This window comes from Cyphomyrmex costatus, unplaced genomic scaffold (genome assembly GCF_001594065.2).
Source record: "Cyphomyrmex costatus isolate MS0001 unplaced genomic scaffold, Ccosl1.0 scaffold70, whole genome shotgun sequence".
Lineage (NCBI taxonomy): Eukaryota > Metazoa > Arthropoda > Insecta > Hymenoptera > Formicidae > Cyphomyrmex > Cyphomyrmex costatus.
In genome coordinates, this window is record NW_017280267.1 from 1 (window position 1) to 68,754 (window position 68,754).

The window sequence follows — 68,754 nt, forward strand, 5'->3', positions numbered from 1 at the left end:
ATATAACGATTATGAGAGTCTATTACTTGATATTTTACACACACACACACACACACACACACGGCCTTCGGCCACCCCCCCGCACCCATACTGTTACAGAGCTCTGCCCCGACAGTACTATCATAGCAACAGTATAATCGTAGAAGTCCTGTGCCCCTGTGCAGGGGGGGGGGGAGTTAATAACTTTTTAACGAAGGACGAGCGACAGGAATGGTCAATGACCTTGACCTTCTTGAGGGTCAAGGTCAAGGTCACTCGGAAGTCATTTGAGGTTGACTGTGTAAAGCGAAACATTTACCCAGTAGGTTTCACTACTGTTAAAAATAATTTCAACGCTTAATATCTCAAAAACCATAAGAGTCCGCCACCTAGTTATTAAGGCAAAGTTGCTCAGAATCATGACCTTGACAACATATGTCAAGCTCAAGGTCATCGGAGCTGGGTCCCCTATAGTGCATAATTACCTTAGAAACTACTAAACCTTCAAACATACGTGTCAAAATTTTAGCTCAATCGGACGTCCACTTTACAAGTTACAGTGACGCTACTTTTGCATTTTTCAAAACAATGGAAAAATCTGAATTTCGTGTGTTGATAAAGCATTGCTTCCTGATGGGAAAAAATACAGTTCAAGCAAAGCAATAGGTGCATCCAGAAGCATGATCGCTCACTAAGCGCTCAATGAGCTTTTTTATCTAATTGGCATATTCCATTAGATCTAAAAATATAAATCAAACGGGTACAAGAGCTTACTGAACGCTCAATGAGCGGTCGTGCTTCTGGATGCACCCATTGAATTGATAAGTGTTATTCGGACTCTGCTCCGTCGGAAACAACAGTTAAGAGGTGGTATACTGACTGTAAACGCGGTCGTAAAAACACAAATGATGCTGAACGCTCTGGTCGCCCAAATTCGACAAAAGTAGCGTCACTTAAACCACTGTAACTTGTAAAGGTCCGATTGAGCTAAAATTTTTACACGTATGTTTGAAGGTTTAGACTTTAGTACTTTCTAAAAATCATATTGCTTTGTTATTAGTGCGCCATCTCTTATATCAAGCCCGGGACTTATTGAGTGATGTGTTATGTGACACCTATTGTTATCTTGTAACCATGAAATAAGGGTAAGGAGACTTAACTAGATAGGATATGGAGAAAAAAGTTGGTCACGAAAAATGTTCCGTGTACTGCCATGTCCGCCGAACGGAATAACTTGCAACATTTCATCGCCATATTGAATATTTATATGTGTGCAGTATACTTGCGACTGTGTACACGTATGTGTACACATATACATAATATGGTAATTATACAGAATCACTCAAGCAGCTTAAAAATCGATCAAATTAGGCTTATTCGATGCGTTTTTGCATGAAACGAAAGAATCTGGCAGAAATAAGCGTCGCTCTGCCCTACGAACCGAGATATTTAATGTTAAAGTTGACGACTATTCAGGTTAGGAAATCTGTCTTACCGATTACATGTAGTGCTACGAGTATGCCTTCTTTACGGTGTGGGTGAAAAACACGCACGCACGCACGCACGGGCGGGTGTAAGGGGGTGGCCTTCGGCCACCCCCCCCGCACCCACACCGTCGACAGAGGTCTACCCCGACAGTATAATCGTAGAAGTCGTGTGCCCCTGTGCAGGGGGGGGGGGGGGGATTCAACGTTTCTGAACAGAGAAAGGTGTAGAATTTCGTGTCTGACAACAATATATTTCCTGACATGGAATGGAGAGTTTGTTTTGACGGCTCATAACTGTCTACTTATTACTCCTACATTTTCAAACATCACGAGAGAATAACAAGATTTAAAAAAATATCTTCTAAACATTTTAATATGTTTAAGAATATTTTGAAAAATATTAGTCACTTTTTTCGCGCATTTTAGAATTAGAATAATGTTAGTATTCTCTTTAATATGTTAACATGACATTTCGGAAACATATCAAGACGCGAAGAACGACGGCAGAAAGGCCATAAAATCTACTTATTACTCATGCCCTTTGTTCATACAATTTCCCTTCCCCCGCAGCGAAGAATGCCGCGATTTTAGTTTCTCTCAATTTTCCCATTCAACATTTTGTTGAATTTACACATTATCAATCCCTCTCTTCAACGGCACACTCTCTTTTTTTCCTCGCCAATCTTAGAGCGGATTAGTATAGACAGAGGAAAGTGGTCAAATTGTGCGCAATGGGTAATTGTGCACATCCTGGTTTGATACTGTTCCAATAGATGAAAACATCATTGTGGTGAAATTTTTACGCAGGAAGTCGTTCTCTTTAAGTTATAACCACAAAAGATACGATGTAAGTACATTCATCAATTCGAGTTCATGCGGTTATCGTTTGGCCTTAAAATCGGATCTCAGTTGTTTCAACGTTTCGTAAAGGAAGCTTTAGCGGAACTAATAAGCAACGTTGTTGTTTATATGGATGAAATTTCAATTGCTATTAAAACATTAGAATTACACCTTGATGTCTTAAAAGAAGTTTTCATGATTTTAGTTAGCAATAAACTTGAATTGAAGCTGGAGAAATGTGCTTTTTTGTATACAGAGGTAGAATATTTGGGATACAAGGTGACATGCGAAGCGATACAACTCACAAATAGAGATATTATATGTCTCTGTGCAGAGTTTCCCCGAACCCAAAGAAGTTTATCTTTTTGTCGGACTAGCCTCATACTTTCGAAGAATCATTAAAGACTTTTCAGTTATTGCTCGATCGCTATATTACCTTCTTAAAGAAGAAGCTGTTTTCAGGTTTGAAGATAAAGAGTGATTCGCGTTCGCAACGTTGAAAAATAAATTAATAGAAGCAAATGTGAAATGGAGAACGTTTGTTTTGACATCCTATGGCTGTCCACATATTACTGTTGTCATTAGTATTATATTAATTAAGATTAAGTTTATCTTGATACGTTATGAATACGGAAATTTGAATACTGCAAATGTTTTAATATCATCAATCGTCTTAAAAACAATATGAAATAAAACTTACAGGCGTTGATAAATCTGTAAATACCGCTGAAAATATTCGGCAGCGTGACATTTTTGTCGGTGTAGAAACTGAGAGCAATTCCTTGATAAAGAGAGACCCGTCTACGTGGTGGAATTGGTCCACAGAATCGTCCACCAAACGGTGTCTCTATTAACTTAGTCGTGTTCTCCGATCGTATTTCCGAATAAATATCCAAATATTCATGAACACAGCTGAAAAGGAGAGTATATCACAAAACTTTTAGATTCATTCTTTGTACGTTTAAATTGAAATTTGTTTACATTTAATAAATGAAAATAGATAATAAGAATTGCATTAAATATAGAATTAAATATAATTACGAATAAGTTTAAATTTATGAAAATTACCATCATTACTTCAATAAATAAAAACAGTTTCTAAATAAATTTTCGCCGACAAAAAAGTTTAATGCTAAAAACGTTTGAATAAAGTTATATACTTTATTCAAACGTTTTTGACATTATATAAAGGGTAAATATGCAGTATGAGGGAGTACCCTCCAATGACCTTGATTTTAACACATGTTGTCAAGATCATGATCCCAAGTGACCTTGAACAAATATTAGCCGTCGCTCGTTGTTCGTTAAAAATTTATCAACAAAAAAAGTTTATCAATGAAAGTGGGAAGTGGAATGAAACTCACTTCGCGTAAAAACTGAAAAGTTGAACGTTCCTAAATAGGATGAAGTGTAAAATAATATTTAATATTGTATACGTATAGCAAAAATATAACGTAATTTCTAAAACTTCTTTTATTAATAACTTTTTAACGAATAACGAGCGACGGTTAAAACTTATTGGAAATCACTCAGGGTCGTGACCTTGACAATACATGTCGAGGTCAAGGTCATCAGAAGTGAATCCCCTATACTAAATATACCCAACTGTAACTAATCACTTTTAGAAATTGTCTCATTCCCATTTGCCACTCAGAATTTATAGTATAAAAATATCATAAGGACATCAGAAATCATATAAATATTTCGATTTCATTCTTTATGCTTTTTTCAATCCAATGTAGACTTCAATCTAGGTTGAACTTACTCTTCATCTTTTTCTAATTTTTAGAACTAGAAAACAATGAAAAATAAGTTAGGTAAACTGTGTGATATTAAAGTTAATTTACATTGGTAAAAATTAACATTAATTTAGTATATTTTCCTCTAAGGAATGCATATTATCAGCACCTAACATTCATTTTATTTTTAGTTTATATATAACTTATTACATTAAATGACAAATAGCAAACTTTTTATAAATTTATCAATACTTACGCAGGTAATTCTCCCACAGCAGATCCACTACAGGAAAAGTATGCAAACAATTCACATATATATTATATATATATATATATATGTATATGTATATTGGACAATGTATATTATATACACACTCACAGGCAAAAAAATTGGGCCACTAAATTTTTAGCAAATATTTTAAATATTTTTGAATAACGGTAACTCAGCGAAAAATCATTGTATCGAGATTCTTAAAAAAGCATTTTAAAGCTTGAAATCTTTACTATTCGTATCGGTATTTCAAAAAACGGTGTTACTGATATTTTGTGAAGTTACGCAAACATAAGTAAAGATGTGTCTAACCTTAAAATTTTTTACAAATTTTGAGAAGTTCTACGACGCGGACTAAAAATTGTGCACAAATGCGGTTTACAGCTTTCGAATGAGTCAATATTTACCTTTAATTTGTTTTTTTATCGACGTCTGTTTGATTTTTTTTTTTGTTGCAAAAAGAGGCATTTTTACTTCAACGTTGAATAACTCGGTGAAAAAAAATCATACAGAGGTCGATAAAAAAGCAAATTAAAAATAGAGATTCACTCTTTCGAAAGCTGTAAAAGACATTTGTGCATAATTTTTAATGCGTGCTGTGCAACTTCTAAAATTGAAAGAATAATATTGCTATAATATTACATGCTTTATGGAGTTCTACGATTACAAAGTCGACTGTAACTAAATTTTTATGACCCTTATCTATGTATATAATACTTACAACTAACTAAAATTTGTTATGTTAATAAAGATTTAGATATCCATATGTAATAACTAAAAATAAGTAATAAATATAAATACACATACATAGATTATTGATGCTGTAAATCTTTTTTTTCTGTGGGTCATGTTTTTAAAATAGCGACTGTGTAGTGAATGCAATCTTACCACACTTATTTTAGGTAAATATCTAGAAAAGGGGAAACCCCCCGATGATCTTGACCTTGATATATGTTGTCAAGGTCATAACCCTGAGTAACCTCCCGCAGGTTTTAGGTGGCGGTCACTGTCCGTTAAAAAGTTATTAACAAAAAAAGTTTCAAAATTAACGTATCATTTCTGCCATATATGTATTATAACAAGTACTATTTTACATCTCCTTCTGTTTAGAAACGTTAAACTTTCCACGCGAAGTAACTCTCACCTCCCCCAACCCCCTGCGAAGGGGCACACGACTTCTACGACTATACTGTTGCTGATTGTACTGTCGGGGCAGACCTCTGTCGACGGTGTGGATGCGGGGGGTGGCCGAAGACCACCTCCTTGCACCCGCCAGTGTGTGTGTGTGTGGGTGTGTGTGTGTGTGTGTCGCGCGGGTGTGTGTGTAGTGTGTGTGTGTGTGTGTAAAATATCAAGGGTGAAGGTAAAGAATATCCCGCTCATCTAAAAAATCGATAAAATTAAACTTATTCGACGCGTTTTTGCATGAAACGAAAGAATCTGGCAGAAAAAAGTGTCGCTCTGCCCTACGAACCGAGATATTAAGTGTTGAAGTTGACGACTATTCAGGTTAGGAAATCTGTCATACCGACTATGTAGCACTGCTTCCTTCATGCTCTGTGACCTTTTGGGCATGCGTTTAGCCACGAAATTAAAAATCATATTAAAAAATGAATTTAGTGATGTGAGATAGCTCTTGTTTCGCGTAGAAAGTCGAAACCGACATGCAACAGTACAATTATAGAAGTCGTATGTGTAGATACAGTAGGTTCCGCCCCCCTGCGGGGGGCTCCACGACTGTTAAAAATAACTTAACCCAACCCATTCAGTGGTATGAGATAGCTCTCGTTTCGCGTAGAAAGTCGAAACCCACGTGCAACAGTACAATCATGGAAGTGTTTTCGCATAGAAAGTCACATGCCTGTACTGTTGCACGTTCAACTTTCTACGCGAAACAAGAGCTATCTCACACCACTGAATGGGTTGGGATAGGTTATTTTTAACAGTCGTGGAGCCCCCCGCAGGGGCGTGGAGCCCCCCGCTTACTGTATCTACACATACGACTTCTATAATTGAGCTGAGGCAGCTATTCTGTATAATTACCAATAGTACTTAACATCATACATATATAACTGAAATAATACGAGTAACTAATTCATTTTTTAATATGATTTTTAATTTCGTGGCTAAACGCATGCGCAAGGAGGTCACAGAGCATGAAGGAAGCAGTGCTACATTGCGTTTTCGTACGTATCACTTTCTTTTCATCCAAATAATCAATAAGATTTCGAAAGTTATGTGTTTTAGATGAATAAATTCGTGAAGTAACATCGTGACAGCACAAAGTGAGAAACAGTACTGATTGTGAATATAGCACAATAGTAACCTTGCATTGATTAAATGTAATCAAAATAAACCGAGGAACAAAGCATGAAGGAAAGTGGGATGAGAATCGCTTCGCTTGGAAGTCACACTGTACAATAGAAATAAAATGTAATTTTTCAAACTTTTTTTGATCATAACTTTTTAACGGACAGCGACCGCCACCTAAAACCTGCGATAGGTCACTCAGGATCATGACCTTGACAACATATGTCAAGGTCAAGATCATCGGCGGGGGCTCCCCTTTTCTAGATATTTACCCTTATTTTATTATATTTATTTCATATAGTTTGTTGAAAAAAGCGAGACTAAGGCTGCGTTCGGAAATATCACTCGAGTACTGTGTATCGTCTTATCTTTGTTTAACATTGAATGGACAATAAGGATAAGATGATACTCGGGGAAACCTGGGTAACATTTCCGAACGCAGCCTAATAAAGATGGATACGTTATTTTGTGATTCTGATTAAAAAAATCTCCAAAATAATGAAAACAAAGACTCACTCTGGTGGTTTACCCCGAAGGCCAAACGACGTAAAAATTAACTCTACACGCTGACGCGGCCCTGCAAGAAACGTATAAACGCATTGACGTGGCTCTTCTTCAGGGTTGATCAACATCGGTGCGTGAAAGCTTCCGTTCAGCGGTCCATCAGGAGTGCTTACAAATTTTTGATCACATTCTGAAAATCGAGAAAAGTTATTTATTTTAAGAAATAAATAAAAAAATAAATGACTCTCAATATTAAAAAATAACAATTGTGTGATATTAAAAGCAATACGAGTCAAAAAAGTAATAAATATTCGAAAACTAAACTATAATAAACATTAATAAATACTATATAATTTAATAGAACTAACAAAAATATACATAAAAATTCTATGTATATTTTTGGTAGTTCTATTAAATTATTTAGTATTTATTAATGTTTATTATAATTTCGAATGTTTATTACTTTTTTTACTCTTATTCACACAATTGTTATTTTTTTATTTATTTCAATTTATGTGAATTACTCCGATCAATTCGTTCGTGAGTCACGTAGGCATAATCTTTTGCAATTAGATTAGACATCAAAAAGGAGATAATGAAAAAGAACGTACTTGGTGTTTTGACAGTAATGAGTCTTCCCGGTGATGGTGGCAGTGATGAAAAATAGTCTTGTGGTTGTGGTGTATCAAATATCTCGCGGGCTGAATGGAGGGATGGTGCGATGATTCAAAGATCCCACGACAATATTCACAACCACCGGGAACACACCACACCAAATATAATCGTGTAAATGATTTTAATAAAACAAATGTAAATATTATGTCGCGCGCTTGGCTTAGCGCCAAGACACTTCTGTGTCTCCAGATACAATTTATTTATACACAAGGTGGTGCATTTAAATCATACAACTTATTATCTCTGGAAATAAACACAAAATATTTTATTACAGATAAAAGTTGTATGATTTAAAGGGAAGTTAGAAAGAGACAAAAGATATAGATATTAGTTTGACTTAAAGCGTGTCAAAATTAAGTGTGGTAAAAGTTTCAATTAGGGGACCAAGCTCCAATGACCTTGACCTTGACCTATGTTGTCAAGATCATGACCCTAAGTGACCTTGAACAAGTTTTAGCCGTCGCTCGCCCTTCGTCAAAAAGTTATTCACAAAATAAGTTTGAAAAATAACGTATTATGTACTTGTTGTATACCACTGCGATTGTTTCCACGCGAAATGAGCCGCCTCACACCAATAAATGGGTTGAGTTAGGTAATTTTCAACAGTAGTGGAGCCCCCGCAGGGGGGTGGGGGCGGAACCTACTGTTGAAAATAACCTAACCCAACTTATTTGTTATTTTTCAAACTTTCTTTGTGAATAATTTTTTGCGAGCAAACATTTCTCGTTATGGGGACACACGTGAAAAACATTATATATATACTATTTTGCCGAATTCTTATTTATATAAAAGAAAATTTTGACGAAAGAATTGATACATTTTTTTAAATTATGAGTATGATGTATCCATTAGATGCTTTAAATATTGAATAAAACTGTGCCGAAGTAAGACGCTATTTACGCTTTTTTTTTACTTCACCGCTCTGGTCTGTAGGCTCCTAAGTACAGGAGATTGCTAGTGCTGTAGGCATTTCGATTAAACGGGTACATAATATTTTGCATCAACATTTAAGCGTGAAAAAGTTATCCGCAAGATGGGTGCCGCGATTTCTTACAGTTGATTACGAACGAAATTGTATTTCAAGGTTTGCAGTTGTTTCAGTGGAATCCACAGGACTTTAGAGTAGTTGTTAGACGGTTTGTGAGTAGTTGTCATTCTACTGCCCAAGAGACAGACGTATCAATAGAGTATGAGTGGTCAGCAGAAACCTTTCTTACGTGAATAGTTCGATGAGGTTTTACAGAAATGCTACCAAATTTGACTGTGGTCTTACGAATTTTTTTAATGAGCGTGAGTGTTGCCACTTGTAAATGAAGCTTTTCAAAATTAAAGCTTATTAAAACTTATCTTCGTTTAACAATGAGTCAGATGCGATTAAAAAATTTGCGTTGCTGTCTATTGAGAAGAAAATACGCGTGCACAATGTAATTCTTTCATCCCGCAACAAAAGAAACGACACTATAACTTGATGTTAAAGTTAAATTAGCTTATGGTCTATCTTATAAACAGATGTGTACCGACGTATCCCAATTTCATATTTAAAATTATATGATAAGAAAGAATAAAAAAGGAAAAATATAAATAAAACAGATTTAGGAAACAAACATGGAACAAATATATGAAATACAAACTACAAATACACACGTGGAAAACTATATAATATTATCAATAATATAATCAGTATTATTCAAACTACGCAATTTGCAAAAGAAAATCATAAGAATTTTATTTTCACATTTGTATAATTTATTTTTAGAGCTGATTTTTATAGAACCAGCCACAAATATATGAATTGTGAGTTTTTACTTTTTTAATCTAAATAAATCATGTTTTTATTAGTACTAATAAAGTTTTGTAGTTAATTTCTAAGAAATAAGGAAGTATCTTTTTAGGAGAACTATCTCAATTGATGACTTTCCTCAGAAGTCCTTTAATCTCAAAATTTGTTATAAGATACAAAATTTGTAACTTCTACTACAAAATTACATAAGCACTCTAAAAAATTCCTAAAATATCCTGCAATATTACACTGTTGCATACATTTTGTAATTAATCTTGTTTATATCACAAGAAAGTGAACATTATCCAATAACCGTATCAATAATTGTGTTAATTTTTTCAGTATTAAATTCGTGAAACCTTTTAAAAGTTATTTTATGTATTTTTTACTGACCTGTGGAGTTGTGTGGACACAGTAACAAGAGTAACACGAAGACTGGTGAAAGAAAAGTATTTCCAGAGATATGCCAAAGTACTGAAGCCATATTGCATCCTGAGAAGAATCATTCATATATACTTCTCGATTATTATTGACATCTATAGACTTGTATAATATTATAATTCTTAATTAATGACATTAAAACAAATAGCATTTTGTCAAATATCTTTACCATATCGTTAATGTCTATCCCAAACACAGGAAAAACGAGGAAAGCTTATCCAAAAGATCATCTGTAATATATAATTCCATTTTAATTACTACAATTGTATGTATATACATACATACACGGTCCGCCATCAAAATCAGGACAAATTTAAATTTGAATTTTCCGCCTCATTTGACTTCGGCGATAAGTCATTGTTGACATTCGGGCAAGTCCATCGATATCTAGAATGGACTACTGATGTAGTAATAGAGTATGTAGTAATAGAGTATGTAGTAATAGAAAGACGAGTAGAGTGAGAAAATAATTGAATGATCGTTATTTCTCTATTACTGAAGCCTGATTAGTTGTTAATCCAACAATAGTGTATACTGTGACAAAGGGTGCCTATGATCAAAAGCGATAGTACGTTGTTGCACGTTTAATTAGTTACGCTGCTTGTTTATAGTGTAAAACATATATAAATATATATATTACTATCTTTTTTAAATCGAGTGCGGAGTATAACCCAAGAGCGTCGATAATAATCGAAGGCTTTCGCGCTGGGCGTTCGCAGACACCCCTGTGAAGCTAGCCCCCTTATTAAAAAAAATAATTTTTTTGAGAGTTCTGAATAGATTTCCAATAGTTCCAGAGTTTCTAATAAGTTTAAGAAATAGTTCTGGCCATTAAAGCCATAAAAACGTGATTAAAAATATGGGGGCTAACTTCATGCAGCTTATTTTCGGAAAAAATCATTTTTTTTTTTTTTTAGAATTCTGGATAGATTTTTAATAGTTCCAGAGTTCCTGACCATCCAAAAGTTAGGTCCCATCATGCGCTTGGTGGCCGATACTCCCACTCTCCACCTTCTTTCCCCAAGAAAACCTACAACTTTTATATATAAAACTTTTTCTTGTATCTCTCTTAGTTTCTGAGATATCTATTCGCCTGAGGCGATTAAAATGCCTCACTCTGTATATATATATATATATATACAGGTATATATATATATATATATATATATATTTGATACTTTGATCTGATTATAAAGAATTTATGTTTTAATTATTATTCTAATTATTTATTAATCTATACTATTTTTCAAAAGTTTGAATAATTCTCAAACATCTTATTTAGAATGTCAATTCACAAATTGTCCTATATTTCGTTAATTTCACAAATAGACAAATAATAGATTTATTAATATTTATTTAAGATTTATCTCGCTAATTGTTTCAAATGTTTTTAATCAACACGAAATGCATATTAAATAACACGGAGACACTAGAAAGTAGAACAGAGTATTATAGGATCAGAACCGCGCCCCTACGCTCGGAAAAGGATAGCGAGATGGTCAATAGCAGTAACTTCAACATTAAGCACCGCGGTTTTCTTTAATAGATTAAACAACCTACACGACACAAATATCCAATAAACATTCAATAGAATATCACAAATATTCACATTTAATAAATATCCACAAATACTTCTGACTTAATTATTTTGCGACATTTACATGTCTTATGTCCAGTAAAAGTAAGTCGTTAAAATTACAATTACACATAAAATAATATTAAAATAATATTATTTATTGATTTAAAATTTGTAATAACTATTTATTACAATTATTGTTCGGTTTAAGATGCTTTGTTACTACATGAATTAGTACTGTTCCAAAATGTCACACAATGTTTTTATAATAATTCCATATAAATAAAGTAGTATTTTCTTACTAGCAAATAATAATAATATTAACAAATATCTATAACGTACTGATTCTTCACTTTCTAATAAAGATATCTAAATTACACCAAAAATCTATTTTGTTAACTATTATTTTCTTTGTATCATCAAATTAATTTATATTTTCTTTAATTTATTCGCAAGAAATTTATTATAATAACAGTTTGTTTGATTGCAAATAAGTGTTAAATTTAACAATGAATAATAACATTAAAATTATGTCGTGATAACAATACAGTAATAGAATATATGTAGAACAAGCAATTCCTTTTAAAAAGTTAAATATATATAATCTATAGGTATCTGTGAATGTGTGTTAAATGCAAAAAAAAGAAAAAAATTACATAAGAACTTTAAACAAAATATGAAAAGCCAAATAAAAGAGATTCATAATCGATTCAAAAACGGAAATGCATCAAATTAACTGTAAGTTTTTGAAAAACTCTAAGAATTATCTGATGCATCAAATTCGTTTCGAGATTTATAATGAGTCACAATGGTGCGTTCAGCAGAAAAAATCGCTTTGCAACAGTGTAAAATTCATTAATATGATTGGCCTTGCCCTTAGTTTCTCATTGGACCTCAAACAACAGTTGCAAAGCTACTTTTTTGAACGCTGCCATTGATATCATATAATATCTTAATCGTCTATCCAATTTGCTGAGCTCACGTCGTATGTAGTGACATTTATCATAAATATCCACATCTTGTACACATATAAAATATCGTTTTTTCGAATATTACATTTTTTCAAAAATTGTTTTCTATTTACAAAAAAAACTTTTGCACAACATTTGCATATTTTTATCTCACTTCGCATTAACTTCGATTTTACTTCATAAAAATCTCTCATACCTAACGCTGTAAATCGTATCAATAGACCATATATGATCGAAATTATGCCATCTTTTTTATAATATTCCGCAACAATTAAAAAAAATTTTTTAACAAAAGAGCAAAGATTTGATAACAAAAAATAATTTTATATATTCCTAAAAAGTTATTTTCGACATTCATCGCGTCTAAAATATATATCTAATGTATAGAATTTAGTAAATATTAGATATTTCAAAACCATAAATCAAAACTGAAAAATAAAAACCAAAATTATACAAAAAATTGGGGCATGTTTAAATAATAAATATTAAGGAAATTCCGGATCCTCTTGCACATTTTTTAAATCGCATTTCCAAAATTAATAAAAATAAACTCAAAAAGACCGAACTTATTCGAATAAAAATTAACAAAATCACTATATATTTTATAAATATTCCCCAAGAGTCAACGCAAAGACGATCTTGACTTACTTTCATGATTTCGCTCGGAAGGCCTCTCTCTTACCAAAGAAACTCACCCCGTTGTGGAGCTTCTCTCTATCTCTCCTTTGGGGTATTTGCACTATTCATGCGATATTCGCACTCTCACGATTATCACAATTTTCGACCACGCACCCCTACTAGTCACGAGAACGATGGACGATGAGATGTACGCAGCGCGTAGTAATATGATTCAACAGTTGTTACAATCTCTAACGACAAACGCGATCCCAACATATCAAACGAGATATTCAGTGGTGCGACGACGAAGACACATCGAGCGACGGAGCGACGGTGCGACGGCGCAACGGCGGTGGTAGTAGCGGCAATAAAGGCCTCTGCACGTAAAAAAACGTTAACCGTAACTTTAACCTTCCCTTTGTTATTTGACCCGAATTATCTCTTTTCCAAACATCAGAAACGAAAACTGCGACCGTCAGTGCCAAAATAATGTATAAATAACCTGATAGCTTTCTTATTGGTTGGCATTTTCCAACATAACGAAATTTTTACGACTTAAAGCCCATGGCACATACAAAAACGTAAGGCCGTAAAACGTAATCAGTAAGCGAATTGGCCAATCACACAGTAGAGACCGTAAAGCCGTAATCACACTAGCGATTGCGCGATTGTGATTGACGACTGAGGATTATTTCTCAACCAATCAGAGCAAAGCAGTCACCGATTGTTTTGTTCCGATTTGTTGAGAAATAATCCTCAATCGTCAATCACAATCGCGCAATCGCTAGTGTGATTACGGCTTAAGGCCTGTAACGAATCCAATATTAAGCCAGAAACACATAGAAAAACGTAAGGCCATAAGATGTAATCAGTAAGGATATCGTAAAGCCAATTCTACAATGACCGTAAGGCTGGAGTCACATTGAGCGGTATTTACAGCGGAACGGAACAGCGAGACCAATCACAATCGCAGAAAGTAAAGCAGCGGAATGATTGTAGAGTTCTGATTGGTTTCATTATTCCGTTCCGCTGTAATTACCGCTTAATGTGACTCCAGCCTCAGGGTGCAAACCCATGCAGCGGAATAGCGTAACGCGAAACGAGAGTAGAACCAATCACGAGATTCTCTAAAAACACGAAATGCTCGTTATTGGTTCTGCTCTCGTTCCGCGTTACGCTATTCCGCTGCATGGGTTTGCACCCTTAGGCTGGAGTCACATTGAGCGAAAATCTACAGCGGAACGGAACAGCGAGACCAATCACAATCGCAGAAAGCAATGCAGCGGAATGATTGTAGAGTTCTGATTGGTTTCACTATTCCGTTCCGGGACTTGGTTAGGTGGCGTGCATGTGAGCGTATGTGTGTTGAGATGGTCTGCGATGTTTTGTACGATAATAGTTAAATAGGTCAGTTTTAGGTAAAAGAAAAGGTATGTACGTGAAGGTTTAATTGAGATTGTATAGGGTATATGGAGGAAAGGAGTTTTGTAAAGTGTAGGATAAGGAATTAGGAATGTAAGAGGTAAACAGGACAAGGAGGTTATGTTGCCAAGGGACGCGACTGGTACGGCGGAAAAGGCGGGAAAAGGAAGGACAGATTCTAGGCAAAAGTAACTGGTTACAGAGGTCAAGGATGCGGATATCACTTCGATAGGAACGAAAGAGGTGAAGAGGATGAGCCAGGAGAAGAGGAAAAGAAAATGTACGGGCAATATCAAAATTTAAGGCAAGAATGTGCAGGGAAGGATCAAGAATGGAATAATAGTGATATGATTATGAAGGAGGAAGAATACATGATCCTCGGAATATGTAAAGAATCGCATAAGGGTATCACGATCACGATTATATCGTAAAAAGTAATATCTCCTGTGTATAAGACAGAGGTAAGAAGAGAATAGTTAGAGGAAAAGGAGGTGTATTTATAAGGATTGGGCCAGAAAACGAGATTCAGATAAGGAGGCGGCAACGCAGGAAAATAACGTTGTAATAAGGTTTTCAGCGAAAGAAAAAAAGGAAAACGGTAATAGAAGTTACGAAAGTTCACAGGCCGTTTCGTAATGTAAGGCGGTGGAGAGGTATAAGTAATAAGAGGCTAGTTATGGGACATTCTTAAAAAGGTTCGGATAATTGAGAATTAAGAATAAGAAAAGGCGAGGAAGACGAGACGGAGGTAAGGAAACATGAAGAATTTATGGAGAAGAAAAGGCATGAGGCAGGAAAATAGAAGATGATGGAGAGGTACAAGTAAATAAGAGGCAAGTTATGGGACATTGTAAAAAGGTTCGTACAAAGAGGATAAAGAACAAAGAATGGAGATGAAGACGTGATGAAGACAAGGATACACGAGGACTTTCTGGATAAGAAAATGCTTAAGGCAGAATTATATGAAATGCAGATTTAGTTTTAGATATAGGTATGAATATAGTTTTTGTTACGGATTTTAAAGAGAATAGAAAAGTTGCGAGGAATAGAATGAGTAAAAGGTATGTTTAGATTAGTCGATTGATTGAGCGAGGAGTAGGATTAGGAGTGAGTTGATTATTCTGAATATAGATTTGAGTTACAGATTTAAAAGAGGTAGAAATGCTGCGAGGAAGGGAACAAGAATTTGAAAAGGATAGATATGTAAGACAAAGTAAATGAGATTGGAATATACAGGATGGTTAGTAAGGAAATTCTGTGCAAGTAGTTAAGCGAAGTAAATTTATAAAGTAAGCGTGAGTAAAAGGTATACATAGATAAGTTGATTGATAGAGTGAGCCGGAATGATTAGGATTAGAAACAGGTATGAATATAGACTTCATGTACGGATTTTAAAAGCGAAAGGGTAGCTACGAGGAATAGAATAAAATTGAATAAGGAACAGAATAGGATAGAATTTGTAAAGAGAGGTAACGAGTTAGATATATAAGTATGATTAGAGAGGTAATTTTGTGCAATTTGTTAGGTGAAATGGATAAATTAAGTAGAAAATAGGTAAGAGAGAAAATTGTAATGTATGCACGAGAGTAGGGTATGGATGGATGTGAGGATAAGTTGATAAATTGTAAACCAAGCCCCCTTCTTAGGTTTTGTATGCTTGAAGGTAATAAAGTTCTTTCTTCACTATTCCGTTCCGCTGTAATTTCCGCTCAATGTGACTCCAGCCTTAGGCTGGAGTCACATTAAGCACAGATCGGAATGACGGATCGGGTATCTCACTAGAATTGAGCATTCCGTTCCAGTTCCGTTCCGTGACAGTTTTCTCTACCCGTCCCATTTAGCAAAAACGGAACGGAATGTCGCGTCGATCGTTGGTAAATATGCTTGATTCATCGATATTTCGTTATTTTGAGCAGTTGAAGCAATAATATACATATAATTTGTGCAATTATCTTGCTGATAATATTGTTGTGAGTTCTCTAAAATATTGAATTGTAACGGTAAAATATATTTTGTAACTAGATTCCTTTCCGTTTTTGCTGAATGGGACGGGTAGAGAAAACTGTCACGGAACGGAACTGGAACGGAATGCTCAATTCTAGTGAGATACCCTATCCGTCATTCCGATCCGTGCTTAATGGGACGGCACCCTTAGGGAGGGTTCACACCTTGACGGAAAAGCGGAAAGCCGGAATCAGACTACGCATTGAAAATTGAGATTGAAGATTGGAAGATTGAATTTTGGCTAATCAAAATAATAGGAGCTAAAATTTCTTTATCCTCATTGGTCAAATTTCAATTTTCGATCTTCAATCTCAATTTTCAATGCGTAGTCTGATTCTAGCCGAAGAGCAGTTAACCGATCAAAACTCGTGTTGGTAGTAAATAGTACAAAACTAACAGAAAGTCGACTACCTGATTGGCTACTGCTTTTCCGCTTTCCGTTTTTCCGTCAAGGTGTGAACCCGCCCTTAGGGTGCAAACCCATGTAGCGGAATAGCGTAACGCGGAACGAGAGCAGGGGGTCAATCACGTAACTTTTTCTCTAGGGCGGAAACGTGAAAAGTGAAAACTTTTATGAATGTATGTATGAACATATACACACATACATGCAAAAAATTTTCACTTTTCACGTTTCCGCCCTAGGGGAAAAAGTACGTGATTGACTCCCAGGCCGGAACAGACTCTGTATTCAGGAAGACGAAATGGCTGAGCTTCTAGGCGTTCCTTTGTAGTCACGAGTAGGGGAGACCGGGTCTCGTTGGCATAAGAGGTAAGTTGGCAATGCGTTCAGTTTATGTACTTGCGGCAAAAGAAACAATGGAAAAATTACTGCAAAATATGTCTTTTATTTATAACATAGGTATTTATCCTTAAGTTTCATTTAAATCAAACCGTAAAAATTGATCAATCGTAATCGATTATTCTCCTCATGTTCAATTACGATTGGTCAATTTTTACGGCTTACGGTCAATGTAGAATTGACTTAACATTGGATTCGCTACCGACCTTAAGGTTGGATTATACTGGCCGTAATCTGTTAACTTATGCTGTAATCTGTAAAAATTGACCAATTATAATCGATTATTCCCCTCTCATTCGACTGTGATTGGTCAATTTTTACAGATTACGGCATAAGTTAACAGTTTACGGCCAGTATAAATCAACCTTTACGGTCTCTACTGTGATTCAATCCCCTCTCTCAGAGTATACGGCTATACGCATGCGCGAAACGGGAGAAAACAAAACGGTTCCAAATGAGTGCGTCCTTTTCTAGATAGAATTACCCCCACTCCTCAAATTTCCGACAATGCGTACTCTAGTACTACTATCTCTATAGTCTAGACTCTAGATATACTATGTCTATGGTATATACGTTCTTCGTTCGAATCTCGTGTTACGACAGAAGATCATCCTGATAAAATGATAGACTTCCGCACTAATTCAGGAAAAACTGACGACGACAATGGAAAATATAGCAACACCAACATACCAGGTAAACAAAAAGATCTCGAGCAACATGTTTGATATTTATTAGCTGCTCCAAACTCTTTGCTGTGATCTTTTTAACCTTATTTTGATAATTAACAAAAAATTTTCTTGGACACTGACGTACAGAACATCGACTATCGTATAATTATGTATCTCTTAAAATAATCATCACGAATGTTTATTTGCTCATTTAATTACTTAGATTTGTTACAAAGTGCGTTTCTAACCTTCTTATTGTGATTATAAATATATAGTCATAATTTCTTTTTTTTAAATATTAATGACATTTATAATTATAAGACTGTCAAAAAAAAAATATACGTAACGTGTTTACAAATTGATAGAAAATAGAGAGAGAATTATGTTAATTTTTACTGATAATGTAAAAATAATCATACACAAACTTCAGCTTCAAGGTTAGACTGTATGACAAGACGAACAAATAATCTAGGTGTAATTTAAACTAGAAATTTTAAAATTTATATATATATATTTTTAAAAATATTAGAAACAAAATCTGAATAATGTTCGTTTGATATAGAAACAGGTATATAGAAATTGAATAGTATCCATTTATATTAGTGTAAATAATTTCAATCTTGGTTGAACTTATTTTTTATCTTTTGTTTATTTTTAGAATCAAGAAAAAGATGAAAAGCTAAATTAAAATTAAATATATATGTATAATCTTCATAGTATACGTGTGTGTGTATGATGAAACTTCTAAAGCAGCCACCTAAATTACTACTTGTTTTTAATGATACGAAAAAATATTTCATATAAAAGTGAAACGGTTTTGAAGAGGACATGTTTTGGTCATGTAATTCTATTTAAAAAAATGGACCTTCATATCTTTTTGATGCCTCTATCTAGACAAAAAACAACATGACCAAAACTGTCTTCCTCGAAGAAACCGATCCACTTTCATCTGAAACATTTTTTTGTATTATTAAAAACATTTTTTTTGGTATTATTTAAAACAAGCAAGTTATTCAAATGGCCTGTTTCAATTGCCTTGCCCTGTATATAGAAACAAACATAAAATTTTCTTTGCTTATTTGTGTAATAAAATTAATATGCCTTGTTATAATGCATAAAAGATAAATAAAAATTTATAATAAACAGAGTTAATGAGTTACAAATAAGTTATGAATAATAGTAAAGTTACTCCTGATATCTTACATAGCTTGTTAAAAAAAACTTTAATTTTATATTTTAGTTACGTCGCAACAAGGTTTAGCTTCACTTAGCCCATATTTAAATTTTGATCCATCGTATCTTCCCGTCAGTCAGCCGGAATTCATATTTCCCGATGGTGCTATGAAACAAAGAGGCCGCTTCGAGTTAGCTTTCAGTCAAATTGGAACTGCATGTATAGCGGGTGCAGGGATTGGTGGTGCATCAGGTTTATACAGAGGCATCAAGGCGACATCTATTGCTGGCGAGACTGGCAAACTCAGAAGAACACAGTGTGTTATTATTTTTATATTCCTTTTAATACTTATAAATTGTGCATATATGTACCTTTTTTCCAGATTGATTAATCATGTTATGAAAGGTGGTGCCAGTATGGCAAATTCGCTCGGTGTGATAATGATAATGTACACCTGTGCTGGAATAGGTCTGACTTGGGTCAGAGGAACCGACGACAGTTTGAATACAATAGTCGCAGCTGCTACAAGTGCTGCAGTATTCAGATCGCCTGGTATGGAGTATGATTCTGTACATATTATACTCACTTTCTACATCAACATAATTCAAAAATTATAATTACTCGTAAAAAAGAAAGAAAAACATTTTAAAAAATCTACTTCAAAAGTACATACTTTTATTTTTCTACAATAATGTTATTGCATTTTTAAAATTAAAATTAATGGTTGAAAACATCTAAACTTATTTTTTGAAAAACTTTTTTTTTATTTATTGTAATAATTGAATAATACATACTAAAAGTTGTTATAATAAATGAGTAATAAATATATATATTAAAAGTTATACAGTCTCTCTAGTAAAAGTTTGGCAGGCCTATCTAAAAAAAAAAATGGCTTATTAGCCTTAAATTTATATTAATTGTATTCAGTAGGATTATGGCCAAAATGCAATTATATTATAATAAGGAGTCCAGTCACCAGCTGCGTCTGTAATAAAATACTAAAGAAATCATACATTCATGATAATAGAAACCTCCAGATTCGTCGAATTTCGTTTTTTAAGCGCTTCGAAGTTGATGTCGGTCTTCCACGAAGCTTCCTCTTGATGAGTGACCATACATTTTCAATGGTATTTGCATCGGATGATTGTAAAGGCCAGTGGAGTGTCTCGATGTCATTTCCCTCTTTCCAGGACGTGCAGAACCGGCTTTGGTGTTTGGGGTAATTATCCTCCTGGAGTAACCAATCTTTATCTTTACTGATAAACCAGCATTGGGCAGACGGAATCAAAGCTTTTTGGTATATATTTTTAACATTTTCTCAGCATTCAGGTTGTCAAAAAAGAGATAAAGCCTGCTTCAAAACGAGATGCTTAGGCAGCACTTTTTGAAAATCGTTTATTCTAACACAATTCAAGCAACAACGGGTATTTTGTTTATAATGCATGCAGCATAAAGTGATATTTATCGGCTAAAACAAAAATTCCGAGTATATCTTTACTCGACTGTGGGTAAGCCTTGCTACGTTCTTACTAGACAGATTGTAGTGGAAAGTATGCCTTGAAGATGCCAATCTGTTACAGACGCAGTTGGTGACTGGACTCCTTATTAATATAATTACATTTTGGCCATAATCCTACTGAATACAATCAATATAAATTTAAGACTAATAAGTCATTTTTCTTCGAGATAGGCCTGCCACGCTCTTACTAGACAGACTGTATTTCTTATAATAAAGTGAAGTGTGTTTTTTTAATTTTAGCTGGAATCAGAAAAGCTGGTATTGCAGGCGTTATTGCAGCAGGGATTGCAGTGATGTACTGCACCTGGAATAATGGGGGCATATCATTGCATCGTGTGAATAGATTGAAACATGCGGCGTAAGAGTGTGTACATATTTCAACAAATGATTTAGCTAAATTGCAATTATAATCGAATATTTTGCTATATAAAAACTATATAATAATTCTTAGATAACAAAAACTCCTGTACAATTCAAAAACAGACTTGGAAAGAAAAGGGCACTAGAAGTCAAGCGCAGATAACTTTACGCAAACGCCGATATATATCAAGCAAAACTTATTTATTATAACAATTGTGCTTACATGTTTCGCTCATTTTTTAGCCTTCTTCAGAGACAATGTAAATTACATAAATAAATTATAAATTAAAAATAATATAAAGGATCAAATGATGTTTAATCATAGTGAGCTCCCCCACAACCGAGAAATCTAATGTCAATTTCATCTTACAGAACACACTAATATGAATAATTAAAGAAGAAGAGAAAGAAATAAATAGAAAGCTGAAATTCTGGGAAAAAAATATAATTTCCCAGAATTTCCTAGAAAAATAATTTCGAAAATAGATTTATCATAATTACAATTATTTTACCGGGAGTGAGGAGGCTCACTATATTCATAACGATACCGTATCGCAAACATTCTCAAAACCGGTCTTCAGAATAATTTAGGCCAATCAGTCTCAGACACAGTGTATGACGGTATTAAATTGAAATTATCGAAATACAAATATCAAATGCTAAGACTCAGCTACTGTGCACAAACGAGACTGACTATTTTGCTATATATTTCATTACTGCTACTGATGCGCCGCAACAATCATATCGATCAGTGTTATAATGTTAAAAAAAAGTTGAAATTTTTACGTTATATAACATTTTTATATCTATCTATAGTATATACTTTTATATCCAAAAAAAAAATGCAGTAAGAACATATACTAAAAATATATATATATATATATATATATATATACGTTCGTGCGTGCGTGTACATCAATTATAGCGTTTTTCATTGGCAGAGCTAGTGCGCACTCAGTGTACTTTAATACGCTATCTTTATACACAAATCGACATAGAAATATATGTTTAATAAAAATTAAAAAAAGAGTAAAATCATAAAATCTTCAATATATTTTATTGTGTTATTTGACAAAATACACAATAGGCATTTTATCAATTGAGATATCTCACTTTAACATTAGATTAGAGTAGTGTATAACGATTTTAATGTGCACTGAGTGCGCACTAGCCTTGCCAGTGAAAGACGATATCAGAATGTTAAAAGGGTCATGCGCAATTTTTTTAAATTAAGGACCATTTAAAATCTTGCGGGCCGCAAAATATCTATTTTGATAACCCATATATGTTTACATAACTATATTACATATATCTACGTGTGTACGTACGTGTAATATAATATATGTAATAAACAGGGTTAGGAAAATTATTTTATAAGTTACTTTTTTTGGTTGTCTTATATGTTTATTATAGAAATTGAGTACAAAAAGTAATACAAAATTAAAGCAAATGATAAAATATAATATAAAAAATAAAATACGTGAATTAATTATACTCAATTTTCATAATAAAAAGTAAATTATAACTACTACATTATACTTACAACTATACATTATACTTACATTATACTTACAATTTATAAGGTAACTTTCACAACCCGGGTAATAAACAAATACCATAGGTCCAGTATTCAGAATCCAGTATCCAGACAGGAACAGTATTCAGAACGTGATTTTATTGATAAAAGCGCGTTTTTATCTCTGAAATTCTATAGATGCGTGACGTAAACTATAGCATGTTATAACGCTAACATCGTTGTAAGCGCGTTCTAAATACGGACATATGTATATAGCCATAATGTATATATAAGGGTATTTCAGAATTTGCGGATATGGCTTATACAGCGTGACTGTATATAAGTTAAAAAAAGCAATTTTTTTTCTCTGGCAAAATTGCATTCGAACAATATTTTCTAAATGAGCAATTTTAAGTTAACGAATAAACAATCCCTATATTACACACAGATCAGGAGTAGTGCGCGCGCGCACACACACACACACACACATGAGCCGCGCTCATTTGTTAACTTAAAATTACTATCAATTAAAAAATACTGTTTAAATTTTGTTAGAGGAAAAAGTTATTTCTATTGGTACATACAATTACATACAATTCCTAACACACTGAAAAATTTCATAAAAAAGGGTGAAGATAAATTAGAACACACAAAAAATCAGAATGTGGTTTACAAGATTTCTTGTAATAATTGTGATGTTAGTTACGTAGGACAAACAAAAAGACAGTTAAAGACAAGACTGCATGAGCATATTTCAGATATTAATAGAGGTTCAAAATCTCCATCGGTAATTTCTAATCACCACATTGAGAAAAATCACGATTTTAAATGGGATAATGTGGAGATATTAGATATAGAATCTTCATGCAATAAAAGATTGATATCTGAAATGGTACATATTAAAAAACAAATACATGGTATAAATAGACAAAACGATATGGAGTCATTACCAAATCTGTATTCTAACATCATACATTCTCTTTCTCCTTCCTAATATCTTCCTTCTGTCTCCCCTCTTTTTTACCATTTCTCCTTCCTCATTATCTTCCCGTTTTAACATTACATCACATAAAGCCGTCAAGTTTAGATGTGTCCAATTAACGATATTTAATTATTTGCAAAATTGTTTATTAAATTGTACCATCAAAAAAATGGACGACGAAAAATACGCTTCTCTCATCTTTTTTTTTTAGTTTGACTAAGGTACACTTTTATACATATATAATTAGAAATTTATGCGACTTAATTTTAATTTTTATTTCATTACCATTACTTACAAAGATGGTCTTTTTTAACGCTTGATTTACAACATTGAACAGATTGAGAAATGCGGAATCAGAATTACAACGATCTAATTATTAGATATTATTAGTTGATTATTTTAATTAAAATTTTTTGTAGAAGCTATTTTTGTAAATTTATCACCGTTTTAAAGATTTTTTAAATGTAACATTGAGAATGACCCGATCGAAGTCGAAACGTATGTATTATTTATTTATTTATCATATTAAATTTCTTTGTTACCATATTTACATATGGTTATTATTATTTTTTAAATTTGAATTGATTGTTATTACTGACTCTTTGCCCTTATTCTATTATATTTTGTTTTATACACATAGAGAGCCTTTTAATTTATTATATTTACATACAATTACGTTATACACTCTGTGAATAATGTAATATTTTTGTCGAAATTTATAACAGTTACACCATATAACAATATTCTTTTACATCGTAGAAAAAAATGTTATTATTACATAAAAATAATATATTGTGGATTAATACTCGTCCAGTGAAGTAATTCAAAGATTTTATTTATTATGAAGAAATTATTTGTTTATTCTATTTTTCCATTCGATTAATACGACACTTTGGCAAATAAATTACACAGATAGACATTAAACATGCAACATAGATGTAGTGTATTATTTCTTATAAATTTTTCATGAATCCGAATTTGGTAGCAAGATTTTTTTATTGTCAATTTTTCAGAAACTGAAGAAGTCAAAGATATAAAAAAAAAAACGCGTTTTGACCATTTTAGGAACAATTGCAGGTGCATCTGTTTTGCTAGAGACTTTTAATAGAGATTGAATTACATAACTAGAACCTTATACTTTAAGATGATCATAAAGAAAATAATATTGCACCCACGGCTAATCGGCAATAGATTTTCGTAATGATTATCTCAAAAAGTACAAGATTCAAACATTAATTTTAATCCCTATTTAAAAGTCTCTAGCATGTCAGATTCATCTACAACATTGTTTAAAAAAAGAAAATAGTCAAAAACATATCTTTTTTAGCACTCTTGTAATTTTCTGACAAAAATGTGATACAAAAATCTCGCTGGTGGATTTGAATTTAAAAAATCTATGGAAAATGATACATGTCCCATCTGTGTTGCATGTTTGATCTCCGCATGTGTTATTTTCCAGAATAATGAACTTCCAATTTTTGTAATTATCACACTATCTTATCACGCTATAAATTAGACATAAATTGGTAATTAATATATAATGTATATAAAGAATTATGAATAATACATAACAATAGAACAATTTTTCGCGGAAATTTAATAAATATTCTAATGAAATTTTTTGTTCTTTCTTTTTGCAGATTAATATAACAAATTGACATCCATACTGTAAAAGAGATCTCTGATGCGTTTTCGATATCATCATATTACCTTGTACATAGAAAAACTTACGTACGACGCAAATAAATTATTGAAAAGGAATGTTAGAACAAATAAATTTAATGAAACTAACTAATATTTTCGAATAAATAGATTGATGTAACACATGTGCGTAAATTTACAATTTAATATATACTTACTTGCAAAGAATATGTGTGTATCATCAATACAATGATCCATATTTTTTGCGAGTGAATGTATTTATTGAATAATAATAAGCGTTATTTGCAAATATAATATTATAATCCCGAATATACATATTTCGAAATCGACTACAATTTTATTTGTTGGACAAGCACATATTGCCAGAAAGGCGTTAATCTTATCAAGGTTTATCTCACTATCAGGCCTTGCGTATGTTACGGGAACGGGAATTTGTTAGAGTATATTCGATCGTATGTACGCGCGTATATATTTAACATTTGGAGTATCTATAATTCACCAGCACTTAAAAAAGCGAATTGGAGCGTACAGATATTTTCGAAGAGGACAAAATTAGTGAAAATTATTTGTGTGACCAGCATAACAGTACGTGATTTTTACAATCATTGCCATCGTACGAGGCATAAAACATCGTGTTGCATCATACATTGATAAGTAGAAAAAACAATGTGAAATTTATAGATACTTTTAGTGAAGTGATTTACGTATGATCAATGTATATCTTAAAAGTAAAAAAATTAAAAATTGCAAATCATGTTTGTCTATTTGAATGTATGACATTCTTATCTATCTAATGTCGCAGATGTATTTATTAATTCCAAATGTAGACGACAACATAAACATTGGAACTTTCTAGTATAAATAATATATTATTTCCTCATATTTTTTAAAGATAAGATAAATATCTGAAAATTAACCAAACCGAAAAATTTCCGACTAAAGAAAATGAAAAATGAAGTTACTTCGTACATAAAAGAAAGAAAAGGTTTTTTGTTTGTAGAACGAAGCATACGCGATTTAATAAGTCAATCAATTATTTCATTAATACATTAATTATCCGTGAGGAGGTAGAAAGATAAATGGTACTCGTCACGCTGCAGTAATAAAATTAAGACTGAGCTCAGCGCTCACACCCAGTCAATATTTGACCCACAAGATTCGCGATCGTTGTCGAACGTAGGCTGTGAGATGACGAAAGAATATATATGAAAATGTGCGACTTATTTAAACAAGAACACACATGTGCGCGCGTAAATTCTTGCTTATACAACATGTTATTGCACGATTGAAACTCAAGAAACCCGCAGCAAAAGTAGTCACTTTGGATTTTCCGACGCTGATGGACTTGATTCTGTATGAAAAAAGCAGTTAAGTTTTAAAGTTAAAAATTATTGATGACCGAAACTTTTTAACACCAACAAAATTTTTTACAACTCTATAATTAGTAAATTGTAACCATTTACTCCTTGAAAATTCCATTTCAATTTGAGAAAAAGGAAAGAATTAAATATTTCTCTCTAATCTTTTCTTTTTACTCAGAAATTTAAATATGTACATAAATGTATTACATTTTTTATTAGAGCATGAATCGAAATGATTTTTCTCGCTTTGTGAATTGTAAAAAAAAGAAAAAATAAAAAAATTTTTATTTTTAATTTTTTAAATCTTTATTATATTTTATTATCTTCCTCTTTTATTAAATTTCCAAATTTTTAATCTCACATAGTTCTTAAAGTTTTTCAAATCGCATACATACATGTTGCATTATACCTGCATACCGTATGCGCCGCATCATCCTCGTTACAAGTCAGATCAAATGTCGCTCGAGCGCATTTGGACCGCGCGCGGTGAGGTGAGGGGGACAGCGGAAGGCAGAAACGATTCGAAAATCGGTGGAAAGTTACATACTACTTATGTATGTTCACTTTGAACTGGCATCTTTAATTAATTAATAATATATCAGTTACTTTTCGTGGTAATATATTATTATTATTAGATAAAAAGGTTTAAATTTTTGAGTTAAATCTTTTTTTGAACATGGCTTGAACTTTTCATTTTTATGATGATTTTTTTCGGATACATATATATACAGTGACTGACAAAAAAAAGAGACCACTATAATATTATAAGTTATTATAAGGCACGTACATATTCCTCATGAAAAAGTGAATCGACAATATTAATAGCAAAATGTTGTGACATCAACAGTTTTCAAGTGCTCACCATTTGAAAACCATTAGATGCTGATTTTGCAGCCTTGCATTTCCGTAGCTCGTTACTATGCCGAAATGTAAAACTCAGTCGTGATACCTACAACAAGATTAATTCGTTTATAAAATTTGTATAAATAATTGTCACGTTTATAATTGTTACCACTATGTTTTTTCTCTGAGTGCATTCTAATTTAGGATTAAAATATGATGTAAGAGAAACATTGTTTATTCTGACAGATCCATAAATTTGTAAATAAAAAACGGTGAAAAGATCATAAAATTTAGGCTCCTAAAATTTATTTTCTCTATCTTTCAGATAAATTCATGCCACACGTCATAACATGTCATACATGAGAAGCTGTATATAATTATTAAAAAGTATGGATTATGAGGAAATAATCTCTTTTTATGAAAAATAAGATGGGTATTAAGCCACATTATACCTTCTGCTGATGAACATTTTTTAACGACAAGCAAGTAGACGCGTACAAAGAATTCTTTTCTAATTGATAATTTAGATAGTTCGACAAGAAGCAATTATGAATTCAAAGCAAGCGGAAATATTGCTGGCAGTGTTATACACCGGATCCGTGGTATTCTCCGTCACGTCTGTTATATCTTTTGTGACCACATGGCAGAATTGGACAATGACGTTAGATGGTTGTATCGATGTCAATTGCGGCTGTATATTATATGGTATCAATACATTTCGCACGTTTCTCGGCGGTGACGAGAAACTGTGCCACTTCGCCGCGTACGCTCTCACACCCATCATAGTAATCAGCATGTGTCTTGGTGCCTATCATGGATACAGATGTTGCATACATAAAAATTTAGACGACCCTAAGCAAATTAATCGCGAACAAGTGTGCCATGACGACAGGTACTTATTTTTCTTATTTCTTATACAAATGATTAAAAACTGATTCACTCAAAGTGATGGAGTAACTAGCGAAGTGCTAGGAACTATAATCTTTATTAGCAGCTAAAGATATAGGTACTTAATTTGCTGGAAGATTATACAGTATCATTAACCGATTAAATTACCTATCAAGAACAAGTCGAGTAGACCGAACTGAGTTGAAAAGTCTTATACCATTTTGCAGTTTATGCAATATTTAACGAGATATTAGACCTTAAAGATAGCTGAATAAATGCATTCGTCCGATATTAATTTTTAATCAATTTATGTGGCTGATAACAACGTTATCATCCAATTTTACTATAAATTTTTATAAAATAAAATTTAATGTATAATAAGATATTTTACATTTATTTATAATTATTTATTTTAAGTATAAATATTCAAAACATGTTAGTAATAGATAAATATTTAAAATTTTTTTTGTATTTTGCGTACAATTCAAAATATAAATAGGTAACATATTTTTCTAATTAAATTTTTCTCATAGAAGAAACCTTAATGGATATGTTGTGGTTCATGTAAAAAAGAGAGTTGCTTTTAAGTGGTGGGTGCCTATCGGTTTCCTCGCAGCGTTTGTCTGTTGCCTGTCTCTCGCCCACGCGGTCGTAATAACCGACGGCTATTACAAAACTTGCGAACAATATAGACGAAATCTCATTCAACTCTTGGGTTCGAGAGGCCGCGAAATTTTAGTAAGATAAACATTTTTTTTCTCTTCCAATTTAACTCTCCGGAACTGATGCCAAAATCTGTAACGTTATGCTAAGTCTGTAGAATCCATTTAATTTATGTTATCTCGCACGGAATGCTAGAGATCCAGGTTCGACTCTCAGCCGAGGTAATATGTTTCGCAATAAATACATTTATTTACAGTTTTCAGTCATATTAAAATTTTTCTAATAGATACATAGAAAAAATTCGGCGTGTATGCATTCTTGCAAGAAGCCAACATTTTAAACGTATCTACATTAAGCTAGGATTTAAAAGTATCTACATTAAGGAAGTGAATAAATACAAGGTAAACCTTTACAAAAGGGGACCATCTTCCGATGACCTTGACCTTGACATATGTTGTCAAGGTCATGACCCTGAGTAACCTCTGGCAGGTATTAGCCGTCGCTCGTCCTTCGTTAAAAAGTTATTAACAATCAAAAATTTACAAATAACGTCTTATTTCTGCTATATACCATCTTAAACATTATTCTACACATTATTCTAAACATTATTCTACATTTTGACTTCCTACACGAACTCCAATTCCTCCCTCCCCCCTCCAAGGGACACACGACTTCTACGATTGTACTGTTGCTATGATAGTACTGTAGGGGCAGACCTCTGTGACGGTGTGGGTGCGGGGGGGGGGTGGCCAAAGGCCACCTCCTTGCACCCGCCCGTGTGTGTGTGTAAAATATCAAGTAATAGACTCATAATCGTTATATAACGAATGGAACACACGCACGCACGCACGCACGCACACGGGCGGGTGCAAGGAGGTGGCCTTCGGCCACCCCCCCCCCCCGCAGTGCCCCTGTGCAGGGGGGGGGGGGTGAAGGTTACTTCGCATGGAAAGTTTAACGTTTCTGAACAGGGAAAGGTGTAGAATAGTACTTGATATTATACGTATATAGCAGAAATGAAACGTATGTTTTAGAACATGATTGTTAATAACTTTCTAACGAAGGACGAGCTAAAACCTGTAGGAGGTTACTCAGGGTCATGACCTTGACAGCATATGTCAAGGTCAAGGTCATCGGAGGGTGGTCCCCTTTTGTAAAGGTTTACCAAATACAATACGAATAAGTAATAAAAAAATACAAAAACTATGTTTTGTCCTTTTTGCAATTTTCTCCAAAACGGAGCAAAAACAAACATATCTCTACAAGACTTAAATACAAATTACGTTAATTAATAGACGTTAATTACAAATTAACTTATATTTTTAATTTATCGATTTTCTACATGCTCCCGAAGTTTTAACATTTAAATTCCGGACACTTTGTATACATATAATTCACATTGAATTATTTAAGCAATAAAAATCCAGCTTCGATCGTTATAGGCATTTCATTCCTATTTCTTATTACTTAATTGTGTTCTCACGGTCCTAAGAGATTTAATATTTCATATTGTTTAATTTATGTTAATTAAAACGTATTAATTATCTAATTAAAAAATTTGTTAATGACATAATTCGTATAATATAAAAAATAAATGGAGATTAAGTATATTTTAACAAAAATAATTCAGATGTTTTTGCGAATGTAAAAAAATTAAATTAATCTTTTTTTGAGAGAGATGTATAATAATGATAACAGATAGAGAGGTCAAAAAATTGAGTAGGATGATATATCATATGATTTATCGTTTGCGTCAATTCCGGAGAATTAAATAATTTAAACGACTGATATATTCCAAAAGTAAAATAAATGTGAAGATTAGAACTCTATTTTAATCTATTGTACTTTTGTGCGTAGGCAATTCATAACAGGTTATCGTGCGGAGCGATTTTCGATTTCATGGATTATGTTCAACCAGATAAAAATCACTGGAGTCGCACTGAGATGAATACCGGGATCGCGCTTCAACTCGCAATATATACGAGCTGGTTCAATTTCGTCGCTTGGATAACCGCGTGCTCTATAAACTTCATCATGGCGAGAGAAGAAAGGCAGCGAAATTTAGAAGAAAAATTTTGCTGCTGTTGAATGACATCCTTTATAAAATTAATTAGTACTAAACTCTTAACAGTATTTTGGTAAAATATTATAATAAATAAGGATTTCCTCTGAAAAAATATAACAGAACACAGGCGTATATGATTGATGCTCATGTTAATAGGATACATTTTATTTATGTATTTTATACAGAGATAGTGTGTTCAATTATTTTCTTCATATGTGTGCCTAATATCAAAAAATTAAAGATTCATCCGCTTTGCTGTAGAAAATAATCGCGTTCCTCTCTCATATTCTATATAATCCGATTCTCTTTATACATTTTTATATATAATTTTCATTATTATATTACACATACACGTGTGTGTACAATGTACACATTAGAACTATATTTTTAATCACCCTAAGAAGTTTAAACATCCACACTGTTAAACTTATAATATGGTGTAAATGAGAGCGCATGCGTTACTTCTTTCATATTATTATCTTGTTGAAACACAATAATTATATTACTGTTATTCGTGATAAATGGTAAAGAAAAATACTGTAACCTGTTAATGCAGGCAGTGATATAATTCAAATATAACTATAATAATAAAATACATTCGTAAAACTTTCCGACACACATTTAGGATATTTTCTTTCCTGCATGTGACATACATGAAAAAGAATACGAAGAAGAAAGAACCTAATATACCATATAATAAATAAAACAATAGGTAAAAATTTAAAGAAGGAATGTATCATATCTATACTATCTACACATGTAGAATCATAAGAATTTATATAATCGAATTATACTTTTTTTAGTATTAAATTAAAAATACTTAGTATTTCTTAGCACCTCTAGTTCGTTCTATTTTATACATGGTGCACACAATGATAAAATATATTATTTTAATGGTCAGAATAACAACGATTCTTTCATATATTCAACAAATACATTGAATTACTACTTCAGCCCAAGATACAATGCGAGGGAATAGCGATAGCGATAAGTTTCAACTTATCGGAAATCGAATACACCGGAATACACATTTTTGATAGGTTGAAACTTATCGCTATCGCTATTCCCTCGCATTGTGTCTTGGGCTTTCTCGTCGAATTCATCACGTCGGTTCGCTGAAATTTAATGTTTAATTTTTTATATTTGCATAGATAACTCTAACTTTTACAATGACGGCATTAAAAATAGCTTTAAACTTTCTACAGATATACATACATTTCACCGTTATGTATAGGAACTAAACAGAAAATAATTTCTTAAATACATTATCCTTCATATATACAAATACAATTGACTCTGTTTATCTTATAATACTATCAGCTTTTACACTACATAACAGAGACTTGCAAGCTTGAACGCTACTCGATAAAGAAAGGCACCTAAATCATACAAGCTAATATTTACAAATTATGTTAACATTTTGTTTTGTGTGTGGGTGTGTGTGTGTGTGTGTGTGCACACACACACACACACACACACATGAAGTGGGGCATTGTATGTAATCGCTGCAGTCGGACACCTTGAAAACTAAGAGAGATAAACAAATTTTATGTAAAAATTGTAGATTTTTTCAAGAGAAAGAAGATGAAAGTAATGGATTTTAAAAGTTATACTAACAATAAGGCCAAGACCAACATAAATTCGTAAAAATGGAATCTTTTATTTTTTATTGTAAATTTTTGTAACTGACGTCAATACATTTTCAAAACACTGGTTATAATCCGTTTCAAGTTAAAAATTAGGGTGCAATCTACTTCAGGCTGCAAATGCTTTGAAATATTCTTTGATCAATTTGTAAAATTCTTTCTTTCTGATTAGTAAACGAAGTGTTTGGAGCGTTAAGTTTTTAAAAATAAAGGTTTCCAATTTGTCAAATTCATATCAACCTTGACTAGTTCTTATAACGCTCTCTATACAAAATTCATTTTCCACCTTCTTTTTCTTCTCCAAGAAAATATACATTTTACAAAACTTTTATATAAAATATGTTTTTTATCTCTCTCTTAAGGGGATACTGAAGTAATCAAATTGTGGGGGCATTGCAGATCAATATAAATTTCCGAATTTATCGAACGAAATAAAAAACCCTTTTACAGAATTGAAGTAGATGTCAAATTGAGTGGTGCTACAGTGGATTTTGTACTAAAATCAGAAAAAGTTAAAAACTTATACTATATTTATTCTACTTGAAGAGCTGTCAACTGACTTAAATATTTCCTCAATATAGAAGTTTTATAGCTCGAATGGACAAATTAACAGTGCAGCATCAAGCAGATTATGTAAACAAACAATACTGAGTTCATAAAACCAAAATTAAAAGCTTAAAAAGAAAGATTTATATCGATCTGCAAACGACGTGTATACGAATGCTGAAGACTCGGAATGGTAAACAAAGCAGTAACTGTATCTAGCAGTAGGTGCACGATCATACAACAAATGGCATTACGATATGTTGAATAAGGACAGATAAATGTGTTTCAGTGAGATACAACGATATATAACATAATATAAGAAAAATTAATGAAAGATTATTAAGGAGATGTTGGAGCGACGGCCGAACTTGATCGTACAGACTTTTTAATTCCAAATTCGATAATAGTGATATCTTTCATTTCTTATTATGTTATATATATAATATATCGTTGTGTCTCTCAAACGCATTCATCTGTCCTTATCTAACATATTACAACATCTCTTGTAAAATCGAGCAATTATGTTGTACATAAATCGATATCTCACGCGCTAAATAAATTTATAACTTTTTTTCGATTTTAGTATAAAGTCCACCGCAGTACCTCATAATTTTGCGTCTACTTTAATCTTGTAAAGGATCTTTGATATCGTTCAGTCAATTCGGAGATTTTTATACGACTGTATTGTCAATAATATATAGTCACTCCAGCATTCCTTTAAGTCTTTCCACTTGGGACAATTAATAGGTTCCTCCCATACCACACATACATATGCGCGCACAGGGTATCCGAAATTTAAATGTCAAAATCATTCGGAATCATGCAGGAGATCGGTAAACTGAGCAAAAAATCCTGTAGAGATATGTTTGTTTTTGCTTCGTTTTGGAGAAAATCGCAAAAAAGAGAAAACTTTTGATATTGAGATTAAAGTCCCAAAATTTATGCCTCATATTAGAATCAAAATGATCACCACCGATAACGAGTAATGTAAAAACGAAATTAGTAGCAATAATAAGCTAGCAAAACGATCACAGAGTCGAAGTCGGCAACATTTTTCAAAAATATAGTATATATTATGAGATAATGCAACACCAGAGCCAGCACAAAACACGTCCGCCCCGTTCGAGTGGTCTCAAGGTCTCTTTACGCATATGTATGCAATTCCCATTGGACGGATCAACAAATCGACTTTGTCTCACCTCCACGTAATGATTCCTGGATAATTCAAAGAAGACAAAAAATATGAATTCTAAATTTTACTGGTGTGATCCGCGGTATAGCTTCAAATTATATATTTAACCCATCAAAAAATTTAATTACGTTTCCCTGCTCTAGTGGGATCATTTTTTTATCCGACAGATTAAATGCAGCCAGATATACAGATTTTTTGGAGACTGACTTCTTTGATTATTTAGAAGACATCCACTTGCAATAACGAATTGAAAATGTAGATTCAACTTGATAGGTGTACAGCTCATTATGACAGAACTACCGAGCTTGGCTAGACAGACATTATCCACGACGATGAATTGGACGTGGAGTAATATCTTGACCACCCCAATCATCTGATCTAATACTACTGGACTTCTTCGTGTTAGGATTCCTGAATCGAGGCTTGTGAGTGTATCAAATATAGCCAGATCAGTGTTTAACTGTAACACGAACTGTCTGTGTTAGATGCAATGCTTACATTGCTGCAAAAGGTCAACATTTTGAACAATGATAATTTTGACAATACTTCCATTTAGTGACGCAAGTCATCATAAACATCATTCTATCTTTTTTGGCATTCAATGAATAACAAAGACGGAACGATACTTGTGTCGATTTATGTTATCAACTGAAAAGCACTCAATATCAACATTAAGCACGTAAATAAAATATGAATAAGTAATAAAAAAAGTACAAAAATGAAAACGTGTCTTTTTTGCAATTTTCTTCAAAACGAAGCAAAAGCAAGCATATCTCGCTATGCCTTTTTTTCTTAGTTTATTGATTCCCTACACGCTCCTGCAGTTTTGATATTTAAATTCTGGATATATTGTATATGTTATTACGAGTGCAGTCGAGTTGCCACTACGACAATCGGAAAATTCCGTCCGTTTTTTTTTTGCAAAAAGTATAATTTTATTTAAAAAACAAAACGAAAAAGTACATCAATCAAAATATTGTCCATCATTAGTAATGACTTTTTCCCATCTTTCGGATAGCAAGCGAATTCCGCGGCGAAAGAATTCATCCTTGGCAGTTATCCAGTCAGAGACCCATTTTCCGACGTTTTCATAAGAATTGAAGCGTTTCTCAGCAAGTGCGTGTATCAACAACCGACCGAAACAAGTGGTAGTGGGAAGGGGCACAGTCTGGTGAATAAGTCGCATAGGAGCGAAGTGCTTCCAATGTTTCCTTAATAGCCTAGTGACGTGAGGTCGAGTGTTGTCATTAAGCAAAATCACTATCTTGTCTCATATTCTGGTCGTTTTTCGCGCAATATTCGATTCAAACGGATTATTTGTTCTCGGTAGTGATCCCCTGTGACTGTTTGACCAGCAGGGTTGCCACAAATTTTTCATCCTAAAATTTCCTGATATTTTCCTGATTTTACTGACAAAATTTTGTAATTTTCCCTGACTTTCAATAATAAATATTTTGAAATATTTTTTGTATTTTCATCCTGATTTGAAAATTGTTAAATATTTTGTTGATCGAGTAATTTAACATAACAGTGTAATTAAATTAATGTTATAATATAATACTACTGATACTAATAATAAATAATACTATTAATGTTGCTGATACTACATTTTATCGTTAAGTTAATAGTACTTTTTGTCTTTTCCTTTCATGTATGAACATGATTCTTTTCCTCTTCCTCTCTTTCTTTTTACTACTATACTTAAAATATAAGGAACATAAATCAATGAATACAGTTTCTTTTTTATCAAAATTATGATCTGTTTATTAAAATCTCAATCTGCTTATAAAAGTTAACATATTTGAAAGAAAAATCATAAAATTATAGAATAATATTTATTTTACTCACTTGTTCATAAGTGACATAGAACTTTCTTATATAAAATAAAAGAACAGACAACATTAAATTTCGATGTTTTTAGTAAAGCATTTTAAATCTTTACAAGTTTATGTTAGCTTTTTAACATAACTAAAATTTCAAATCCTTAAAGAAAACTTAAATACTGCAACATAAAAAATTGTACAAGTTTTTTAATCGAATGTTAATAACATCAGTTATGTTATTTCTTCATCAAGAGCACTTAGTTCATTAGTTTTTTCTGCCAAAAGTTTTGCCTTCTTAGTCTTCAATTTTGAAACAAAAATCTTTTTTTAGCAACCGAGTTGGCTTGAAGAACAAAGCGAAATGATTTTATCGATTATGGCGTCGTGATATAAATCAATTTCTTTACAGCTATGTTATTTTTCCCGAAAAGTGCGCTGAAATCCCTGACTTTCCCTGATTTGCTGACGTATTTTTCAAATGCCCTGACATTTCCCTGACTTGTGGCAACCCTGACCAGATTTCAACAGCTCATGGTACACTACACCCTTCTGGTCCCACCAAATACAGAGCATGGCCTTCTTCTCATAAATTTTGCGTTTTGGCGTCGACGTCGACGGTTGGCCTGGATCGCAAATCGTTTTTTGGAGTTTGGGGTTATCGAAATAGATCCATTTTTCATCGCCAGTCACCATTCGATGCAAAAACCCCTTTCTTTGTTACCTAGCAAACAGAATTTCGAAGGTGGTTTTTCGCCTTTCAATGTCTCTTGGCTTCAATTCATATGGGATCCATTTTTCTTCCTTGTAGACCTTTCCTAAAGGTTTTAAACGATCGAAAATAACAGATTCAGCACAATTTAATGCTTCTGCGAGTTGTTTTTGCGTTTGACGTGGGTCTTCATCCACCAATGTCTGCAATTCTTTGTCTTCAAATGCTCTTGGCCGTTCAGAACACTCTTTGTCCTCCACATCAAAATTACCACTTTGAAGCGTCAAAACCATTCTCTGCATGTTTTATCAGAAGGAGCACTATCACTATAAACTTCTACAAGCATTCGATGAGCTTCAGCTAGTTTTCTTCCATTTGAAACAAAAGATTCACACTTAACACAAATAATATTTATTTGGCTTAAATTTCGATGCAGTAAGAAACAATGTTATTTATTGATACAAACGTAGGTAAATATCTAGAAAAGGGGAGCCCCCCCCCCCCCCCCCCCCCCCACTTGACATATGTTGTCAAGGTCATGACCCTGAGTAACTTCCCGCAGGTTTTAGATGGCGGTCGTTGTCCGTTAAAAAGTTATTAACAAAAAAGTTTCAAAATTAACGTATCATTTCTGGCAAATTATACATATTAACGTATTATTTCTGTCATATATGTATTATAACAAGTACTATTTTACATCTCCTATTGTTTAGAAACGTTAAACTTTCTGCGCGCGCGAAGCAACTCTCATCTCTCCCAACCTCCTACGAAAGGGCACACGACTTCAGAGATTGTACTGTTGCTATGATAGTACTGTCGGGGCAGACCTCTGTCGACGGTGTGTTCCATTCGTTATATAACGATTATGAGTCTATTACATAATATTTTACACACACCCACCACACACACACACCCACACACACACACACACACACACACACACGTGCGCACGCACACGCACACACACACTCGACAGAGGTCTGCCCCGACAGTATTATCATAGCAACAGTACAATCGTAGAAGTCGTATGCCCCTTCGCAAGAGGTTGGGGGAGGTGTTGGAGGAGGTGAAAGTTACTTCGCGTGGAAAGTTTAACGTTTCTAAACAGGGAAAGGTGTAGAAAGTACTTAATATCATACATGTATACAGAAATGATACGTTAATTTTAAAACTTTTTTGTTAATAACTTTTTAACGGACAGCGACCGCCACCTAAAACTTGCGGGAGGTCACTTTGGGTCATGACCTTGACAACATATGTCAAGGTCAAGATCATCGGGGAGGGCTCCCCTTTTCTAGATATTTACCCAAACGTATACTTTTACCATATATACTGAATTTTATTGACAGATGGTGAAATTAAAAAGTTAAGCTTGATTTAGATATTTGAGTTATCTTAGTTCCAGCTATAGATACTCGCCGCTAGATGGACGGAACTTTCCGATTGACCTAATATATACACTAGAAAAATTCAATTAAATTAAACACGTTTTCTTGTTGTAACACACTATTCAATGTTGTAACATATAATGTAAATAGTCTTGTAATCTATTATTATGAATAGGAACAAATATATGTTTTTTAAGCGACGTCTACAATAATATTTTAAGACATAAATCTTGAAGTTAAGCCCTAAGTCGGAAGAAATTGTCCAATCACAATCGAATGTAAGAAAAATAATAATTTGGCCAATTTCTTATGGCTTAAGGGGACCCTAAAGATAATTAATTAGTCATATTGGAAATAACATACACAGACGTGTCATTGACACGTCACTACATCAGTCTCACTCACATACGTCATACATACAGAATGAGGCATTTAAAACAGATCACCTGAATAACTCGTTTATTTTTAACAATAGAAGGAAAAGTATCAAACAAAAGTTGCTTGGTTTCGAGGGGCACATAATATGATGACAAGAATTGTTTTGTAAGTGGAGGCGTAAAGGATAGGTAAAGGTCAAATCTGTTTTTTAAAATGGAATGATGTTTTTTTTTACTTATATTCTGATATAGTATTTTAAGACGAATACAGTGACCTATAATTGAAGGTCATTCAAGGTTACGCAAGATCAATAGAAAATAATTGAAAGGAAAACTAATTGTTTCAAGGTATTCTTCGAATAATTTCGTGTTTTATAATAATAAATTTAAACTGATCAATAAATATGAATAATGCTATGTGTGTCTCTACTTATAAAACAATTATTGACATCACATTATGTGCTCCTCGAAACCAAGCAACTTTTGTTTGATACTTTTCCTTCTATTGTTAAAAACAAGCGAGTTATTCAGGTGACCTGTTTTAAATGCCTCACCCTGTATACATAAATTTTCGTATCGTAATTACGTTTTAATTAGACATCTAAATCCAATTTTAAGAATTCCACGCTGTTCCTTCATGCAAACTACTTGCCTGCGGACTACTATTTCGTAAGTACAGATCGTATAGCTTCTATATGAAATAAATATTGTCACGATGTGCAATAACGTGACAGCTCTGAAGTGCTGTATTAGATTAAGAAATGGTAAAGTAGAACTCAATTTCGAAATTTTTTGCCGTTTTCAGCATAGATTCTACCTTATAGGCACGTATTAATGCCATACTTTAATCCTGGAAAAAAAATTTTCGAATTTGCGAATGACAAAAAAGTATTTACGATATAAAAATTATATAGTTTATTTCGATATTATTTCGGTAGCATAGATGATTTTAGGATCCCTTAAAGCTTAAGTTTCATGCCTTAAGATCTCATTGTAGACATGCTTGAGGCTAATATTCCATTCATTCGTTTGCTATCATATAACAAGCTTTTTAAGTCTATTGATTGGCTACAGGACAAAGATGTTCTCGGATCTCTTTATTGTTCTGCAGGCGATTAACACGCTTGAAAAGTTTGTCGTATGATAAATATAATATCAGCCTTAGCGAACAAACTTGTCACGACATGTGCATGCGCATGGAAATACGGAAGGCGGGATCGCACATTATTTTTGTCAAATTTTAAATCATACCAAATATTCGCTGAATATTCTGTTATTCGGCACATGGTTTTGCCGAATATTCGATATTTGGTTTGATACCGAATGTACTATTCGTTGCATCTTTACATAAAATAGTATGTTAGTTACAACAAAAAATGTATTTCATTTAATTGAATTTCGAATCATTTTTATAGTTAGAACTTTCGGCAAAACAATCGACCGAATAACAGATCATTATTCGGTATTCGGTCGAACATTAACAATGTTGTTGAATAGCTGCCGAATATTCGTTGCAACTCTACATATACATACGTACGTACATGTACGAATACGTACACGCGCGCGCGCGTGTGAGTGTATGCATGCATAAAAACACATAATATGTAGATTATAAATATTTGTTTAAATATATATATATATAATACATCTGTACAGTACCGGACAAATGTATTCGGACACGGTCATTTTTTGTTTTCAATGTTATTGCAAGTACGAAAGTGCCACTATGTTATTTGTTTACTATTAGTTGGACGCTACTATAGTATAGAAGTTACATAGATTTTGCGTCTAACCACATATAAAGTAAGTTTTATCTGTATCAGACAAAAATATTCGGACGCTTTATTTATCATACGTAATTTATTCTTTAATACTTGAATATTTGTTAATTTTTTCTGTTTTTTGTCTATTCTTACAAAGATGATACAAGGGCAAAGTTCATCAAAATAGATAAAAGAAAAAATTATAAATGCTTTAAACAGTAATAATTCCTTATCTGAAGTATCACGATGTTTTGACACTCCGAACAAACTATATAGAATATTGAAAAGCGATTTTAACAATGAGATCACTTAGACAATATATCCAAGTCTGTCAAAAAAAATATCGATTAGACAAGACAGGACAATACGACTATCTATCAGTGGCTGATCTGAGAAGGACTTCATTCATAAAAGTTTAAACGAAATTAATAAAGTAAATATTGACGTCGATTGTGGAGTCTTTTGAATTACGTTGATGACATGGAATAAAAAAAACCATTAATTACGAAAACGAATATGATAGTTCGGCTTAAATTTGCTCGTGAACATTTGCATTGGTCAATAAAAGACTGGTCGAATGTGCTCTTTAGTGATAAAAACAAATTTAAATTATTTGGATCTGATAAAATTCAGTGAGTCGACAACCAGATAAAAGATTCGACGTTTGTTATCAAATTCCAACAGTAAAACATGGAGGAGAAAGTATTATGGTTTAGGGATGTTTCTTTGGTCAAGATATTGGTTCTTTGCGGCAAATTAGAGGCATCATGAAAAAAAGTATAATATATAGATTTCTTTTTGCTTTATTTAAATACTACTGATATTGTATATACTAAAGATGACCATATTTAGAGTCGAAACGTTCATATAACTTTGTATTTTTAATAAAAGAATATATGTAATTTTCACAAACACCATCCAGTGCGTGGCAAATGCTCGACCTTTTACTTTGTTTTTGTATAATATATAGAAATATCAGAAACAACATATTACTCCGTACAATGAAAACCATGAACAGTAGTTGGATATTCCAACATAATAATGATCTAAAGCATGCCTCTCAAAATTGCCGTGCAAAATTGGATCAATCAGAACAATGTGAAAGTTCTTAAATAGCTATCGCAAAGTCCGGACTTAAATTCGATAGAGCACCTTTGGAAACACTTAAAAATGAATATCAGGAATAAAAAATTTGAAAATACCAATAAATTATTTGAAGCATTGCCAAAAATGGCAAAACATTCCTCCTGCTGTAATAAACAATCTTTTGAAATCTATACCCAAAAATGCAGGTAGTTATTGATTTTAGAGGATATTCCACAAAATATTAAGTTATTTTTTTGTTTACTTTCAAATATTATTTAAATTGAGAACATTGTGAAGAATATCACTACGTCGACTAGCCATCAGAGGTCTATAGTTACTCATGCCAATTCTCGCAAGTGCCGAAATACATGAGTATCTGTTTATATAGAACTTCTTTCTAACATCTCCCCCAGGCGTCTAAGGTAGGCTCCCATTACATTACCTTACTGATGAGTCTAGTAGTGGGAAGCTGGAACGAAACGCCAACTTGTGATATTCTTCGCAATCTTATTTTTCACAGATTTTCATTTATTATTACTTTAACATTACATCATTAGAATTTAATATGTCTTTCAACATATTATTAAGATCCAATAAGATGCTGTAAGCATAAAAAATTGTGATATTACTACGGTAGTCGATTAGAGTTGCGTTGTAAGTCTGAAGGATTTTCGGCACGCGTTTTAGGGGACTACATACGTGGTATATAAAATTCACACTTTAACATATCTTATATTTGATCGCACTAATAACAGCGAATAGCTCTCATTAGCCTTTATATTCTTGTTATTTGTTATTTTTTTTGTTTTGCGTCGAAAAATAATATTCGTTTATTTCTTTAAAATTTAAGTTTTTTGTCCGAATACTTTTGTTAATTATATTTTTGTTTAGAGTTTAAAATATATACTTAATGTCACCAATTTGTCAAACTGGTTATTATATATGTTATAATATTATATATGTTATTCATTATCCTACCTACTATAATCTAATCAATTAACTTTATGTTAATACCTTGTATCATTCATAAAATTTAAAAAAAAATTATTTGTCCAAATATATTTTCCCGGTACTGTATATACAATATATACATACATATATATATGTATATATGTGTGTATACACAGGGTGTTGAATTAACCATTTCAAATATCTCTTGAACAGTGCATTTTAGAGAAAAATGTTTCGGATAAAAATTATGACTTTAAGAAGGATATAAAATAGTATCATTAATTTGACCTTGGATAGCTTTGTGTCAAGATTATAGAAAGGTTACTTAAATTTCTTTAATGAAACCTCTTATTTTTCATTGCATTCTTGTAGTTTATCTCGAAAGTTTTTCAAACACTATAACAAAATATTTTTCATTATGTAGGTATTTTTCAAGTTTTAAGACTTGAAAGTTACAATACCACCGGCATTTAGTATTATTCTACGTGTCTGACCGACAATTAAAACCTGTTGAATGTTGTTCAAAATTATGAATTAGATTACATTTGTCAAACTTTCGTTTTACACAAAAATGAATTTTTAGTGCAAAAATAAGAGGTACAACCTCAAATAATCTTGATTTTGTATTTACTTTGATCGGTAAATATCGACAATAGGGGACCCAGATCCAATAACTTTAACCTTGAAATATATTGTCAAGGTCATAGTGGCCCTGAGTGACTTTTAACAGGTTTTAGATGGCGATCGCCCTCCATAAAAAATTAATAACAAGAAACGTTTGAAAACTAATGTCTCTTTTCTATTATGCAAAGTAGCCCTTGCTTCACATTGTACAGTGTATGCGTGGATACAGTGGGTAGCTCCACTATCAGAAAATTCAGAGAAAGTTAATATACCACGCTTTGATACTTGTAAATATCATTACCAATATTACATTGCAAAATTTTTGTTCAAGAGATTGTACACATTTGATAAACGTATAAATGCATTTTTTTGTTTGGAACTTTTTTGCTAATGACTTTAACAAAGGAAGACTGCCACCTGTATAAAACCTGTTAAAAGTCACTCAGGATCATGACCTTGACAATATATGTCAAGGTCATCAGAGTTGAGTTCCTGATTATCGATATTTACCTTAATCTAATATTTTAAAGGTCATGATTTTAAACAACATTCAAGAGATTTTAGTCATCAGTTGGACACCTAGGTTAATACTAAATGCTAGCGATACTGTATCTTTCAAGTCTTAAAACTTGAAAAATACCTACTTTAATAAAAAAAATATTTTGTTATAGTATTTTAGAGAGCTCTCTCTCTCAAGATAAGACAAAAATATATGCAATGAAAAATAGGGAATTGCATTTAGAAAATTTAAGTAACCTTTTCCTGACTTTGATAACACCACTCAAGGCCAAATCAATTGTACCATCTTATATTCCCCTTGAAGTTATACAATTTTTGTATAAAAAAATTTTTCTAGAATGCACTACAAAGAGAGATTTGAGGTGGTCAATTAAAAAAGAACACCCTCTATGTATGTGTGTGTGTGTGTGTGTGTGTGTGAGCGCGCGCGCGCGCGTATGTGTATAGAGGGGAGGCATTTTCTATCAAATCGGCCACTCTCCTGTCCAAAATTTAGTTTAATAAAAAAATTTCTTTCTGTTTCTGGACTTCAATTGTAAGTACTTACGAATATGTCTACTTTCTTTAGCACTTTGTGCATATGTCTACTTTCTTTCTGGCCTTTTTGGAAATTGTTTACAAAGTATTGATTGAGATCGCTTAAATCATCACTCAAATGGCTAAGCTTTAGAGTTCAGAGATATCAAAGGATTTGCCGGTTATCACGGTGTTGTTATTCATTACTAATGCCAACGTTATGTGAATCTTGCTATTCATTTCATAAGGACGAGGAGAGCATTAACGAGGACCGTCGAGACTAATACTTTTGAGAAAAATGCATAAATCACATTTTTCTCGAAATAGTATTTTCCAAAAAGAATTACCATGACAACTTGTATAATTTTAATTTAATCAACTTAAAATTTTAAGCTGTTACATATTACTTTTCTTCTCAATCATTGCTTCGTGAAGCCATCATGTTAGCTCACCACGTTGCATTTTCAAAAAGGCCAAAGTTCTAAAAAAAAAAAAAGTAGACATGTGTACCTACAATTTGAGTCCAGAAAGAAATTTTTTGGATGAACTAAATTTTAGATAGAAAGGGCTAATTTAACAGGAAATGCTTCACACACACACACGCACACTCACACCCACACATACACACACACACACACACACACACACACACACATATACACACACATACTCATCCACGCACGCAGGCATATGTGATGATACACTCACTCATTGTCATATTTTAACTAGATTCTTCTCGTAGAATCGATTAAAAAGGCGCAGTATATTAGCAATATAAAAATTAGTTAAAATAATTTCCAAAGTTATATAAAACGTATTAAAATTCAATTAATGAAATCGTATAATTTAACACATACAAGATATTCCCTCAATGTGAGTTAGAAAAATTAATTGATAAATACTCTTACTAGTACTGACACACTAGTATCACATCTACTCTTCATACATTTTATTTAACAGTCTCTATCATAATGGACGTGATAATCGCGTCATTAGTAAGTATTCGTTTTAAATAATTCGTGAACCGTAGAGTTGTAGCTATCACTTAAAAAAAGACATAGTTGTCTTACATAATTTAAATGTTAATTGAGACTGTTAAACAATAAGTCAGTCTTACACAATAAGGCCAATTTTCTAGGCAAGCCTGTTCACTCCTTTACGACAAATGTTATGAATCGCTTCACAATGCTATTATCTGCGCCTTTGTAACACTAATTTCTGTAAATTATTTATTACGTTAATCTTCGTAAGGAATACTCTGTTGTATCTTTTCTCCAAAAGATCATAAATATGTATGATAAAAATTTTCTCTTTTTCATCAATTTTGCAATGAATTACGTTTACAAGTATGTATATGTATAATTGTATATAGTACACAGATTCATTTTCTTAGAAAAATTGTTTTGTATGAACTAGTAGATTAAACTAGTAGAAATCTAAAATTTTGTAAAGTACAAACGTAGTGAAAAGACTTAGCTGCAAAAATAGATGCACGAGCTTTCTCTACTTAGTTTTATTATTTTTGGTATCGAGCTGCCAAGTTCCACAACGTGGTTTTATACTTTTGTGTTAAAACATAAGTTGGGAAGTGTCTCTCTCTCTCCCTCCCTGCCCCCCTCTCTCTCCTCCCTCTCTCTCTCTCCCCCCCCTTTTCTTTCTCTCACTATTTCTTTTCAACATTTTAAAAATCAACAGTTTTCTTTAATATAATGTCTTTTTTCCCGTCAATTTCTTATAGCTATCTGTCTTGTCTATGTAAATTTTCTAAAAATGCAAAAAGTAATTAAAAAATGGTAGTATATGAATTAATACTTTCCGACATTAGTGTAAATCACGCTTTATACGATCCATCACACGTTTGTCAATTAGGCATGTGTACATATAAATATATCTGCTCATGCTGAATGCCTTCTGATATAAATATATGCAGCTATTTGCTGCTATCATATCACATTGTTGACGTTTGTGAAAAAATGCACGGATGTCAAAAACATGTTGATCACGATCGTAGAATTTTGTTAACTCGAAAGCAACTTAAGTATTTAAAGAAACAGCTTCTAATTTAGCAGCATTTAATATTTGGCTTAATCATAAAAGTAAAAATTTTAATATTTAATCATATAAGTAAAAATTTTAATACTTTTAAAAAATTTTATTACTCTTTGCAATTTCTACGAGAGATCTATTAAATAAATTACATTTGTATGACTTATTATTTTTTCACAAACGCGCGTTCCGAAAACAAGCATGTAAAACAGACGCAACTTTATTCGGAATTTCACTCTGACATATCTGCGCGTCCGAAAAACAAATTGCCTTAAACGCAAACGTTTTCTACATATATATGTACAACCTGTGTATCAATTGATTTTCCCCAGTTGGAAATTTTACTATATATCAAGATTAATATCTTGCTAATGTTGTGTATATATGTATGTGCATTTATAATACACGTAATAAAACTCTGATCAATCAAATAATTTTATGTGTATAGTAGAACGGTGTGTTTACCGATGTTTATCGATATCTCTACAATATACACAATGAATCAATCAACTACATCATATCGCTCTGTCTGTTCCTGTGTTACTAAACGGCTTTATATTAACTAGCTCCTAACAAAAACCATCTCATTTCAGATGAATGGATTGCTCCGCCTCTTCAACGATCCAAATCGCTTTTCCGACACTTCGCGGATTACCTCAAAAGGCGCTACTTTCATCCGACCCACTTGCCTCTCCTCATTCTCGTCGCTGGGGAAATCCTCGAAACTCATATTGCTGAAACCGGTAGTCGCGGCCGTGCTCTTCTTACCCTTGGGCGTTTTCTTATAGCTTGCCGATTTGATCTTATGAGACGCCTTGTAAGTTGGTAATACGTCGGTGACATCACCATGGTTTTCGTTGATCAGATGGTATTTGGACTTGTCCGATTTGGATTTGTCCTTCTTGTTGTGTTTCGGAGTATCGTTATCCGCGGCGACCAGAGGCTCAGGCGACATGGGTAACATCATATTGGATGTGATATCTACCTTAGAGACGCTGTTGACTGCGTGAACAGTGATTCTTGCAGTATGCGTGGTCGTTTGAATCATATAGGCGGACGATTGCGATTGTGATGGCAGGGTGGGTGTCAAATGAACGACGGTGTTCTTTGGGGATTGCACGACGCTGCTGATTGGCAACGCCATCGTTAACGCAACATTGTCCACGTAGTTCGGCGACTGCAACTGTGACAGCGACTGCGACAGTGACAAAGATGTCGGGCGTTGCTGTTGCTGCTGTTGTTGTTGCTGCTGTTGCTCATTGAGCTTCAGCGAAGCAAATTCCTCGAATGGAATCGACCCGAAGAGATCCTTGGACGACTCCGCAGCAATCGTTGGTTCAGAGTTCACCGTCACCATGCCATATTTCGACGTGGACGCGATTGTGCTCGAATGACTAGTGTTATAATTGTTCTGTGCCGCACTGTGGGATTGCAGTGAAACGCAGTTGGTGTAATCAATGTACGAGGAAGGGCCGACTGGACTCAGGATTGACAGGAGTTCAGTCGGCGCGGAGTCGATATTCGCAAAATTGGACTGAGCGTTGTTAAAGGGATTAGTGAATCCGCTCGGACTAAATGGAGAAGAACCAAAAAGGTCCTTTCCAATGTTCTCCTCCCCCTTTTCTACCTCCTCCTCCTCCTGCTTCTCTTTCTCCTCTTCCGTCTCCGCCTCCTTTTCCTCCTCCTCCTCCTCGGCAACGTTGACGCGAGAGGTGTTTTTGACTGGCGACGACATTTGGACAACGCTTGGCTGATGGAACGTCGTTAACTCTTCGTAGATAGTCTTGCTATCCACGATTGCGATACTTTTGGGATATTTACAAGACAGAACAGCGGACTTGGACAACAGAGGCACAGGTTTATTTTCCACCACGTCCGCAAACACCTCCATCGGTATAGGCGAGCTTGAAATCGGCGTCACCAGATTCGAGTTGTGAGGTGAGTTCCTCGCACTGCCGCCTAGATCGATGTTCCTGGACTCACTCTCACGACTGTCACTACTCTTCCGCGAGCTGCTGGATCTCGGAAAAGGTGCCAAGGCGAATACGTCATCCTCCACTTTCCAGATCCCATTATTGAGCGACTTGGACTTGTCGTTGTCATCGGACGAGCTGTCATCGTTATTGAACAGCAGCGGTTTTGAACCATACTGATGCCGCACAAAAGGATCGCCGTGTGACTGCTCCGGTTTGGACTCGGGGTCCAACTCATCGTCCAGTAACAACGGCTTCTCACCATACTGGTGGCCAACAATCGGATCCGCGTCGATTGTCGGCAGCTGTTGGTCCTGCTGCCGATAGTGGTGTTTCCTCGGCCTCTTCATCCTGTAATCGTCTTCGTGTGTCGCAACGGACTCGCATTCCGCATGATACGCGGAGCTGCCACATGTGCGCACGCTCTCGGAGATGGTCTCGTCGTGCTTTCCGCATACGTCGCCGTCCTCGTCATCTTCGTCGTCGTTCACCTCACCGTCGTTACCTTCCTCGTCGTTCATCGCGCGTAGATCGCTGGCTGAACCAATCGAATCATCTGACTCGTAATCGACGTTTGTCGCGTTCTCCGTGTTATTGTGCAACTGGGTAGCGACTCTTCTTTTGCGGCTCAACACGTTCTTCACGCGCCTTCTCTTTGCCTTCTTCGCTCGCTCCTTCACCTCCTTGGCATCCTTGTCACTATCACTCGATACTTCATCGGCATTGAACGCCAGTTTCTCATACTTGGAACGGTCCTCAGCCGGTGCACGGACAAACGGTGGTGAAACCGGGCTAGATTCCGTAAAGATCAAGGACGCCTCGTCGTCCACACCACCACCACCGCTGCCACCTTGTTCAATCCCGGAGTTCCATTGCGCCAAGGGCACCCTTGCTCTACCGTTTGTCGATTTCCCTGAAAAACAGAGAGTCGCATTACATTAATACAAATGACATCCAAAACAAGACGTTCTTTTCATATATCAATGATAAGTATATCTTTTTTTAGAATAAAACTATCACGTGAACCTCTGTTATCACTGAAGCGTAACGTACTTACCTATATTCTTTCATTTCTTTTGCAAAACCTCATCAGAGAGATATGATTCGATAATGGTCTATGTTAGACAGTATCGATCCTCTCAATTAGCGAAACTCCCTCTTACGCTATGCAGAGTATCCCAAATCTTATAATGAAGAAAAACTGCGAATTTTCAGTACAATCTGATACTGTACGTTTATATGTATATATAGAACATACTAATACCTGTTTTTAATAAATTTTTACAGTAAAATGATAAAATTTAAGCTATTAATTATGCATTTGCTTCCCAATATAAGAAATTATACTCTTAATCATTTTCCTAATTGATTCAACTATTTTTACTAGTATTATACATCAAATGTAATTTTTGTACTGTATTATGCTATCAATATATAAATTTCGCTTTTAATACTTTTAAATCAAAGTATTTGCACCTTATAAAATGTACAGATATGACTGATCTTATGATATAAAGCGTGATATCGTAATCTATAGAAAAGAAAGAATCCGAAGAAACGGGAAATAGTCTGATTAGGTCTGTTACGATTAGTGCACTTTGTTAAGTATGATGTGCATTGTAGTCTTTACAGTTTTACTATAATGAAATTTACAGAGAAAGATAATGTTAGATTCTTTGACATGGAGAAAGTAATACAATATACATATTTTAAGATAAGCTATTTGTTAGTTACCGCCACCAATAGATCTGGAACAGTCCTAATCAGATTTAGAGGATTGAGGATAAGTATTAAAAACGCAGTAATGCTCTGAATAACAGGTTTGCTTTAAGCCATCACGAGTACACATATCCCTAGCGAGATGTATTAGATTGTTCCGGCATAAAAGGCAAAGTATTGCTGCGTTTTCTGCCAGTAGCGTTCAGAAAAAAACAAATACTCCGTATGCTAATTTACATTTTATTGCTGCAACATTATTTGTCTTAATACAGCGAGAAAAGTATTGTCCGAGGTATTTGTCAGCCCCCTATAGTGCTCTTAATTCGCAAAACAATTTCTCTCTTTTTCATAGTTTTTCGAGTCTCGCTACAAACACTATTGAAGAGGAGCATGCTTATATTTCGATGATGGCGAATAGACAATAAGTCCTACTATTTTTGTATTGTGTATCGCAACTTAACTCATCGCAATTAAAATATATCTCTCTAAGAGATAATATATTATTAGAGACACTATGGGAGGCAAACAAAGCAGGACAAAATTGATAAAGAAAGATTACGTAAATAAATTCGATTCAAGACAAAAAGACTCATGCCTCCCAAACTTATTAGGTTGTTCCAGACATTGGACAGATACGAGTATATAATTTCTCGTAAATTTTTCTTTCACAAAGAAATAAGCACATTTATCGATTATCATCAATTGTCTCTGCTTTCACACAATAAAGAAAAAATTAATATTACAGCGGTTTTGGTAATACTACTAGTATCAGTAAAAAGGGAACATGCTAACTTTATTCGACTTTTTGCAATAAAATTAAATTTCCCCAACATACAATTTTTTAAAAAATATCAATGTGTTGTTATATTTAAATTATAATTTCACTATTATTACTTCGCTATATAAAATCTTCATTAGGAAATATAACAATTATAACAAGTACATCCAATATTAATTAAAGTGCCTATAGTATTTGTGTTACTATGTAAGATATGTTATTTAATATAGATATTAACGCATTGGATATAACAATACGTAAGACTAGTATGAAAAATACAAGGAATGTATAACATGGATCGTGATTTTTCACACTTTCATATAAGATAAAATAATGCAATTTAGCAATGCTGCTTTTCAATTATTTCTCTTATAAGTTGTAAATCTTACCAATGCTGAATTACATCATTTTACCTTAACATTTTATTTATGGACCAACAAAAAATACAAGTGGAGAAGTTATACCAAAGTGAACCCAAATTGACAAATATCATATAAAAGCGGTGTAATTGAGATACTATGAAAAGGAATTAACAAATAAGAAACTAAAAAAGATATAATTGAGGTGAAAGAAACGAAGGACGAGGAAGAATAGTAAGAAATGAAAATAATCGCTAAGTATTATTTACCAGACACTGTAGTATTACCATCGCGCGAAGCAGATACAATCTTATGATCTTTATATAATAACCCTTAACGTATGTCTGTATGTATATTCATACATTGCGCAGAGATTCGTCATTTTTTGAAAAGGAAAGGTTCGTGCTATTACAAGGCCTTCCATTAAGAAGTTTCATTTTAAATTAATAAAAAAAACGAATAAGTTTTTGAAAATGTTAAGATATATTTAATCTAATCCAAAGTATAGATTGTGCGATTAAATGTGGAACACAATATTAGCCAAATAGACGCCTTGACTTTTTTTTACAAATGGTTATTCTTTTGAGGAAATTTAGGCCCTTAAAATACTATTGTTTATAAGAAATTTTTCATTACATTTTTGCACAATTGCGGTTCAATTTCGCCAGCAGTTCGAATATTGTTTTTGAGCGTCTAAATCGTTTGCAGAGCATTTACATAAATCTTATCCTTCACAATCCTAAAAGAAAAAGGTGTCAAATTGCATAATCTGGACGACCAATTGAAGTCTCTGTTATGTGCACGTCCAGGGAACTTCTTACGTCTCAGAACTGTCATCACAAAATTTTCACCGTTTGTAGTGAATTTTCGCTATTTCTATGCAGTGTGTGTATGTGTGTGTGTGTGTGTGTGTGTGTGTGTGTGTGTGTGTGTGTGTGTGCGCGCGCGCGCGCGCGCGCGCGCGCGAGCACGTGCTCTTTAAACAAATATCGATCCATTGTTATTAACCGCATAGTTTTGACTCGACAATTCCATCTATAACAGATACAAAATGCTGCGAAATTTAAAATAAAACCTTTTAATGGAAGACCCTGTAGTTCCGCACACAAAATTAAATCTTCGTATTCGACAATATATCCAGAAACATTCTTTCTAGTTCCATACTTCTCGCATTAACACAGATGCTTTAATTGGCATTGCATATAATATTCTTTTAGAGAAATACTTGAAACCTATTCTTCCCACGTTTTTCCTTTTATACGCTATATAATACAATCATTATAACACATGATACGTTTGCACGTATATGTATATGAGTAGGACAAAATAGTGTACCTAACTTTGTATATCACATAATATATAACATAATTTTTCATATATGATATATGTAATATATATATATCTTATATATATATATTGCATTATGTGTGTGTATATATATATGTATAATATGTAGATGTCTGTTTTATATATGGATATGCAATAATATTTACATGTAATTTGTTCCTTTCTTTTTCGACACACCAACTATTCCGTATGGAAACACTAAAATAAAAGCTAATTTCCGCTTTGTGTACTACATATCATAGGAACATCTATTATTAAAGACAAAATCTTTTCAGCCTACATATGTATGTTCATCATATTTTCAACACTTAATAATTACACTTGTTCTAACATAATTAATATACAGCGTATTTTTGTGTCTAATGTTCGATGTATTACCCTTATACTGTAATATACTATTTGAGGTAAGTATAGAAGTTAATGTGTAATTTACTGGTAATATTCTATCATTCCTTTCTCATGTAATTGAGCATAACTGAGCGGATTTGCATCACAATCACTTTTTCACAAACATAATATATTGACAAAATAACCAATTTTCCAATTATTAAAACGATAACAAAGTATTTTGACAAGCAAGTAAAAGAATCAATATAAAAGAAAAAACATTTTATAATTTTTTAAGTCTAATTTTAAATATTTCAACAACCATAAAAATGTAATTTTTAAATAAATAATTATACATATGACATTAAAAAATAAATTTTTAAAAGATATAATATTTCGATAATAAGTAAATATACATATTGTAGAAATAAAGACATCTACAATATTTTTTTGCAAATTATTTGTGCTTAGATTACACTTCCTATTAATACCATATGTATCTATTCTATTATATTTAACAGATAGATTTATGTTTAAAATTACAAGAACGTCATAAAGTAAATCTTTGAAACTCATTAGTAAACTAAGAAATTTTTTTCATTTACAGGTGTCCTATGGGAATGTGTTAAAACTGTACGATTGGTTCTCTCCTCCATGACTTCAAAAAGGATCTTATGATTAACAGTTGTCCGTTTCTAGGTCTATAATTTTATTTTGGCTATGGTAGAAGCAAGTTCGTGCGCGTCAAAATGAATAAACTAGCAACGGAAGTATATCTTATCGAGTGCTTCTTTTTTAAAGGAAAAATGTATAACAGTGCTTATAGGTGGTTTCGTAAATACGAAACACAAAGTTATGAACAAAAAACCACACTAAAAAGTTTAGAATTTATTATTTATTTAAATTTATGTATTACGTCACTCCATTTTTTGGCACTAAATCGCTATTAAAATAATCTTGTGTTGTTTTTAACAAAATTATCGTTAATTTTATACAGTATGGAACTTTCCAAGATCGTAAACATTTTTCCGTTATTGATTTTGGGAATCGTAAAATCCCAACGTTTATCTGATTAAACCTTTACATCCACAAAAAATAACGGCATGGACTACGATCTCGGTAAAACGAATTGATCTGCAATTCTTCGAATCAATGGTCATAGGTAAAAGTTACAAGCAGCTTCTCAAAAAAAAATTATTCCCTTGCACAAAAAAAGGTTTATGCCCATTTCCATCAATGTAGATTAACTTTAATCTCGGTTCAATTTGCTCTTCGTCTTTTTCTAGTTCTAAAAATTAGAAAAAGATGAACAGTAAGTTTAACCGAGATTATAAAGTTAATCTACATTGGTGGAAACGGGCATTAGTCAGAAGATTTCATTTCAGGATAGAGCGATACCACATCGAATTCAGGAGGTCTTTGAAACAATCCATAGTTTATGTGATTACCAAGTCATCGATCTGGGATAATCCAAATTTGCCCAGAGGAGGGGGGGAAGTCTAGAATAGGTGCATCCAGAAGCACCCAATGGCTATCATACTTACCGGTGGATTTAAATCCATATGACTTCTTTCTTTACATTAAAGACAATTATTTATTATGCCAGAAATCCAGAAACAGTGCCAGATTTAGTAACAGTCATTAAAAAAGTCGTCAGTAACATTAAAGACAATATATTAGAAAAAGTTTTTACGAGTTTTCGTAAAAGAATTAAGTTTTATACAGATTCTAATGATACGCACTTCAAAAATATTTATCATTACCTTACTTAATTATTAGCATATTTTTCATCAATAAATAATGATATACAAATATTTTACTTAATTTTATTTTTTCAGTTAAAGATTAAATTTTCAAGTACGTCACACTTAGGAAATGATTAAAATAATGTAATCTGCGATGTTATTTATTTATTGTTTTGGTTGAATTTTCGAAAACGGCCACCATTCGATTATCAAGAATTTTAACAAAAATACTCTAAATACGTCAAATGAATGCCCTTAAATGGATTTTCACCAACAAGAAGGTTTAACACCAAAAACGTTTGAATGAAGTTATAGAAGTTTGTAGTTATTAAAAAATAATAAAATAATAAATTTGTAGAGTTATTATTTTAGACAAAAATTTTAAAATATAATAACATTTAAAACATTATTTTAGTATACTGCATATTTATTTGCTAAAGGGTAAACACAACTTTCATGTAAAGTGACTCTCACCTACATTGGTTGCCAAAAAGAGTACATTTTCAAAAAAAAAAAAAAAAAAAAAAAAGATATATTCGTACATATAACATTATTAAAATTGGAAAATTAAAATTAATTCGAATTAAAAAAAAACTCAATCTTTTATGTATCAAACGTATATATATGTACAGTCTTTAGGTGTCACGAACCAATTAGAGGGCCGCATTCGCATCTTAAGACATTACTTAAGACAGTCTTCAAATAAGAACTGACTATATGAATACCTAACACAACCTAGTACAAACCAAGCATAACTTCGTATAAATTTATAAATATTAAATAATAATTTTTTACATTCTGTCTCATTTTTAAAAAAAGAGTACAATAAGTGAAAAGTAAGAGTACACTGTTTTCCGACATCGAAAAGAGTACATGTACTCTTTAAAGAGTACGGTTGGTAACCCTACTCTCACCTCACCTCCTCCCTATTTTAAGAGCGCACAACTTCCATGCGAAGCGATTCTCCCCCCCACACCCCCTGCTTTAAGAGCGTACGACTTCCACGCGAAGCAATACTCATCCCAACTATCCCCTGCTTCAAGGATACATGATTTCTACACGAAATGAGTTCCATCACATGATCTCTAACCTCTCTATGGATGCACGAAAGTGGGTAGGTCTTCTTGGAGGTCAGAGTTAAATATCAGTTTCTCGAAAGTAATTTACAGTGAGCTATGTAACGGTAATGCATTTTTCGGAAATATCACCCAGGTTTCCCCGAGTATCATCTTGTTGTTCATCCAATGTTAAAGAAGAGTAACACGATACTGAGGGGTACTCGGGTGATATTTCCGAACGCAGTCTAGATTGTTGGCCGTTTTCGGAAATCTAGTCATTGTTTTTGTTAAATTAATCGATCCAATGTGTTTCAAGACATTTTCATTGTATTATTGTAAGAGATTTCAACATCAAATCTATAAATCTGATGTGACTCCAACAATTAATACAAGAATATTAAATTTGTATTAGCTGAGGATGACTCTAAAGCGAGTCGAAACGTTCTATATATTTTTATGGTTGATTTGAAATAAAGGATTTATGTGACACAAATCCACTTATTATTAATTTGCGTACCAATTAGAACGCTGCACTCTCATTCGCTTTCGATTATTGGAATTCATGTATTTAATTTTTTCAATTACTGGAATTTATATATTTAATTTTTATTTTGTATCCATTAAAAACTGCAGACTTTCCTCTTTTCAATTTTTGTTTTTTCAATAACTAAATACATTCGAAAATGACAGCTGATTAGTTTCAACACATTCCCATGGGACACTCTTGATATATTACTTTATATATTACTTTGAAACATTTTTTATTTTTTATTGCGGTACTTCAAATTTTTAAAATAAAGATTTATGTACATGGAAGTGCAGAACAGCGTAACATGCTGATAATCATCAGCCTTTATCTACATCTATTGTCCACAAATATTTTATTATAAATACATTACTAATTATTTATACCTTATTCAATAAGCATTTAAATTATGAGCAATTGAAAATAATATAAATCCAAGAAAAACAGAATTCGAATTGCAAAAATAAAATTTTTCTGATTTTAGATGAACCGTTCTTCATTTCTATTATTGACTTATACCTTCACTTATGTTATTGTGATTTATAATAAGATTTTTACTTTATGTAATTTGTGCTGAATTTCAGCACAATCATAATTTAATTATTTTGTCAATTATATATAAAATTAAACTAAAAACACAAGTAAAATTAGGTATTAAGATAAAAATAGTTAAATCTATTTAATTCTGTTATCAAACGAAGACTGTGATGTTTCATAAATTCATAATTATTAAACACTTAATATTATACTTCTTCAATTTTTCATATTTATATATGTACATAAAGCTAAAATATGAAATTTTGAAGAGTCTTAGTTGTATAACAAGGCTATTTCTTCTTATGAAGTAATTCAGTAGTGAGAGAGTTAAAAGTTAATTGCAATTGAAAAAAATTTTTTTAATTAAACTAATTATATTTTAGTATTTATATATTGTAAATTATGAAGCTTTGCTGATATATAAGAAACAAATGTTAAACTAATAAAACTACATATATATATATATATATATATAATGAACGAAATTTCTATAAGAACACCATGATTTACTGACAGAAATTGATTTATTCCATTAATTTTTACTAGTTATATGTCGAAACCTTATGAATACCACAGTATCTTTGCTGTGATGATGTAAACAAACTTGAGAGTTTTTAGTATTGTAAAAAAAAGAAATTAGCATAAACAAGAATATTAGCCAATGTAGATACGAAATATATATAGGAACAATAACATATACTTAATTAAGTCTTCTTGCATCACCCGTCTTTGTCGGGTGTTTGTTTCCGTTATATTTTTGAAAAGTGTAGCCGACTTTGACTGTGCCTTGCGATTACTCTAAATCTGCCTAGCGGTCCCACGATTTTGGATGTCCCATTCGTTCGTCCTGACGCGCATATTAGCGGCGCAACGACGTCGTGGACGCAGGCGCCCGGTGTTCGTGCGGTTCTCGCCATTTTCGCGGGTTATTGCGTCATTCGTTAAGACTTTATGTTACTCACCGCCTTGTGCGGCATTTTCGTTACTGACCGTATTGACTTAGTTCTGGTCGTGTGCCATTCATTGAAGATTAAAACTTAATTGTCTTTCACCGGTTAGATCCGAAATATTATCCTCACTAAGAGACCGTCACATAATGACCAAAAAGTTAGATGATGATTTTGTGATAATCCGATAGAGTACTTTTCAATGAATGAAATGTGAAGTTCATTTGCTAATGTAACGCGTATTACTGGATTTTTGAACCGAGAAGGTTGACTGCCAGTGAGATTCGCAAAGCTTATAGTCAGGACATCATTGCACTCTCAAACACGCATATACAGTTAAATGGTATGAGAATGGCCATTGGTCACTAACATTGGGCGCATTCAGCAGAAAAGAGCGCTACGAGAGCGCTCGCTGTTATTGGTATATTCTTCCGGATTTAAAATTCTGATTGGATGATCTAGAAGAATACACCAATAACAGCGAGCGCTCTCGTAGCGCTCTTTTCTGCTGAATGCGCCCATTGATGATACCGATAATCATATGGGCTGCTGGTGAAGTAGCAAGAGTTTTAGAATTGCCAATGACTAAACAACGTGTGCAGCAAATACTACAGCAAGATAAAAGGTTAAAGTGGACAAAGGTCATTGAAGCCACCTCTTACACAAAGTCGTAAAACTGCAAGATTAGATTTTGCTCAAAATCGTATAGCTTGGCGTGAAGAATGGAAGAATGTCGTATTTTCTGACGAAAAAAAGTTTAACCTAGATGGACTCGACGATTTTATTACTGACACGATTTATGAACTGATAAGGCAGTAGCCATGAGCAGAAATTTCGGCGGAGGAAGTTTAATGATGTAGGCTGCGTTTAGTTATTCTTCAAAGATGCAGATATGCAATACCGGAATGAACACAGATAAATATATCGACTTATTAAAAAATCGACTGTTTAATTCCATTTATCGAAGAAAATATTATTTTTCAGCAAGACAACGCTGCTATACACAGTGCGAAGAAGACACAGGAGTGGTTCTGACAGAAAAATTTACCACTTATGAAGTTGGCCAGTACGTTTGCCGGATTTAAATTCCATAGAGAAATTATAGGGAATTCTATCAAGAGCAGTATAATAGAAATAATAAACAGTACAGTAAAAGAATTAGAAAACGCTGTAAGAATGGAAGAAAATTGATATTACGACATTGCAAAAGTTAGTTTGTAGTATGGAAAATAGAATATATGAGATAATTAGGCGTAATGGTCGAAGTACTAATATTACAATTGTTATGCTTTTTGTAATACTTTAATAGATTGTTCCTACGCAAATTTCGTTATTTTTCTATATGCTTATTATTATATCTCGTTTATAAAAAAAAAATAAAATGGTTTATTCATTCTTAATATTGGTTTCTTGTTTTATTATTATTCCTTCATAATTTTCTAACCTTCCTTTAGTTTTATTCGCAAAAAATTTAATTTTTTTGTTAAAAATAGTAGTGTTCTCATAGAAATTTCGTCCACTGTATATTCAACAATATGTATAAAATGACGAAATCTCTTCACATACATCACATTTTAAATAAATAGTTTTTCAAAAGTTTGTCATTTAGAGAACTAATTAATGATTCATAAATTTCTTGGCAAACTTGATATACAACTTAGACTAAAAATGATGAAAGACAATGGTTATAACTACAGCTTTAAAACCTCACATAGCGATTATGATAAAATAAGAAACTAAATATTAAGACAGCAAGCGAATGACTTTCAAACTAAATATAGATTAATAGATTAATACAAGAACAAAAGAAAGAGAAGAGAGATGATGAAGGATAGTGTGTGTAAGAAGTATTTTATGCATTACCTCTAGCAATAGCAGCAGTCTTTGACCCAATTTTATTCTTCTTTGCTGCTAAGAAAGAATCAAAGTATTAATATATAATAAATATTTTAACCTTATAATAAAATGTTTGTTTTTTATGGGAGTAGGAGGACTAATATAGAACTTTAAGGAGAACTTACTTGGCAGGCTAAAGGGTGCAGATTCAAAGGGATCCTCTGGTAATTCAGTATACGTCATAACAAGGCTTTCGCGACTTTTTACACCACTGATACTGGTGTTGCTTCCTCTTCTTATTTTATCAAATTCAGCACCAAATATATGATCTTCCGTTAACTGATTAAATGGTTGTACATCCTCAAACGGATTCCATATCGCTACATCTGCACTCAATGACCTCCCCTCTGATCCCATTAAGCTTGAAAGTTCGCCCTGATAAAAATGTAGACAAGCTTTTTAAGTATTAACTGTTTTTAAGAAATACTTTCAATATCAATAATTACTTGAAGATGAGGAATTATCACTAATAATAGTGCAGTGCATAAAATAATAATAATAATATACAAATACAAGAATTATATTTAAAAAAACAAGATTTTAAATCAAAATAAAATAAAATTTCACATTTCTTATATAACTTAGATATTTTTATCCAAAATTATTTTATTTGTATTATGGAATAATTTGCCAATGTCTCTAAAACAACTTCATCTTTTCGTGTATAATGTTAGATATAATTTTAAATTTGCAATTTACTATAATAAGATTATTCATAATAACTACATGAATTAAGGGAGTCTAAAAAAAAATTAAACTTTTCTTATTGTGTTAATATTTTAAATTTACTATAATAAATATAAAATGAAATTTTTTTTCCAATAATGTAAAACGCGATTCTGTATGCGGACCAACGTTATTAAACAAACAAAAAAAAAATATAAAATTGTGCGCTTCGTGTGTACTTACAACACGTACATGCGAGGCACTGGTTGCTATACAAGGTCTTGTATCATTTGGAAGTTCCGGTGGCGTAGTCGTATCATCTGAACGTGGCTTAACCGAAGCCTCATATGGCGCTAAGAATTGAGTAGTTTCAGTTGCAAATGCTCTGTAAATGTCGAAATGATCATTACAATATAAATAAAAATATTTTAGTGCGAAAAAAGAAAAAGATATCCTGATAAAATTGTCTTAAAACGTGTATGTCATATACGGCAGCGTTAATTTATTAGTGTACAAATTAGTTCGGTCGGTTTTTGTGTTCAAAAATGTATTTATTTCAAAACAAAATGAATGAACAGATTAATTAAAGTATTGTCCATCGCTGGCTACTACTTTTTCCCATCTCTCAGGCAATTTTCAAATTCCATCTCGAAAAAATGACTCGTCTTTGGAGGCGATCATCTTATGGAAAACGGACTTAACTAATTTGTACTCCAATAAAAAAATTTGCCAAATATTTAAGTATCAGTTTTGCAAAGGACCCCGCACGTTTTATACGGAAAAATAACTCTGGTCAAATTGGTCCGTTTTGAGATAGTGTATTTTTTATGATTCTGAACAAATGGCTCCATTGCCACATATATAATACAATCAATAGATAAAAAGATACAGCGTTTTGAAATCACAGAATTTGAATATCTTCATTCTTTTATATGTAATAAATATACATCAGAGCTGGGACTAAGCATTTCGGCACCCAAGACAAAATAAAAAAATACATCCCTTAGTAAAAAATATTTTTATAACATGTGAAATATAATAAGAAATAATATCAATTAATGATAATTAATAGTAATTAATAATATATATTAATATTAATTTAATATAATCACGTGTACAGAAAAGGAGTTTTACGTTATAACCATACAAATTTACATGTATATTACAAATGAAATAGTTACTAACATCACAATATCTTTCGTATTTTGATAGATGCGAAATTATCAATTATTATATTAAAATCTACATCCTTACATATTTTATTTTCAATTGAAAGAATTCCTATGTTTCTTCGACGTAAAGCGTGCCGTGTAAGGGACTGCGCAAAATAAAAGAAACAGAGAATAAGAATTTCAAGCTATCAGAAACTGTGTATTCCACAGTACATGATTTCTGATAGGTTGAAATTCTTATTCTCTGTTCTCTGTTACCTGCTCCTTTTATTCTGAGCAGCTCCATGGGTGCATCCTGACGGAGAAAGAAATAATAGAACGGAAAAATAACGGAAAAGAGATAGTAGGAAATTAGATCATAGTAAACGCTCAACGGCGGGTGCAATTTACTTAGCGCTATAAATGCTTCGAAATATTTGACCAATCAAAAAAATTTTTTTAGTAGTAGACTAATTAAAAAAAGTTTTAAATTTAATATTTTAGTATTCAGTGGGCCGTAACTCAAAATCACCAATTAATGAAATTAGAATATGTAGAAAATTATATTGCCATTTTTGCGCCCCCTTCAAAATTTACACGAGGCAAATACCTAGCTCGCCACACTCTTGTCCTGGCTCTGGTATACATATGCATATATTCTTGAATGTGTGGACTCTGTATGCGTGCGTGCGTGCATGCGCGCATATGTAATTATGTATGAGTATTCGATCGTATATGATTTCTCATAAGAGAGCGTGTTTATAAAATACTATACACATTATCGCGCGCGCGCGCGCACACACACATAAAAACATGCACACACACATGTATACATATATAAAGTGTCCAGAAAATCGCCTGTCCCACTTCGGGAAGTGATTCTAAAAAAAAAAAGGGAAAAAAGAGACATAGATCCTGAAATAAGACATTTCCGAGTTATTGCCAATTTATATTTAAAAAATTATAATTTATTTTTTATAATCATAATTTATTTTATAGTTATTGATATATATATATATATTTTTTTGAAATTTTAAACACCCATTCAAACGTGTAGCGGGGATCGATAAACTAAGAAAAAAAAGTCCTGTAAGGATATGCACGTTTTTGCTTTGTTTTTGGAGAAAATTGCAAAAAATAACAAAATGTAGTTTTCAGTTTTGAACTTTTTTATTACTTATTTACGCTGTATTTATTCACTTGTTTAATGTAGATATTGTTCAAAATGTTGGTTTCTTGCAGCAATGGAAACATTGCGTCTAGTACGGACAATTCGTGTTACAGCTACACATTGATCTGGTGATATTTGGTGCACTGCAGTCTCCATTCAATTTTTCAATTGTTCTTTTGAGTTGATTGACGACGAAAATTTCTTGCTTTAGAACCCTCACACAAAGAAGTTCAGTGGTGTTAGATCAGATGATCGGGGTGGCCAAGATACTACTCCACGTTCAATCCATCATCACGGATAATGTCTGTGTAGCCAAGTTGGAATAGCTCCGCCATAATGAGCTGGACACCGAGTTGAAACCATTTCAATCCGTTGTTGCAGATGGATGTCTTCTAACTAATCAAAGAAGTCAGTCTCCAAAAAATCGATATATCGGCTGCATTTAATCTGTCAGGTAAAAAAATGGTCCCACTAGAGAGTCGTTCCAAATTCCGAGCCAAACGTTAATAGCAAACTCATGCTGGAACGTACTGTCACTAACAGCTCTGGGATTTTCATGAGTCCATACATCATAATTGTTTTGATTAATTTTCACATGAAAACAAAATTATTATTATTGTTTTTGTGTATGATTTAACGACGATAATACTTTAGAGACAGTGCAAAAATGAAGTAACTATGTTTTGTCTTTTTTTGAGATTTTCTCCAAAACGAAGAAAAAACAAGCATATCTCTATAGGACTTTTTTCTTAGTTTATCAATTCCCTACACGCTCCCGAAGTTTAGCTATTTCAATTCCAAACACCCTTTGCGCGCGCGTGGGGTGTGTGTGTGTGTGTGTGTGTGTCACTTATTTTTGACGGATTGCTGATCGGCTAAAGTCCGAATACAGAGTAAACGTAGTTGTAGTTATAAGAATTGACCAATTAGTGTTGAATACAAGGAGAATATCCAACTATGATTGGAGAATTCTTACAACGATCACCTACAACTGCGTTTACGCGACTGTAGATCAAGCTCAGATTACAATTGAATTGCTGATTCCAAAGAGAGTTGAAACGTTCAAAATTTCTAAATAAGAATAATTTCACTGAACAACGGAATTAAGTTAATTATTTCAAATTAATAATTTGCGAACTTCCTCCCGCATTGGCTCTTATTAGCTTTGAATTTATTTATTATTGTTATTTTTAAAGATAGAATCCTTATGAATATTATTTATTTCATAGTATTTTAACATAAATAATTTTATTTCGCATCAAAGAATTATTTATGTGAAAACACCATATAAAATAAATTATGATTATAAACAATAAATTATGACATTTTTAATATAAAAGTAGCTATAATTCGGAAACATCTTACTTCCGAATCTATGTTTATATAGCTTTTTCTTCCTTTTTGGGTTCCGAATCACTTCCTGAAATAGAATCGGCGATTTTCTGGGTACTCTGTATATGTATACAAGTTTGCGCGTGCGTGTGTGCGCACGTGTGAATGTGTATAGTGTTTTATATAAACACACTTATAAAATCACATACGATAAAATACACATACATAACTGTACACACACATGCACATGCAGATACGTATACAGAGCCTTCTCATTCAAAAATACATGCGTATGTATATCTATTGCACATAAAAGGAAGCATCAAATTACCTTGAGAAGATATGGCGGTACTCAAATTTTATGACTTCAAAGCGCTATATCTTTTTATCTGTTGATTTTATGTAAATGCAATGGAGACATTTGTTCAGAATCGCAAAAAGTATAACGTATCTCAAAATGGACCAATTTAACCAGTGTTATTTTTTCATATAAAACGTGCGAGATCCTTTTCGCAAAATCCTATAGATATAAAAAACAGTTTTAAATATAGATATAATAGAGATTTACTTATTAAAAGCACTCGTGTCACTGACGTTCCTCCTATGACGTGAGGACGATAGTGTCGGACTATCAGGCGGAGATATGCTCGAACTTATATTTTGACTCAAGCTTTCTGTCTTATTAACCGGTTTCGGCAAAGCCGGTGGCGTCACCGCAGATGGAGTCGTCTTGTTAGGTCCCGTCGGAATGGATAATTTCGACGGTAATGAAGTGACTGGCGGATACTTGGATGACGATGGATAACTAGGATTAGACAATTTCGGAAGAATCTTGCCGGGTTTCGGTGCAACAGGAGGTGGTATTTTGGCAGGTGGCGGCATCGCTCTCGCGTCATCCTTGAATGGATCCGGATACCCTATAAAAGCGACAATATGAAAAAAAATCGTTTGATCCTTTTTATTTGCTTTTACTTCGTGATACTTATAAGGGAAGTGCCCAAAGTGATAATTGCGAATTGATACAAAATATATATCGTTGGAAAGGTCTCGTCGAGTAGAATTCAACTATGCAATATTTCGCTTGAATGGCGATTCTAGAGGGCGTTATGTGCAATAGAAGTTACAGGTACAAGATCCTCTAAGTCTTTAAAGTATCTCAAAACCAATTTAAAAAAAAATAGTAGTGCCGACATTTAATTATGGATACTTTAACCTCCGTTATTTGCTGATGAAATATTATCACGATCCCAGAGTGCGCCACGGGGAGGCATTTATAATAGAATTTTACACTCCATTTTTTCTATTTTTTGTTTTCAATTTTTTTTATTTATTTTACTTTATATTTTTTGTTTTTAATTTCTTATTTTCTATATGTTTTTTAAGTGCTATGTTGGATCCACTATTTTAAACTTAAAAACTTAGACTCTGGATTCATTACTAGCGATAAAAAGACCCTTATAGATAAAGTTCCATATAAAATATGGAATTATTCGCTCTCACCAGTTTTGGAAAAAAAAAATTTCAGCGAACTGGTTAATAAAATATAAATCGCGGTTTTCGTTTCACTTCAGAAATAAAAACGAAGAGATGAAAAGGAAAAGCATAAAGACTAATAATAATGGTAAGGTTGGAAAAAACTGTTGAGCATCATATATGACCCTAGAAACTCAAAGTCAAATTTTTATTATTATTAGGTAGACTTTGTATAATTTCTTTTGCACATAACGCCCTTCAGAAGCGCCATTCAAACGAAATATTGCACAGTTAAACTTTACTCAGCGAGACCTTTCGAACGATATATATTTTGTATCAATTCGCAATTATTACTTTGGGCACTCTCTTGTTAGATGTGTCGTTATTACTTAGATTACCTGATGGTGGAAATAGAGATTCCAAATTTGTCTCATTTACGTTTGTCGTAACTCTCACGTCATGTTGCCTCGAATCAAAATAGAATGCATTTTTATCTGGAACAGTAACGGGTGACTGCTGAGTTAAAGGAGAATGACTAATCATCGGGCTCTGCGATTGACCGTACTGCGAAGGCTGTACTTGCGCCTGACAGAAGGGGACATTTTGATTGGGAGTGCAAACGTGTGGCGATACCTGACAGGAAAAAACGATTATATTAAACGTTTGCTGAAAATACTCAAACATTTCTGTATATTTCAAACAGAAAAATCGAGCATGTAAGCGATTTATTAGCCTTACTTGAACATAAGAGATAGAATTTGATGGCGTAGTTTGTGTCTGATTTCCTTGGCCTGATATTTGTCCTACGATTTGACCACCCAAACTAATCGGTCCTGTGCTAACGGCTTGCCCCTTTGGTCTTTGTCTCGGAGTCACAGACGTGCCCTCAACAGTCGTCGTTAAAGGAGTAGGTTTTGGAGTTTTTACAGACGCCGATCTTTTAATATTCTCGGATTCCATAGGTGGACATGATAATGATTCTATCGTCGGGGTAGGGACTTTCTGTAAAGATAAGTTCGCGCGAGAACTAAATTATTCAAAAAAACAATACGTAAGAGACATATTTGATATAAATTTACAATAATACTTGTACTATTATAGTTGTGTAAATATTACAATCTACATACATATAAATTTTGCACAGGACACTCTTTGTCTTGAATTTGAAAAGCAATTATAGAAACTTGATAAATATCAGGACGTATATCAGGATCTGGCTCAAGCATATATCGAATTAAACAATGGAGTGCTTTACTATATCTGTAATATAAAAACATTTTATGTATACATCTAATCTACTTAACATATGTATACATATATATATATATCATGTGTTATTTATTTTCTTTATTCATTAAATAATTAAATTAATTCATTAAGTAATTAAAATTAGAATAATTTGTGTCTTAACTTTGTAACGTAACTTTTCACATACCTTGAATTATCCGGTATAGTAAAATTTCCAGATTGTATAGCAAGCGTGCTTTCGCCAAACGGTAATGTAAAAAAGCAGAGTTTATACAACAAACATCCCAAAGCCTGAAAGACAGGAATTCTATGTAAAAACCTCACCGACAAGATTTTTTTAATTTATTTACATATCACTTCCTTTAAAAACAACACATTCAAAATAATGATTTTTTAGTTATTAGCATGAATAAACCAGAGTTAAGATGCGTCCAGATTATCGTGTCTAGAGTAGCAAGCATTTCGGTAAGCATTTATTACGCAACTTCGAAAAAGACTTCAAATGTTTACCGACATGCTCGCAACTTCAGGTTCGATTCAATGATCGGTTTGATAATTTAAATGCATCTTTAGATAAATATTACTCTAACAATATTATTTGTTTATTTTTTAAAAATGTCAAAAACGTCACAACTTTTAACCTTTGTTTCAAAAAAGGTGATTTTAAAAAGAGAATCGTAACAATAAAAAAAAAATTAAGAATATCGTAATAATTTAAAGAGTAGTAGTTTAAAGGATTATATATTACATACACTGAGAGTAAAATTGTTATAAATATTTGTTTTGAACATTGCCAGTTGAATATTTAAATGTAAGGCTGAACTTCCGAAAATAACCTTTATCATGAATTTTAGCAGAAATACCCCAAATAACATCAAATAAATGCCCTTACACAGATTTTCACCGACAAGAAAATTAAAAAATGTTTGAATGAAATTATAGAAGTTTGTGCATATTATATTTAGTATATTACATGTTTATCGCAGTTTATATAAGAGTTGAGTAGAGGGGAACTTCCACGGAAAGTGGAACTACCTCTTTTCTGCTAAAAGGGCGCACGACTTCCACGCGAAGCGACATTTATCCCACCTATCTCCTACTTCAGGGATACACGATTTCCACGCAAATGAGTTTCATCACATAACCCCTCCCCCCTTTATGGATGCACGAAAGTGGGTAGATCTTCTTGGAGGTCAGGGTTAATATCAAAGTCTCTCGTAAGTAATTTACAATGAGCTATGTATAATAACGGTAATGCATTTAAGTGGTATATAACTTAAACATTTTGGCATTAAATCTTTTTGTCGATGAAAATCCATTTAATGGCATTCATTTGACGTCATTTGGAGTGTTTCTGTTAAAATTTATGGCAACTGGATGTCGGTCATTTTCAGAAGTTTATCTAAAAGTAAATATACACTTGTCAACAAAATTATCACAACATAAATTTAAGTAAACATAATTCCGTCGTATTTAAATTTTTTTTTCATTCTCAAAAAGTAAAGTTTGTACTTTAAAAAGCTTTCGATAAATTTTCAGGAGACGCGGTGGTAGTGTCTCCAGCCATGTGTTGAAAAACTGAAAGACACTACAAGTCTCTACCCGAGCCACCAAAGTCCATTTTTCGGGGGTGCATAACTACTAAAATATAAAAAATGTTTAATCGGTCAAGCCGTTCTGGAGATACAAGCGGTCAAAAAGTGATGACTTTAATGAAAAATTAAGAAACGTCTCCTTCTTCTTCTTCTTCTTCTTCTTCTTCATCATCTTCTTCTTCTTCTCCTTCTTCTCTGTCCGCCGTATTAAAACTTTCTAACATCCCCTCCTCTCACCTTTCACTCACACCTTTATAATCTTCGACTTACCGCACCCCCTCCCCCACCCCCCACTCTTTCACCGTATTTCACTCTCTTTCATTATATAATATTTTTAAATCATTTTTTTAATATATTTGTGATATATTTGTACTCTAAAAAGTAAATGATATCTGAAAAAGATCGTATAAAAATGAAAAGTTTAAGCCATGTTCAAAAAAGGATACTCAAAAATTTAAACCTTTTTATCTAATAATAATATATTAACTGATATATTAACTAATATATTAACTGATATATTATTAATTAAAGGTGCCAGTACAAAGTGAACATACATAAAGTGTATGTAACTTTCGGCCGATTTTCGAATCGCCTCCGCCTTCG

General features: G+C 32.9%; 4 protein-coding genes across 6 annotated transcripts in view; 2 read left to right on the top strand and 2 right to left on the bottom strand.

The window, feature by feature from the left end:
- Nucleotides 1-3,006: 3,006 nt before the first annotated feature.
- Nucleotides 3,007-13,485, bottom strand: LOC108780352 (neuropilin-2-like; the record flags this gene model as incomplete). Its single annotated transcript, XM_018548029.1, has 7 exons — nucleotides 13,222-13,485; nucleotides 10,196-10,256; nucleotides 9,979-10,077; nucleotides 7,742-7,831; nucleotides 7,143-7,320; nucleotides 4,302-4,328; nucleotides 3,007-3,218 (listed from the first exon to the last, which is right to left on the bottom strand). Coding segments are annotated over exons 3-7 (598 nt in total), but the record flags the coding sequence as incomplete, so codon positions are not given.
- Nucleotides 13,486-17,960: 4,475 nt separating this feature from the next.
- On the top strand, nucleotides 17,961-25,291 carry Tim23 (translocase of inner mitochondrial membrane 23). 3 transcript variants are annotated; one of them, XM_018548130.1, is made up of 5 exons: nucleotides 17,961-18,109; nucleotides 19,325-19,574; nucleotides 19,641-19,810; nucleotides 21,018-21,141; nucleotides 25,276-25,291. In XM_018548130.1, exons 1-4 carry the CDS (start codon nucleotides 18,037-18,039, stop codon nucleotides 21,137-21,139), a joined length of 615 nt encoding a protein of 204 aa, XP_018403632.1. In that variant the 5' UTR covers nucleotides 17,961-18,036; the 3' UTR covers nucleotides 21,140-21,141; nucleotides 25,276-25,291. The 3 variants fall into 3 exon arrangements, with proteins under 3 accessions (XP_018403632.1, XP_018403631.1, XP_018403630.1); XM_018548129.1 differs by lacking the exon at nucleotides 25,276-25,291 and adding an exon at nucleotides 21,229-21,262; XM_018548128.1 differs by lacking the exon at nucleotides 25,276-25,291 and having other exon boundaries at nucleotides 21,018-21,238.
- Nucleotides 25,292-28,011: 2,720 nt separating this feature from the next.
- Nucleotides 28,012-31,140, top strand: LOC108780468 (uncharacterized). Its single transcript, XM_018548188.1, has 3 exons — nucleotides 28,012-28,393; nucleotides 28,923-29,127; nucleotides 30,910-31,140. Exons 1-3 carry the CDS (start codon nucleotides 28,050-28,052, stop codon nucleotides 31,138-31,140), a joined length of 780 nt encoding a protein of 259 aa, XP_018403690.1. The 5' UTR covers nucleotides 28,012-28,049.
- A 15,693-nt stretch (nucleotides 31,141-46,833) lies between these two features.
- The window catches only part of Nak (Numb-associated kinase), a 35,891-nt gene continuing 13,970 nt past the window's right edge, over nucleotides 46,834-68,754 (bottom strand). Inside the window, exons 6-14 of the mRNA XM_018548216.1 lie at nucleotides 66,744-66,847; nucleotides 66,436-66,568; nucleotides 66,047-66,310; nucleotides 65,707-65,941; nucleotides 64,404-64,752; nucleotides 60,434-60,566; nucleotides 59,641-59,890; nucleotides 59,483-59,530; nucleotides 46,834-49,189 (exon numbers count right to left, since the gene is read on the bottom strand). Of these exons, the coding sequence (XP_018403718.1) occupies nucleotides 46,893-49,189; nucleotides 59,483-59,530; nucleotides 59,641-59,890; nucleotides 60,434-60,566; nucleotides 64,404-64,752; nucleotides 65,707-65,941; nucleotides 66,047-66,310; nucleotides 66,436-66,568; nucleotides 66,744-66,847 (3,813 nt within the window). The 3' untranslated portion in view covers nucleotides 46,834-46,892. The remainder of the gene's footprint in view (nucleotides 49,190-59,482; nucleotides 59,531-59,640; nucleotides 59,891-60,433; nucleotides 60,567-64,403; nucleotides 64,753-65,706; nucleotides 65,942-66,046; nucleotides 66,311-66,435; nucleotides 66,569-66,743; nucleotides 66,848-68,754) is intronic.

Coding starts and splice junctions, on each gene's coding strand:
- Tim23 (XM_018548130.1), top strand. CDS start 18,037: ATGATAGACTTCCGCACTAATTCAGGAAAAACTGACGACGACAATGGA. Junction 18,110..19,324: donor TAGCAACACCAACATACCAG/GTAAACAAAAAG, acceptor TTTATATTTTAG/TTACGTCGCAACAAGGTTTA. Junction 19,811..21,017: donor TGCAGTATTCAGATCGCCTG/GTATGGAGTATG, acceptor TTTTAATTTTAG/CTGGAATCAGAAAAGCTGGT.
- LOC108780468 (XM_018548188.1), top strand. CDS start 28,050: ATGAATTCAAAGCAAGCGGAAATATTGCTGGCAGTGTTATACACCGGA. Junction 28,394..28,922: donor CAAGTGTGCCATGACGACAG/GTACTTATTTTT, acceptor TTTTTCTCATAG/AAGAAACCTTAATGGATATG. Junction 29,128..30,909: donor CGAGAGGCCGCGAAATTTTA/GTAAGATAAACA, acceptor TTTTGTGCGTAG/GCAATTCATAACAGGTTATC.